The sequence below is a fragment of the Oncorhynchus masou genome, chromosome 16 (assembly GCF_036934945.1).
Source record: "Oncorhynchus masou masou isolate Uvic2021 chromosome 16, UVic_Omas_1.1, whole genome shotgun sequence".
Lineage (NCBI taxonomy): Eukaryota > Metazoa > Chordata > Actinopteri > Salmoniformes > Salmonidae > Oncorhynchus > Oncorhynchus masou.
This window is the reverse complement of record NC_088227.1, coordinates 46,533,635-46,605,723: the sequence shown is the minus strand read 5'-3', so window position 1 is coordinate 46,605,723 and position 72,089 is coordinate 46,533,635. Positions and strand designations below refer to the sequence as shown.

The 72,089-nt window shown below is 39.9% G+C and overlaps 1 protein-coding gene across 2 annotated transcripts; it reads left to right on the top strand.

Moving 5' to 3' along the window:
• The first annotated feature begins 50,672 nt into the window (after positions 1 to 50,672).
• On the top strand, positions 50,673 to 67,758 carry lratd1 (LRAT domain containing 1). 2 transcript variants are annotated; one of them, XM_064991782.1, is made up of 4 exons: positions 50,673 to 50,814; positions 51,347 to 51,518; positions 65,067 to 65,718; positions 67,110 to 67,758. In XM_064991782.1, exons 2-4 carry the CDS (start codon positions 51,390 to 51,392, stop codon positions 67,232 to 67,234), a joined length of 906 nt encoding a protein of 301 aa, XP_064847854.1. In that variant the 5' UTR covers positions 50,673 to 50,814; positions 51,347 to 51,389; the 3' UTR covers positions 67,235 to 67,758. The 2 variants fall into 2 exon arrangements, with proteins under 2 accessions (XP_064847854.1, XP_064847855.1); XM_064991783.1 differs by having other exon boundaries at positions 65,067 to 67,200.
• The last annotated feature ends 4,331 nt before the right edge of the window (positions 67,759 to 72,089 follow it).

The window sequence follows — 72,089 nt, the reverse complement described above, 5'->3', positions numbered from 1 at the left end:
GTAACGGGCAGGCGTAGGGCCCAATTCAGTCGTAACGGGCAGGCGTAGGGCCCAATTCAGTCATAACGGGCAGGCGTAGGGCCCAATTCAGTCATAACGGGCAGGCGTAGGGCCCAATTCAGTCATAACGGGCAGGTGTGGCCCAATTCAGTCATAACGGGCAGGCGTAGGGCCCAATTCAGTCATAACGGGCAGGCGTAGGGCCCAATTCAGTCATAACGGGCAGGCGTAGGGCCCAATTCAGTCATAACGGGCAGGCGTAGGGCCCAATTCAGTCATAACGGGCAGGTGTGGCCCAATTCAGTCATAACGGGCAGGTGTGGCCCAATTCAGTCATAACGGGCAGGCGTAGGGCCCAATTCAGTCGTAACGGGCAGGTGTGGCCCAATTCAGTCATAACGGGCAGGTGTGGCCCAATTCAGTCATAACGGGCAGGCGTAGGGCCCAATTCAGTCATAACGGGCAGGTGTGGCCCAATTCAGTCATAACGGGCAGGCGTAGGGCCCAATTCAGTCAGAACGAGCAGGCGTAGGGCCCAATTAAGTCATAACGGGCAGGCGTAGGGCCCAATTCAGTCATAACGGGCAGGCGTTGGGCCCAATTCAGTCATAACGGGCAGGCGTAGGGCCCAATTCAGTCATAACGGGCAGGCGTAGGGCCCAATTCAGTCATAACGGGCAGGCGTAGGGCCCAATTCAGTCATAACGGGCAGGCGTTGGGCCCAATTCAGTCATAACGGGCAGGCGTAGGGCCCAATTCAGTCATAACGGGCAGGTGTGGCCCAAATCAGTCATAACAGGCAGGTGTGGCCCAATTCAGTCATAACGGGCAGGTGTGGCCCAATTCAGTCATAACGGGCAGGTGTGGCCCAATTCAGTCATAAAGGACAGGTGTGGCCCAATTCAGTCATAACGGGCAGGCGTTGGGCCCAACTCAGTCATAACGGGCAGGCTTAGGGCCCAACTCAGTCATAACGGGCAGGCGTAGGGCCCAATTCAGTCATAACGGGCAGGCGTAGGGCCCAATTCAGTCATAACGGGCAGGCGTAGGGCCCAATTCAGTCATAACGGGCAGGTGTGGCCCAATTCAGTCATAACGGGCAGGCGTAGGGCCCAATTCAGTCATAACGGGCAGGCGTAGGGCCCAATTCAGTCATAACGGGCAGGCGTTGGGCCCAATTCAGTCATAACGGGCAGGCGTAGGGCCCAATTCAGTCATAACGGGCAGGCGTAGGGCCCAATTCAGTCATAACGGGCAGGCGTTGGGCCCAATTCAGTCATAACGGGCAGGCGTAGGGCCCAATTCAGTCATAACGGGCAGGCGTAGGGCCCAATTCAGTCATAACGGGCAGGCGTAGGGCCCAATTCAGTCATAACGGGCAGGCGTAGGGCCCAATTCAGTCATAACGGGCAGGCGTAGGGCCCAATTCAGTCATAACGGGCAGGCGTAGGGCCCAATTCAGTCATAACGGGCAGGCTTAGGGCCCAATTCAGTCATAACGGGCAGGTGTGGCCCAAATCAGTCATAACAGGCAGGTGTGGCCCAATTCAGTCATAACGGGCAGGTGTGGCCCAATTCAGTCATAACGGGCAGGTGTGGCCCAATTCAGTCATAACGGGCAGGTGTGGCCCAATTCAGTCATAACGGGCAGGCGTTGGGCCCAACTCAGTCATAACGGGCAGGCTTAGGGCCCAACTCAGTCATAACGGGCAGGCGTAGGGCCCAATTCAGTCATAACGGGCAGGCGTAGGGCCCAATTCAGTCATAACGGGCAGGCGTAGGGCCCAATTCAGTCATAACGGGCAGGTGTGGCCCAATTCAGTCATAACGGGCAGGCGTAGGGCCCAATTCAGTCATAACGGGCAGGCGTAGGGCCCAATTCAGTCATAACGGGCAGGCGTTGGGCCCAATTCAGTCATAACGGGCAGGCGTAGGGCCCAATTCAGTCATAACGGGCAGGCGTAGGGCCCAATTCAGTCATAACGGGCAGGCGTTGGGCCCAATTCAGTCATAACGGGCAGGCGTAGGGCCCAATTCAGTCATAACGGGCAGGCGTAGGGCCCAATTCAGTCATAACGGGCAGGCGTAGGGCCCAATTCAGTCATAACGGGCAGGCGTAGGGCCCAATTCAGTCATAACGGGCAGGCGTAGGGCCCAATTCAGTCATAACGGGCAGGCGTTGGGCCCAATTCAGTCATAACGGGCAGGCGTAGGGCCCAATTCAGTCATAACGGGCAGGTGTGGCCCAATTCAGTCATAACGGGCAGGCGTAGGGCCCAATTCAGTCATAACGGGCAGGCGTAGGGCCCAATTCAGTCATAACGGGCAGGCGTAGGGCCCAATTCAGTCATAACTAATAATAATTATAATGTTACCTCATCAACATAACAGGTGTTTATATAGTAGTGGTTATAATGTTACCTCATCAACATAACAGGTGTTTATATAGTAGTGGTTATAATGTTACCTCCTCAACATAACAGGTGTTTATATAGTAGTGGTTATAATGTTACCTCATAACAGGTGTTTATATAGTAGTGGTTATAATGTTACCTCATAACAGGTGTTTATATAGTAGTGGTTATAATGTTACCTCATCAACATAACAGGTGTTTATATAGTAGTGGTTATGTTACCTCATAACAGGTGTTTATATAGTAGTGACTATAATGTTACCTCCTCAACATAACAGGTATTTATATAGTAGTGGTTATAATGTTACCTCCTCAACATAACAGGTGTTTATATAGTAGTGGTTATAATGTTACCTCATAACAGGTATTTATATAGTAGTGGTTATAATGTTACCTCATCAACATAACAGGTGTTTATATAGTAGTGGTTATAATGTTACCTCATAACAGGTATTTATATAGTAGTGTTTATAATGTTACCTCATCAACATAACAGGTATTTATATAGTAGTGGTTATAATGTTACCTCATAACAGGTATTTATATAGTAGTGGTTATAATGTTACCTCATCAACATAACAGGTATTTATATAGTAGTGGTCATAATGTTACCTCATAACAGGTGTTTATATAGTAGTGGTTATAATGTTACCTCATAACAGGTATTTATATAGTAGTGGTTATAATGTTACCTCATCAACATAACAGGTATTTATATAGTAGTGGTTATAATGTTACCTCATCAGCATAACAGGTGTTTATATAGTAGTGGTTATAATGTTACCTCATCAACATAACAGGTGTTTATATAGTAGTGGTTATAATGTTACCTCATAACAGGTGTTTATATAGTAGTGGTTATAATGTTACCTCATCAACATAACAGGTGTTTATATAGTAGTGGTTATAATGTTACCTCATAACAGGTGTTTATATAGTAGTGGTTATAATGTTACCTCATAACAGGTGTTTATATAGTAGTGGTTATAGTGTTACCTCATCAACATAACAGGTGTTTATATAGTAGTGGTTATAATGTTACCTCCTCAACATAACAGGTGTTTATATAGTAGTGGTTATAATGTTACCTCCTCAACATAACAGGTGTTTATATAGTAGTGGTTATAATGTTACCTCATAACAGGTATTTATATAGTGGTGGTTATAATGTTACTTCATCAACATAACAGGTGTTTATATAGTAGTGGTTATAATGTTACCTCATAACAGGTGTTTATATAGTAGTGGTTATAATGTTACCTCATCAACATAACAGGTGTTTATATAGTAGTGGTTATAATGTTACCTCATAACAGGTGTTTATATAGTAGTGGTTATAATGTTACCTCATAACAGGTGTTTATATAGTAGTGGTTATAGTGTTACCTCATCAACATAACAGGTGTTTATATAGTAGTGGTTATAATGTTACCTCATCAACATAACAGGTGTTTATATAGTAGTGGCTATAATGTTACCTCATAACAGGTGTTTATATAGTAGTGGTTATAATGTTACCTCATAACAGGTGTTTATATAGTAGTGGTTATAATGTTACCTCATAACAGGTGTTTATATAGTAGTGGTTATAATGTTACCTCCTCAACATAACAGGTGTTTATATAGTAGTGGTTATAATGTTACCTCATCAACATAACAGGTGTTTATATAGTAGTGGTTATAATGTTACCTCATAACAGGTATTTATATAGTAGTGGTTATAATGTTACCTCATCAACATAACAGGTGTTTATATAGTAGTGGTTATAATGTTACCTCATCAACATAACAGGTGTTTATATAGTAGTGGTTATAATGTTACCTCATAACAGGTGTTTATATAGTAGTGGTTATAATGTTACCTCATAACAGGTATTTATATAGTAGTGGTTATAATGTTACCTCCTCAACATAACAGGTGTTTATATAGTAGTGGTTATAATGTTACCTCATCAACATAACAGGTGTTTATATAGTAGTGGTTATAATGTTACCTCATAACAGGTATTTATATAGTAGTGGTTATAATGTTACTTCATCAACATAACAGGTGTTTATATAGTAGTGGTTATAATGTTACCTCATCAACATAACAGGTGTTTATATAGTAGTGGCTATAATGTTACCTCATAACAGGTGTTTATATAGTAGTGGTTATAATGTTACCTCATAACAGGTGTTTATATAGTAGTGGTTATAATGTTACCTCATAACAGGTATTTATATAGTAGTGGTTATAATGTTACCTCATCAACATAACAGGTGTTTATATAGTAGTGGTTATAATGTTACCTCATCAACATAACAGGTGTTTATATAGTAGTGGTTATAATGTTACCTCATCAACATAACAGGTGTTTATATAGTAGTGGTTATAATGTTACCTCATCAACATAACAGGTGTTTATATAGTAGTGGTTATAATGTTACCTCATAACAGGTGTTTATATAGTAGTGGTTATAATGTTACCTCATAACAGGTGTTTATATAGTAGTGGTTATAATTTTACCTCATAACAGGTGTTTATATAGTAGTGGTAATAATGTTACCTCATCAACATAACAGGTGTTTATATAGTAGTGGTTATAATGTTACCTCATAACAGGTGTTTATATAGTAGTGGTTATAATGTTACCTCATCAACATAACAGGTGTTTATATAGTAGTGGTTATAATGTTACCTCCTCAACATAACAGGTGTTTATATAGTAGTGGTTATAATGTTACCTCCTCAACATAACAGGTGTTTATATAGTAGTGGTTATAATGTTACCTCATCAACATAACAGGTGTTTATATAGTAGTGGTTATAATTTTACCTCATCAACATAACAGGTGTTTATATAGTAGTGGCTATAATGTTACCTCATAACAGGTATTTATATAGTAGTGGTTATAATGTTACCTCATCAACATAACAGGTGTTTATATAGTAGTGGTTATAATGTTACCTCATAACAGGTGTTTATATAGTAGTGGTTATAATGTTACCTCATCAACATAACAGGTGTTTATATAGTAGTGGTTATAATGTTACCTCATCAACATAACAGGTGTTTATATAGTAGTGGTTATAATGTTACCTCATCAACATAACAGGTGTTTATATAGTAGTGGTTATAATGTTACCTCATCAACATAACAGGTGTTTATATAGTAGTGGTTATAATGTTACCTCATAACAGGTGTTTATATAGTAGTGGTTATAGTGTTACCTCATCAACATAACAGGTGTTTATATAGTAGTGGTTATAATGTTACCTCCTCAACATAACAGGTATTTATATAGTAGTGGTTATAATGTTACCTCCTCAACATAACAGGTGTTTATATAGTAGTGGTTATAATGTTACCTCATAACAGGTATTTATATAGTAGTGGTTATAATGTTACCTCATCAACATAACAGGTGTTTATATAGTAGTGGTTATAATGTTACCTCATAACAGGTGTTTATATAGTAGTGGTTATAATGTTACCTCATAACAGGTGTTTATATAGTAGTGGTTATAATGTTACCTCATCAACATAACAGGTGTTTATATAGTAGTGGTTATAATGTTACCTCATCAACATAACAGGTGTTTATATAGTAGTGGTTATAATGTTACCTCATCAACATCACAGGTGTTTATATAGTAGTGGTTATAATGTTACCTCATAACAGGTGTTTATATAGTAGTGGTTATAATGTTACCTCATCAACATAACAGGTGTTTATATAGTAGTGGTTATAGTGTTACCTCATCAACATAACAGGTGTTTATATAGTAGTGGTTATAATGTTACCTCATAACAGGTGTTTATATAGTAGTGGTTATAATGTTACCTCATAACAGGTGTTTATATAGTAGTGACTATAATGTTACTTCATCAATATAACAGGTGTTTATATAGTAGTGGTTATAATGTTACCTCATAACAGGTGTTTATATAGTAGTGGTTATAATGTTACCTCATAACAGGTATTTATATAGTAGTGGTTATAATGTTACCTCATAACAGGTGTTTATATAGTAGTGGTTATAATGTTACCTCATCAGCATAACAGGTGTTTATATAGTAGTGGCTATAATGTTACCTCATCAACATAACATGTGTTTATATAGTAGTGGTTATAATGTTACCTCATAACAGGTATTTATATAGTAGTGGTTATAATGGTACCTCATCAACATAACAGGTGTTTATATAGTAGTGGTTATAATGTTACCTCCTCAACATAACAGGTGTTTATATAGTAGTGGTTATAATGTTACCTCATCAACATAACAGGTGTTTATATAGTAGTGGTTATAATGTTACCTCATCAACATAACAGGTGTTTATATAGTAGTGGTTATAATGTTACCTCAACAACATAACAGGTGTTTATATAGTAGTGGTTATAATGTTACCTCATAACAGGTGTTTATATAGTAGTGGTTATAATGTTACCTCATCAACATAACAGGTGTTTATATAGTAGTGGTTATAATGTTACCTCCTCAACATAACAGGTGTTTATATAGTAGTGGTTATAATGTTACCTCATCAACATAACAGGTGTTTATATAGTAGTGGTTATAATGTTACCTCATAACAGGTGTTTATATAGTAGTGGTTATAATGTTACCTCATAACAGGTATTTATATAGTAGTGGTTATAATGTTACCTCATCAACATAACAGGTGTTTATATAGTAGTGGTTATAATGTTACCTCCTCAACATAACAGGTGTTTATATAGTAGTGGTTATAATGTTACCTCATCAACATAACAGGTGTTTATATAGTAGTGGTTATAATGTTACCTCATCAACATAACAGGTGTTTATATAGTAGTGGTTATAATGTTACCTCATAACAGGTGTTTATATAGTAGTGGTTATAATGTTACCTCATAACAGGTGTTTATATAGTAGTGGTTATAATGTTACCTCATCAGCATTACAGGTGTTTATATAGTAGTGGTTATAATGTTACCTCATAACAGGTATTTATATAGTAGTGGTTATAATGTTACCTCATCAACATAACAGGTGTTTATATAGTAGTGATTATAATGTTACCTCATCAACATAACAGGTGTTTATATAGTAGTGGTTATAATGTTACCTCATCAACATAACAGGTGTTTATATAGTAGTGATTATAATGTTACCTCATCAACATAACAGGTGTTTATATAGTAGTGGTTATAATGTTACCTCATAACAGGTGTTTATATAGTAGTGGTTATAATGTTACCTCATAACAGGTGTTTATATAGTAGTGGTTATAATGTTACCTCATCAACATAACAGGTGTTTATATAGTAGTGGTTATAATGTTACCTCATCAACATAACAGGTGTTTATATAGTAGTGGTTATAATGTTACCTCATCAACATAACATGTGTTTATATAGTAGTGGTTATAATGTTACCTCATAACAGGTATTTATATAGTAGTGGTTATAATGTTACCTCATCAACATAACAGGTGTTTATATGGTAGTGGTTATAATGTTACCTCCTCAACATAACAGGTGTTTATATAGTAGTGGTTATAATGGTACCTCATCAACATAACAGGTGTTTATATAGTAGTGGTTATAATGTTACCTCATAACAGGTATTTATATAGTAGTGGTTATAATGTTACCTCATAACAGGTGTTTATATAGTAGTGGTTATAATGTTACCTCATAACAGGTATTTATATAGTAGTGGTTATAATGTTACCTCATCAACATAACAGGTGTTTATATAGTAGTGGTTATAATGTTACCTCATAACAGGTGTTTATATAGTAGTGGTTATAATGTTACCTCATCAACATAACAGGTGTTTATATAGTAGTGGTTATAATGTTACCTCATAACAGGTGTTTATATAGTAGTGGTTATAATGTTACCTCATCAACATAACAGGTGTTTATATAGTAGTGGTTATAATGTTACCTCCTCAACATAACAGGTGTTTATATAGTAGTGGTTATAATGTTACCTCATCAACATAACAGGTGTTTATATAGTAGTGGTTATAATGTTACCTCACAACAGGTATTTATATAGTAGTGGTTATAATGTTGCCTCATCAACATAACAGGTGTTTATATAGTAGTGGTTATAATGTTACCTCATCAGCATAACAGGTATTTATATAGTAGTGGTTATAATGTTACCTCATAACAGGTGTTTATATAGTAGTGGTTATAATGTTACCTCATAACAGGTATTTATATAGTAGTGGTTATAATGTTACCTCCTCAACATAACAGGTGTTTATATAGTAGTGGTTATAATGTTACCTCCTCAACATAACAGGTGTTTATATAGTAGTGGTTATAATGTTACCTCATCAACATAACAGGTGTTTATATAGTAGTGGTTATAATGTTACCTCATCAACATAACAGGTGTTTATATAGTAGTGGTTATAATGTTACCTCATCAACATAACAGGTGTTTATATAGTAGTGGTTATAATGTTACCTCATCAACATAACAGGTGTTTATATAGTAGTGGATATAATGTTACCTCATAACAGGTGTTTATATAGTAGTGGTTATAATGTTACCTCATCAACATAACAGGTGTTTATATAGTAGTGGTTATAATGTTACCTCATCAACATAACAGGTGTTTATATAGTAGTGGTTATAATGTTACCTCCTCAACATAACAGGTGTTTATATAGTAGTGGTTATAATGTTACCTCCTCAACATAACAGGTGTTTATATAGTAGTGGTTATAATGTTACCTCATAACAGGTGTTTATATAGTAGTGGTTATAATGTTACCTCATCAACATAACAGGTGTTTATATAGAATTGGTTATAATGTTACCTCATCAACATAACAGGTGTTTATATAGTAGTGGTTATAATGTTACCTCATAACAGGTGTTTATATAGTAGTGGTTATAATGTTACCTCATCAACATAACAGGTGTTTATATAGTAGTGGTTATAATGTTACCTCCTCAACATAACAGGTGTTTATATAGTAGTGGTTATAATGTTACCTCATCAACATAACAGGTGTTTATATAGTAGTGGTTATAATGTTACCTCATAACAGGTATTTATATAGTAGTGGTTATAATGTTACCTCATCAACATAACAGGTGTTTATATAGTAGTGGTTATAATGTTACCTCCTCAACATAACAGGTGTTTATATAGTAGTGGTTATAATGTTACCTCATAACAGGTGTTTATATAGTAGTGGTTATAATGTTACCTCATCAACATAACAGGTGTTTATATAGAATTGGTTATAATGTTACCTCATCAACATAACAGGTGTTTATATAGTAGTGGTGATAATGTTACCTCCTCAACATAACAGGTGTTTATATAGTAGTGGTTATAATGTTACCTCCTCAACATAACAGGTGTTTATATAGTAGTGGTTATAATGTTACCTCATAACAGGTGTTTATATAGTAGTGGTTATAATGTTACCTCATCAACATAACAGGTGTTTATATAGTAGTGGTTATAATGTTACCTCATAACAGGTGTTTATATAGTAGTGGTTATAATGTTACCTCATAACACGTGTTTATATGTTTATATAGTAGTGGTTATAATGTTACCTCATCAACATAACAGGTGTTTATATAGTAGTGATTATAATGTTACCTCATCAACATCACAGGTGTTTATATAGTAGTGGTTATAATGTTACCTCATAACAGGTGTTTATATAGTAGTGGTTATAATGTTACCTCATCAACATAACAGGTGTTTATATAGTAGTGGTTATAATGTTACCTCATAACAGGTGTTTATATAGTAGTGGTTATAATGTTACCTCATCAACATAACAGGTGTTTATATAGTAGTGGTTATAATGTTACCTCATCAACATAACAGGTGTTTATATAGTAGTGGTTATAATGTTACCTCATCAACATAACATGTGTTTATATAGTAGTGGTTATAATGTTACCTCATAACAGGTATTTATATAGTAGTGGTTATAATGTTACCTCATCAACATAACAGGTGTTTATATGGTAGTGGTTATAATGTTACCTCCTCAACATAACAGGTGTTTATATAGTAGTGGTTATAATGTTACCTCATCAACATAACAGGTGTTTATATAGTAGTGGTTATAATGTTACCTCATCAACATAACAGGTGTTTATATAGTAGTGGTTATAATGTTACCTCATCAACATAACAGGTGTTTATATAGTAGTGGTTATAATGTTACCTCCTAACAGGTGTTTATATAGTAGTGGTTATAATGTTACCTCATCAACATAACAGGTGTTTATATAGTAGTGGTTATAATGTTACCTCATCAACATAACAGGTGTTTATATAGTAGTGGTTATAATGTTACCTCACAACAGGTATTTATATAGTAGTGGTTATAATGTTACCTCATAACAGGTATTTATATAGTAGTGGTTATAATGTTACCTCATAACAGGTATTTATATAGTAGTGGTTATAATGTTACCTCATAACAGGTGTTTATATAGTAGTGGTTATAATGTTACCTCATAACAGGTATTTATATAGTAGTGGTTATAATGTTACCTCATCAACATAACAGGTGTTTATATAGTAGTGGTTATAATGTTACCTCATAACAGGTATTTATATAGTAGTGGTTATAATGTTACCTCATCAACATAACAGGTGTTTATATAGTAGTGGTTATAATGTTACCTCATAACAGGTGTTTATATAGTAGTGGTTATAATGTTACCTCATCAACATAACAGGTGTTTATATAGTAGTGGTTATAATGTTACCTCATAACAGGTGTTTATATAGTAGTGGTTATAATGTTACCTCATCAACATAACAGGTGTTTATATAGTAGTGGTTATAATGTTACCTCATCAACATAACAGGTGTTTATATAGTAGTGGTTATAATGTTACCTCATCAACATAACAGGTGTTTATATAGTAGTGGTTATAATGTTACCTCACAACAGGTATTTATATAGTAGTGGTTATAATGTTGCCTCATCAACATAACAGGTGTTTATATAGTAGTGGTTATAATGTTACCTCATAACAGGTGTTTATATAGTAGTGGTTATAATGTTACCTCATCAACATAACAGGCGTTTATATAGTAGTGGTTATAATGTTACCTCCTCAACATAACAGGTGTTTATATAGTAGTGGTTATAATGTTACCTCCTCAACATAACAGGTGTTTATATAGTAGTGGTTATAATGTTACCTCATCAACATAACAGGTGTTTATATAGTAGTGGTTATAATGTTACCTCATCAACATAACAGGTGTTTATATAGTAGTGGTTATAATGTTACCTCATCAACATAACAGGTGTTTATATAGTAGTGGTTATAATGTTACCTCATAACAGGTATTTATATAGTAGTGGTTATAATGTTACCTCATCAACATAACAGGTGTTTATATAGTAGTGGTTATAATGTTACCTCCTCAACATAACAGGTGTTTATATAGTAGTGGTTATAATGTTACCTCCTCAACATAACAGGTATTTATATAGTAGTGGTTATAATGTTACCTCATAACAGGTATTTATATAGTAGTGGTTATAATGTTACCTCATAACAGGTATTTATATAGTAGTGGTTATAATGTTACCTCATAACAGGTGTTTATATAGTAGTGGTTATAATGTTACCTCATAACAGGTATTTATATAGTAGTGGTTATAATGTTACCTCATCAACATAACAGGTGTTTATATAGTAGTGGTTATAATGTTACCTCATAACAGGTATTTATATAGTAGTGGTTATAATGTTACCTCATCAACATAACAGGTGTTTATATAGTAGTGGTTATAATGTTACCTCATAACAGGTATTTATATAGTAGTGGTTATAATGTTACCTCATCAACATAACAGGTGTTTATATAGTAGTGGTTATAATGTTACCTCATAACAGGTGTTTATATAGTAGTGGTTATAATGTTACCTCATCAACATAACAGGTGTTTATATAGTAGTGGTTATAATGTTACCTCATAACAGGTGTTTATATAGTAGTGGTTATAATGTTACCTCATCAACATAACAGGTGTTTATATAGTAGTGGTTATAATGTTACCTCCTCAACATAACAGGTGTTTATATAGTAGTGGTTATAATGTTACCTCATAACACGTGTTTATATGTTTATATAGTAGTGGTTATAATGTTACCTCATCAACATAACAGGTGTTTATATAGTAGTGATTATAATGTTACCTCATCAACATCACAGGTGTTTATATAGTAGTGGTTATAATGTTACCTCATAACAGGTGTTTATATAGTAGTGGTTATAATGTTACCTCATCAACATAACAGGTGTTTATATAGTAGTGGTTATAATGTTACCTCATAACAGGTGTTTATATAGTAGTGGTTATAATGTTACCTCATCAACATAACAGGTGTTTATATAGTAGTGGTTATAATGTTACCTCATCAACATAACAGGTGTTTATATAGTAGTGGTTATAATGTTACCTCATCAACATAACATGTGTTTATATAGTAGTGGTTATAATGTTACCTCATAACAGGTATTTATATAGTAGTGGTTATAATGTTACCTCATCAACATAACAGGTGTTTATATGGTAGTGGTTATAATGTTACCTCATCAACATAACAGGTGTTTATATGGTAGTGGTTATAATGTTACCTCATCAACATAACAGGTGTTTATATGGTAGTGGTTATAATGTTGCCTCCTCAACATAACAGGTGTTTATATAGTAGTGGTTATAATGTTACCTCATCAACATAACAGGTGTTTATATAGTAGTGGTTATAATGTTACCTCATCAACATAACAGGTGTTTATATAGTAGTGGTTATAATGTTACCTCATCAACATAACAGGTGTTTATATAGTAGTGGTTATAATGTTACCTCCTAACAGGTGTTTATATAGTAGTGGTTATAATGTTACCTCATCAACATAACAGGTGTTTATATAGTAGTGGTTATAATGTTACCTCATCAACATAACAGGTGTTTATATAGTAGTGGTTATAATGTTACCTCACAACAGGTATTTATATAGTAGTGGTTATAATGTTACCTCATAACAGGTATTTATATAGTAGTGGTTATAATGTTACCTCATAACAGGTATTTATATAGTAGTGGTTATAATGTTACCTCATAACAGGTGTTTATATAGTAGTGGTTATAATGTTACCTCATAACAGGTATTTATATAGTAGTGGTTATAATGTTACCTCATCAACATAACAGGTGTTTATATAGTAGTGGTTATAATGTTACCTCATAACAGGTATTTATATAGTAGTGGTTATAATGTTACCTCATCAACATAACAGGTGTTTATATAGTAGTGGTTATAATGTTACCTCATAACAGGTGTTTATATAGTAGTGGTTATAATGTTACCTCATCAACATAACAGGTGTTTATATAGTAGTGGTTATAATGTTACCTCATAACAGGTGTTTATATAGTAGTGGTTATAATGTTACCTCATCAACATAACAGGTGTTTATATAGTAGTGGTTATAATGTTACCTCATCAACATAACAGGTGTTTATATAGTAGTGGTTATAATGTTACCTCACAACAGGTATTTATATAGTAGTGGTTATAATGTTGCCTCATCAACATAACAGGTGTTTATATAGTAGTGGTTATAATGTTACCTCATAACAGGTGTTTATATAGTAGTGGTTATAATGTTACCTCATCAACATAACAGGCGTTTATATAGTAGTGGTTATAATGTTACCTCCTCAACATAACAGGTGTTTATATAGTAGTGGTTATAATGTTACCTCCTCAACATAACAGGTGTTTATATAGTAGTGGTTATAATGTTACCTCATCAACATAACAGGTGTTTATATAGTAGTGGTTATAATGTTACCTCATCAACATAACAGGTGTTTATATAGTAGTGGTTATAATGTTACCTCATCAACATAACAGGTGTTTATATAGTAGTGGTTATAATGTTACCTCATAACAGGTATTTATATAGTAGTGGTTATAATGTTACCTCATCAACATAACAGGTGTTTATATAGTAGTGGTTATAATGTTACCTCCTCAACATAACAGGTGTTTATATAGTAGTGGTTATAATGTTACCTCCTCAACATAACAGGTATTTATATAGTAGTGGTTATAATGTTACCTCATAACAGGTATTTATATAGTAGTGGTTATAATGTTACCTCATAACAGGTATTTATATAGTAGTGGTTATAATGTTACCTCATAACAGGTGTTTATATAGTAGTGGTTATAATGTTACCTCATAACAGGTATTTATATAGTAGTGGTTATAATGTTACCTCATCAACATAACAGGTGTTTATATAGTAGTGGTTATAATGTTACCTCATAACAGGTATTTATATAGTAGTGGTTATAATGTTACCTCATCAACATAACAGGTGTTTATATAGTAGTGGTTATAATGTTACCTCATAACAGGTATTTATATAGTAGTGGTTATAATGTTACCTCATCAACATAACAGGTGTTTATATAGTAGTGGTTATAATGTTACCTCATAACAGGTGTTTATATAGTAGTGGTTATAATGTTACCTCATCAACATAACAGGTGTTTATATAGTAGTGGTTATAATGTTACCTCATAACAGGTGTTTATATAGTAGTGGTTATAATGTTACCTCATCAACATAACAGGTGTTTATATAGTAGTGGTTATAATGTTACCTCATCAACATAACAGGTGTTTATATAGTAGTGGTTATAATGTTACCTCACAACAGGTATTTATATAGTAGTGGTTATAATGTTGCCTCATCAACATAACAGGTGTTTATATAGTAGTGGTTATAATGTTACCTCCTCAACATAACAGGTGTTTATATAGTAGTGGTTATAATGTTACCTCCTCAACATAACAGGTGTTTATATAGTAGTGGTTATAATGTTACCTCATCAACATAACAGGTGTTTATATAGTAGTGGTTATAATGTTACCTCATCAACATAACAGGTGTTTATATAGTAGTGGTTATAATGTTACCTCATCAACATAACAGGTGTTTATATAGTAGTGGTTATAATGTTACCTCCTCAACATAACAGGTGTTTATATAGTAGTGGTTATAATGTTACCTCCTCAACATAACAGGTGTTTATATAGTAGTGGTTATAATGTTACCTCATAACAGGTATTTATATAGTAGTGGTTATAATGTTACCTCATCAACATAACAGGTGTTTATATAGTAGTGGTTATAATGTTACCTCATCAACATAACAGGTGTTTATATAGTAGTGGTTATAATGTTACCTCATCAACATAACAGGTGTTTATATAGTAGTGGTTATAATGTTACCTCATAACAGGTGTTTATATAGTAGTGGTTATAATGTTACCTCACAACAGGTGTTTATATAGTAGTGGTTATAATGTTACCTCATAACAGGTGTTTATATAGTAGTGGTTATAATGTTACCTCATAACAGGTGTTTATATAGTAGTGGTTATAATGTTACCTCATAACAGGTGTTTATATAGTAGTGGTTATAATGTTACCTCCTCAACATAACAGGTGTTTATATAGTAGTGGTTATAATGTTACCTCATAACAGGTGTTTATATAGTAGTGGTTATAATGTTACCTCATCAGCATAACAGGTGTTTATATAGTAGTGGTTATAATGTTACCTCATCAGCATAACAGGTGTTTATATAGTAGTGGTTATAATGTTACCTCCTCAGCATAACAGGTGTTTATATAGTAGTGGTTATAATGTTACCTCCTCAGCATAACAGGTGTTTATATAGTAGTGGTTATAATGTTACCTCATAACAGGTATTTATATAGTAGTGGTTATAATGTTACCTCATCAACATAACAGGTGTTTATATAGTAGTGGTTATAATGTTACCTCATAACAGGTGTTTATATAGTAGTGGTTATAATGTTACCTCATAACAGGTATTTATATAGTAGTGGTTATAATGTTACCTCATAACAGGTGTTTATATAGTAGTGGTCATAATGTTACCTCATAACAGGTGTTTATATAGTAGTGGTTATAATGTTACCTCATAACAGGTGTTTATATAGTAGTGGTTATAATGTTACCTCATAACAGGTGTTTATATAGTAGTGGTTATAATGTTACCTCATAACAGGTGTTTATATAGTAGTGGTTCTAATGTTACCTCATAACAGGTGTTTATATAGTAGTGGTTATAATGTTACCTCATCAACATAACAGGTGTTTATATAGTAGTGGTTATAATGTTACCTCATCAACATAACAGGTGTTTATATAGTAGTGGTTATAATGTTACCTCCTCAACATAACAGGTGTTTATATAGTAGTGGTTATAATGTTACCTCATCAACATAACAGGTATTTATATAGTAGTGGTTATAATGTTACCTCATCAACATAACAGGTGTTTATATAGTAGTGGTTATAATGTTACCTCATAACAGGTATTTATATAGTAGTGGTTATAATGTTACCTCACAACAGGTGTTTATATAGTAGTGGTTATAATGTTACCTCATAACAGGTGTTTATATAGTAGTGGTTATAATGTTACCTCATAACAGGTGTTTATATAGTAGTGGTTATAATGTTACCTCCTCAGCATAACAGGTGTTTATATAGTAGTGGTTATAATGTTACCTCATAACAGGTATTTATATAGTAGTGGTTATAATGTTACCTCATCAACATAACAGGTGTTTATATAGTAGTGGTTATAATGTTACCTCATAACAGGTGTTTATATAGTAGTGGTTATAATGTTACCTCATAACAGGTATTTATATAGTAGTGGTTATAATGTTACCTCATAACAGGTGTTTATATAGTAGTGGTTATAATGTTACCTCATAACAGGTGTTTATATAGTAGTGGTTATAATGTTACCTCATCAACATAACATTTGTTTATATAGTAGTGGTCATAATGTTACCTCATAACAGGTATTTATATAGTAGTGGTTATAATGTTACCTCATAACAGGTGTTTATATAGTAGTGGTTATAATGTTACCTCATCAACATAACAGGTATTTATATAGTAGTGGTTATAATGTTACCTCATCAACATAACAGGTGTTTATATAGTAGTGGTTATAATGTTACCTCATAACAGGTGTTTATATAGTAGTGGTTATAATGTTACCTCATCAACATAACAGGTGTTTATATAGTAGTGGTTATAATGTTACCTCATAACAGGTATTTATATAGTAGTGGTTATAATGTTACCTCATCAACATAACAGGTGTTTATATAGTAGTGGTTATAATGTTACCTCATCAACATAACAGGTGTTTATATAGTAGTGGTTATAACGTTACCTCATAACAGGTGTTTATATAGTAGTGGTTATAATGTTACCTCATAACAGGTGTTTATATAGTAGTGGTTATAATGTTACCTCATAACAGGTGTTTATATAGTAGTGGTTATAATGTTGCCTCATCAACATAACAGGTGTTTATATAGTAGTGGTCATAATGTTACCTCATAACAGGTATTTATATAGTAGTGGTTATAATGTTACCTCATAACAGGTGTTTATATAGTAGTGGTTATAATGTTACCTCATCAACATAACAGGTATTTATATAGTAGTGGTTATAATGTTACCTCATCAACATAACAGGTGTTTATATAGTAGTGGTTATAATGTTACCTCATAACAGGTATTTATATAGTAGTGGTTATAATGTTACCTCATCAACATAACAGGTATTTATATAGTAGTGGTTATAATGTTACCTCATCAACATAACAGGTGTTTATATAGTAGTGGTTATAACGTTACCTCATAACAGGTGTTTATATAGTAGTGGTTATAATGTTACCTCATAACAGGTGTTTATATAGTAGTGGTTATAATGTTACCTCATAACAGGTGTTTATATAGTAGTGGTTATAATGTTACCTCATAACAGGTGTTTATATAGTAGTGGTTATAATGTTACCTCATAACAGGTGTTTATATAGTAGTGGTTATAATGTTACCTCATAACAGGTGTTTATATAGTAGTGACTATAATGTTACCTCATCAACATAACAGGTGTTTATATAGTAGTGGTTATAATGTTACCTCATAACAGGTGTTTATATAGTAGTGGTTATAATGTTACCTCATAACAGGTGTTTATATAGTAGTGGTTATAATGTTACCTCATAACAGGTGTTTATATAGTAGTGACTATAATGTTACCTCCTCAACATAACAGGTGTTTATATAGTAGTGGTTATAATGTTACCTCATAACAGGTGTTTATATAGTAGTGGTTATAATGTTACCTCATCAACATAACAGGTGTTTATATAGAATTGGTTATAATGTTACCTCATCAACATAACAGGTGTTTATATAGTAGTGGTGATAATGTTACCTCCTCAACATAACAGGTGTTTATATAGTAGTGGTTATAATGTTACCTCCTCAACATAACAGGTGTTTATATAGTAGTGGTTATAATGTTACCTCATAACACGTGTTTATATGTTTATATAGTAGTGGTTATAATGTTACCTCATCAACATAACAGGTGTTTATATAGTAGTGATTATAATGTTACCTCATCAACATCACAGGTGTTTATATAGTAGTGGTTATAATGTTACCTCATCAACATAACAGGTGTTTATATAGTAGTGGTTATAATGTTACCTCATAACAGGTGTTTATATAGTAGTGGTTATAATGTTACCTCATCAACATAACAGGTGTTTATATAGTAGTGGTTATAATGTTACCTCATCAACATAACAGGTGTTTATATAGTAGTGGTTATAATGTTACCTCATCAACATAACATGTGTTTATATAGTAGTGGTTATAATGTTACCTCATAACAGGTATTTATATAGTAGTGGTTATAATGTTACCTCATCAACATAACAGGTGTTTATATGGTAGTGGTTATAATGTTACCTCATAACAGGTGTTTATATAGTAGTGGTTATAATGTTACCTCATCAACATAACAGGTGTTTATATAGTAGTGGTTATAATGTTACCTCATAACAGGTGTTTATATAGTAGTGGTTATAATGTTACCTCCTCAACATAACAGGTGTTTATATAGTAGTGGTTATAATGTTACCTCATCAACATAACAGGTGTTTATATAGTAGTGGTTATAATGTTACCTCATCAACATAACAGGTGTTTATATAGTAGTGGTTATAATGTTACCTCATCAACATAACAGGTGTTTATATAGTAGTGGTTATAATGTTACCTCCTAACAGGTGTTTATATAGTAGTGGTTATAATGTTACCTCATCAACATAACAGGTGTTTATATAGTAGTGGTTATAATGTTACCTCATCAACATAACAGGTGTTTATATAGTAGTGGTTATAATGTTACCTCACAACAGGTATTTATATAGTAGTGGTTATAATGTTACCTCATAACAGGTATTTATATAGTAGTGGTTATAATGTTACCTCATAACAGGTATTTATATAGTAGTGGTTATAATGTTACCTCATAACAGGTGTTTATATAGTAGTGGTTATAATGTTACCTCATAACAGGTATTTATATAGTAGTGGTTATAATGTTACCTCATCAACATAACAGGTGTTTATATAGTAGTGGTTATAATGTTACCTCATAACAGGTATTTATATAGTAGTGGTTATAATGTTACCTCATCAACATAACAGGTGTTTATATAGTAGTGGTTATAATGTTACCTCATAACAGGTGTTTATATAGTAGTGGTTATAATGTTACCTCATCAACATAACAGGTGTTTATATAGTAGTGGTTATAATGTTACCTCATAACAGGTGTTTATATAGTAGTGGTTATAATGTTACCTCATCAACATAACAGGTGTTTATATAGTAGTGGTTATAATGTTACCTCATCAACATAACAGGTGTTTATATAGTAGTGGTTATAATGTTACCTCATCAACATAACAGGTGTTTATATAGTAGTGGTTATAATGTTACCTCACAACAGGTATTTATATAGTAGTGGTTATAATGTTGCCTCATCAACATAACAGGTGTTTATATAGTAGTGGTTATAATGTTACCTCCTCAACATAACAGGTGTTTATATAGTAGTGGTTATAATGTTACCTCCTCAACATAACAGGTGTTTATATAGTAGTGGTTATAATGTTACCTCATCAACATAACAGGTGTTTATATAGTAGTGGTTATAATGTTACCTCATCAACATAACAGGTGTTTATATAGTAGTGGTTATAATGTTACCTCATCAACATAACAGGTGTTTATATAGTAGTGGTTGTAATGTTACCTCATAACAGGTATTTATATAGTAGTGGTTATAATGTTACCTCATCAACATAACAGGTGTTTATATAGTAGTGGTTATAATGTTACCTCCTCAACATAACAGGTGTTTATATAGTAGTGGTTATAATGTTACCTCCTCAACATAACAGGTATTTATATAGTAGTGGTTATAATGTTACCTCATAACAGGTATTTATATAGTAGTGGTTATAATGTTACCTCATAACAGGTATTTATATAGTAGTGGTTATAATGTTACCTCATAACAGGTGTTTATATAGTAGTGGTTATAATGTTACCTCATAACAGGTATTTATATAGTAGTGGTTATAATGTTACCTCATCAACATAACAGGTGTTTATATAGTAGTGGTTATAATGTTACCTCATAACAGGTATTTATATAGTAGTGGTTATAATGTTACCTCATCAACATAACAGGTATTTATATAGTAGTGGTTATAATGTTACCTCATCAACATAACAGGTGTTTATATAGTAGTGGTTATAACGTTACCTCATAACAGGTGTTTATATAGTAGTGGTTATAATGTTACCTCATAACAGGTGTTTATATAGTAGTGGTTATAATGTTACCTCATAACAGGTGTTTATATAGTAGTGGTTATAATGTTACCTCATAACAGGTGTTTATATAGTAGTGGTTATAATGTTACCTCATAACAGGTGTTTATATAGTAGTGGTTATAATGTTACCTCATAACAGGTGTTTATATAGTAGTGACTATAATGTTACCTCATCAACATAACAGGTGTTTATATAGTAGTGGTTATAATGTTACCTCATAACAGGTGTTTATATAGTAGTGGTTATAATGTTACCTCATAACAGGTGTTTATATAGTAGTGGTTATAATGTTACCTCATAACAGGTGTTTATATAGTAGTGACTATAATGTTACCTCCTCAACATAACAGGTGTTTATATAGTAGTGGTTATAATGTTACCTCATAACAGGTGTTTATATAGTAGTGGTTATAATGTTACCTCATCAACATAACAGGTGTTTATATAGAATTGGTTATAATGTTACCTCATCAACATAACAGGTGTTTATATAGTAGTGGTGATAATGTTACCTCCTCAACATAACAGGTGTTTATATAGTAGTGGTTATAATGTTACCTCCTCAACATAACAGGTGTTTATATAGTAGTGGTTATAATGTTACCTCATAACACGTGTTTATATGTTTATATAGTAGTGGTTATAATGTTACCTCATCAACATAACAGGTGTTTATATAGTAGTGATTATAATGTTACCTCATCAACATCACAGGTGTTTATATAGTAGTGGTTATAATGTTACCTCATCAACATAACAGGTGTTTATATAGTAGTGGTTATAATGTTACCTCATAACAGGTGTTTATATAGTAGTGGTTATAATGTTACCTCATCAACATAACAGGTGTTTATATAGTAGTGGTTATAATGTTACCTCATCAACATAACAGGTGTTTATATAGTAGTGGTTATAATGTTACCTCATCAACATAACATGTGTTTATATAGTAGTGGTTATAATGTTACCTCATAACAGGTATTTATATAGTAGTGGTTATAATGTTACCTCATCAACATAACAGGTGTTTATATGGTAGTGGTTATAATGTTACCTCATAACAGGTGTTTATATAGTAGTGGTTATAATGTTACCTCATCAACATAACAGGTGTTTATATAGTAGTGGTTATAATGTTACCTCATAACAGGTGTTTATATAGTAGTGGTTATAATGTTACCTCCTCAACATAACAGGTGTTTATATAGTAGTGGTTATAATGTTACCTCATCAACATAACAGGTGTTTATATAGTAGTGGTTATAATGTTACCTCATCAACATAACAGGTGTTTATATAGTAGTGGTTATAATGTTACCTCATCAACATAACAGGTGTTTATATAGTAGTGGTTATAATGTTACCTCCTAACAGGTGTTTATATAGTAGTGGTTATAATGTTACCTCATCAACATAACAGGTGTTTATATAGTAGTGGTTATAATGTTACCTCATCAACATAACAGGTGTTTATATAGTAGTGGTTATAATGTTACCTCACAACAGGTATTTATATAGTAGTGGTTATAATGTTACCTCATAACAGGTATTTATATAGTAGTGGTTATAATGTTACCTCATAACAGGTATTTATATAGTAGTGGTTATAATGTTACCTCATAACAGGTGTTTATATAGTAGTGGTTATAATGTTACCTCATAACAGGTATTTATATAGTAGTGGTTATAATGTTACCTCATCAACATAACAGGTGTTTATATAGTAGTGGTTATAATGTTACCTCATAACAGGTATTTATATAGTAGTGGTTATAATGTTACCTCATCAACATAACAGGTGTTTATATAGTAGTGGTTATAATGTTACCTCATAACAGGTGTTTATATAGTAGTGGTTATAATGTTACCTCATCAACATAACAGGTGTTTATATAGTAGTGGTTATAATGTTACCTCATAACAGGTGTTTATATAGTAGTGGTTATAATGTTACCTCATCAACATAACAGGTGTTTATATAGTAGTGGTTATAATGTTACCTCATCAACATAACAGGTGTTTATATAGTAGTGGTTATAATGTTACCTCATCAACATAACAGGTGTTTATATAGTAGTGGTTATAATGTTACCTCACAACAGGTATTTATATAGTAGTGGTTATAATGTTGCCTCATCAACATAACAGGTGTTTATATAGTAGTGGTTATAATGTTACCTCCTCAACATAACAGGTGTTTATATAGTAGTGGTTATAATGTTACCTCCTCAACATAACAGGTGTTTATATAGTAGTGGTTATAATGTTACCTCATCAACATAACAGGTGTTTATATAGTAGTGGTTATAATGTTACCTCATCAACATAACAGGTGTTTATATAGTAGTGGTTATAATGTTACCTCATCAACATAACAGGTGTTTATATAGTAGTGGTTATAATGTTACCTCATAACAGGTATTTATATAGTAGTGGTTATAATGTTACCTCATCAACATAACAGGTGTTTATATAGTAGTGGTTATAATGTTACCTCCTCAACATAACAGGTGTTTATATAGTAGTGGTTATAATGTTACCTCCTCAACATAACAGGTATTTATATAGTAGTGGTTATAATGTTACCTCATAACAGGTATTTATATAGTAGTGGTTATAATGTTACCTCATAACAGGTATTTATATAGTAGTGGTTATAATGTTACCTCATAACAGGTGTTTATATAGTAGTGGTTATAATGTTACCTCATAACAGGTATTTATATAGTAGTGGTTATAATGTTACCTCATCAACATAACAGGTGTTTATATAGTAGTGGTTATAATGTTACCTCATAACAGGTATTTATATAGTAGTGGTTATAATGTTACCTCATCAACATAACAGGTGTTTATATAGTAGTGGTTATAATGTTACCTCATCAACATAACAGGTGTTTATATAGTAGTGGTTATAATGTTACCTCATCAACATAACAGGTGTTTATATAGTAGTGGTTATAATGTTACCTCATAACAGGTGTTTATATAGTAGTGGTTATAATGTTACCTCATCAACATAACAGGTATTTATATAGTAGTGGTTATAATGTTACCTCATAACAGGTGTTTATATAGTAGTGGTTATAATGTTACCTCATCAACATAACAGGTGTTTATATAGTAGTGGTTATAATGTTACCTCATAACAGGTGTTTATATAGTAGTGGTTATAATGTTACCTCATCAACATAACAGGTGTTTATATAGTAGTGGTTATAATGTTACCTCATCAACATAACAGGTGTTTATATAGTAGTGGTTATAATGTTACCTCATCAACATAACAGGTGTTTATATAGTAGTGGTTATAATGTTACCTCACAACAGGTATTTATATAGTAGTGGTTATAATGTTGCCTCATCAACATAACAGGTGTTTATATAGTAGTGGTTATAATGTTACCTCCTCAACATAACAGGTGTTTATATAGTAGTGGTTATAATGTTACCTCCTCAACATAACAGGTGTTTATATAGTAGTGGTTATAATGTTACCTCATCAACATAACAGGTGTTTATATAGTAGTGGTTATAATGTTACCTCATCAACATAACAGGTGTTTATATAGTAGTGGTTATAATGTTACCTCCTCAACATAACAGGTGTTTATATAGTAGTGGTTATAATGTTACCTCATAACAGGTATTTATATAGTAGTGGTTATAATGTTACCTCATCAACATAACAGGTGTTTATATAGTAGTGGTTATAATGTTACCTCATCAACATAACAGGTGTTTATATAGTAGTGGTTATAATGTTACCTCATCAACATAACAGGTGTTTATATAGTAGTGGTTATAATGTTACCTCATAACAGGTGTTTATATAGTAGTGGTTATAATGTTACCTCACAACAGGTGTTTATATAGTAGTGGTTATAATGTTACCTCATAACAGGTGTTTATATAGTAGTGGTTATAATGTTACCTCATAACAGGTGTTTATATAGTAGTGGTTATAATGTTACCTCATAACAGGTGTTTATATAGTAGTGGTTATAATGTTACCTCCTCAACATAACAGGTGTTTATATAGTAGTGGTTATAATGTTACCTCATAACAGGTGTTTATATAGTAGTGGTTATAATGTTACCTCATCAGCATAACAGGTGTTTATATAGTAGTGGTTATAATGTTACCTCATCAGCATAACAGGTGTTTATATAGTAGTGGTTATAATGTTACCTCCTCAGCATAACAGGTGTTTATATAGTAGTGGTTATAATGTTACCTCCTCAGCATAACAGGTGTTTATATAGTAGTGGTTATAATGTTACCTCATAACAGGTATTTATATAGTAGTGGTTATAATGTTACCTCATCAACATAACAGGTGTTTATATAGTAGTGGTTATAATGTTACCTCATAACAGGTGTTTATATAGTAGTGGTTATAATGTTACCTCATAACAGGTATTTATATAGTAGTGGTTATAATGTTACCTCATAACAGGTGTTTATATAGTAGTGGTCATAATGTTACCTCATAACAGGTGTTTATATAGTAGTGGTTATAATGTTACCTCATAACAGGTGTTTATATAGTAGTGGTTATAATGTTACCTCATAACAGGTGTTTATATAGTAGTGGTTATAATGTTACCTCATAACAGGTGTTTATATAGTAGTGGTTCTAATGTTACCTCATAACAGGTGTTTATATAGTAGTGGTTATAATGTTACCTCATCAACATAACAGGTGTTTATATAGTAGTGGTTATAATGTTACCTCATCAACATAACAGGTGTTTATATAGTAGTGGTTATAATGTTACCTCATAACAGGTATTTATATAGTAGTGGTTATAATGTTACCTCATCAACATAACAGGTGTTTATATAGTAGTGGTTATAATGTTACCTCATCAACATAACAGGTGTTTATATAGTAGTGGTTATAATGTTACCTCATAACAGGTATTTATATAGTAGTGGTTATAATGTTACCTCACAACAGGTGTTTATATAGTAGTGGTTATAATGTTACCTCATAACAGGTGTTTATATAGTAGTGGTTATAATGTTACCTCATAACAGGTGTTTATATAGTAGTGGTTATAATGTTACCTCCTCAGCATAACAGGTGTTTATATAGTAGTGGTTATAATGTTACCTCATAACAGGTATTTATATAGTAGTGGTTATAATGTTACCTCATCAACATAACAGGTGTTTATATAGTAGTGGTTATAATGTTACCTCATAACAGGTGTTTATATAGTAGTGGTTATAATGTTACCTCATAACAGGTATTTATATAGTAGTGGTTATAATGTTACCTCATAACAGGTGTTTATATAGTAGTGGTTATAATGTTACCTCATAACAGGTGTTTATATAGTAGTGGTTATAATGTTACCTCATCAACATAACATTTGTTTATATAGTAGTGGTCATAATGTTACCTCATAACAGGTATTTATATAGTAGTGGTTATAATGTTACCTCATAACAGGTGTTTATATAGTAGTGGTTATAATGTTACCTCATCAACATAACAGGTATTTATATAGTAGTGGTTATAATGTTACCTCATCAACATAACAGGTGTTTATATAGTAGTGGTTATAATGTTACCTCATAACAGGTGTTTATATAGTAGTGGTTATAATGTTACCTCATCAACATAACAGGTGTTTATATAGTAGTGGTTATAATGTTACCTCATAACAGGTATTTATATAGTAGTGGTTATAATGTTACCTCATCAACATAACAGGTGTTTATATAGTAGTGGTTATAATGTTACCTCATCAACATAACAGGTGTTTATATAGTAGTGGTTATAACGTTACCTCATAACAGGTGTTTATATAGTAGTGGTTATAATGTTACCTCATAACAGGTGTTTATATAGTAGTGGTTATAATGTTACCTCATAACAGGTGTTTATATAGTAGTGGTTATAATGTTACCTCCTAACAGGTGTTTATATAGTAGTGGTTATAATGTTGCCTCATCAACATAACAGGTGTTTATATAGTAGTGGTCATAATGTTACCTCATAACAGGTATTTATATAGTAGTGGTTATAATGTTACCTCATAACAGGTGTTTATATAGTAGTGGTTATAATGTTACCTCATCAACATAACAGGTATTTATATAGTAGTGGTTATAATGTTACCTCATCAACATAACAGGTATTTATATAGTAGTGGTTATAATGTTACCTCATCAACATAACAGGTGTTTATATAGTAGTGGTTATAACGTTACCTCATAACAGGTGTTTATATAGTAGTGGTTATAATGTTACCTCATAACAGGTGTTTATATAGTAGTGGTTATAATGTTACCTCATAACAGGTGTTTATATAGTAGTGGTTATAATGTTACCTCATAACAGGTGTTTATATAGTAGTGGTTATAATGTTACCTCATCAACATAACAGGTATTTATATAGTAGTGGTTATAATGTTACCTCATCAACATAACAGGTGTTTATATAGTAGTGGTTATAATGTTACCTCATAACAGGTGTTTATATAGTAGTGGTTATAATGTTACCTCATAACAGGTGTTTATATAGTAGTGACTATAATGTTACCTCATCAACATAACAGGTGTTTATATAGTAGTGGTTATAATGTTACCTCATAACAGGTGTTTATATAGTAGTGGTTATAATGTTACCTCATAACAGGTGTTTATATAGTAGTGGTTATAATGTTACCTCATAACAGGTGTTTATATAGTAGTGACTATAATGTTACCTCATCAACATAACAGGTGTTTATATAGTAGTGGTTATAATGTTACCTCATAACAGGTGTTTATATAGTAGTGGTTATAATGTTACCTCATAACAGGTGTTTATATAGTAGTGGTTATAATGTTACCTCCTCAGCATAACAGGTGTTTATATAGTAGTGGTTATAATGTTACCTCATAACAGGTATTTATATAGTAGTGGTTATAATGTTACCTCATCAACATAACAGGTGTTTATATAGTAGTGGTTATAATGTTACCTCATAACAGGTGTTTATATAGTATTGGTTATAATGTTACCTCATAACAGGTATTTATATAGTAGTGGTTATAATGTTACCTCATAACAGGTGTTTATATAGTAGTGGTTATAATGTTACCTCATAACAGGTGTTTATATAGTAGTGGTTATAATGTTACCTCATCAACATAACAGGTGTTTATATAGTAGTGGTTATAATGTTACCTCATCAACATAACAGGTGTTTATATAGTAGTGGTTATAATGTTACCTCATAACAGGTATTTATATAGTAGTGGTTATAATGTTACCTCATCAACATAACAGGTATTTATATAGTAGTGGTTATAATGTTGCCTCCTCAACATAACAGGTGTTTATATAGTAGTGGTTATAATGTTACCACATCAACATAACAGGTGTTTATATAGTAGTGGTTATAATGTTACCTCATAACAGGTGTTTATATAGTAGTGGTTATAATGTTACCTCATCAACATAACAGGTGTTTATATAGTAGTGGTTATAACGTTACCTCATAACAGGTGTTTATATAGTAGTGGTTATAATGTTACCTCATAACAGGTGTTTATATAGTAGTGGTTATAATGTTACCTCATAACAGGTGTTTATATAGTAGTGGTTATAATGTTACCTCATCAACATAACAGGTGTTTATATAGTAGTGGTCATAATGTTACCTCATAACAGGTATTTATATAGTAGTGGTTATAATGTTACCTCATAACAGGTGTTTATATAGTAGCGGTTATAATGTTACCTCATCAACATAACAGGTATTTATATAGTAGTGGTTATAATGTTACCTCATCAACATAACAGGTGTTTATATAGTAGTGGTTATAACGTTACCTCATAACAGGTGTTTATATAGTAGTGGTTATAATGTTACCTCATAACAGGTGTTTATATAGTAGTGGTTATAATGTTACCTCATAACAGGTGTTTATATAGTAGTGACTATAATGTTACCTCATAACAGGTGTTTATATAGTAGTGGTTATAACGTTACCTCATAACAGGTGTTTATATAGTAGTGGTTCTAATGTTACCTCCTCAATACAGTCCTCTGGAATGTCATAGGACAACCTGTCATTCACATCTGGCTCCGAGGAGCATTTCTCAGTGCCCTGACAATCCTTGAATAATTCTAAACAAACCTCCTGGAGTATCCAGAAAAAATATCAGGGAATGTCCTCACTTCCTTTGTGGTCCTTGGAATAAGTCCGGTCTTGAGTGCAGACACTTTGTCTTCATCAGGCTCGATTTCCCTCTCAGAAATGACATAAGTACTTCACGGACGACTGGAAGAAATTACATTTGGAAAGAGAGAGCTTGAGTCCCTGAGACACCGAAACAACACCTTCATTAACCTCTCTTCCAACATCTCAGAAAAGATGATTGGGTCATCAAGGAAAGCAATGACTTCCTTCAGGTTTTCTCCCTGCCGTGAAATTCTTTCTCGTCCTCTGGAATGTAGCAGGTGTATTTTAGTAAATTGAACTGCCAGTTTCCAAAAGGAGTGGTATAAAGGCCATCTTACGCTTGTTGACTTCTTCCATCTTGACCTGATAGTAGCCGCTTTTCAAGCCCAGTCCAGTGAACCATCTGTAACCAGAAAGAAGGGTAAAGGTCTCCTCTGTTACTGGCAGAGGATAAGCATCCCGCTCGGTCAAACAAATTCAACTTCAGCTTGTCTTCTACCATCATTCTCCTCCTTACAAGCACAAAGGGAGAAGCATAGGGAACTAGATTCCTCAATGGCGTCCGCTTCATTTATCTCATGCTGCTTCAGACGGTTGAAATCGGCCCCGGGGGACCCACCACGAGTACGCTCCTTGAAACGCACATCAGTTGACACTTTGATCCTGTGTTTCACTCCAGACACACACTGATTAGACAAAACATTAGGACCACCTGCTCTTTCCGTGACACAGACTGACCAGGGGAAAGATATAATACTTGATTAATTCCTTGTTAAATCCATTTCAATAAGTGTAGATCTTAGTGTCAAGGGATTTTAAGTGAGTCAGGACACCCGATTAACGTCCCATCCGAAAGACGACCCCCTACAAAGGGCCATGTCCCTAATCACTGCCCTGGGGCATTGGGAGTGCCTCCGACTGGCCCTCCAACTCCATTTCCAACAGCATCTGGTCTCCCATCCAGGCACTGACCAGGACCAAGCTTGTTTAGCTTCAGAGGTAAGCCAACAGTGGTATGCAGGGGTGGTATGCTGCTGGGTCAGTACCAGGGTATGGTAGGTAAGCATTCAGAGGGTGAATGGGGCAAGACAAAATATTGATGTGCCTTTGAACGGGGTATGGTAGTAGGTGCCAGACGCACAGGTTTGTGTCAAGAACTGCAACGCTGCTGGGTTTTTCATGCTCAACAGTTTCCCGTGTGTATCAAGAACGGTCCACCACCCAAAGGACATCCAGCCAACTTGACACAACTGTGGGAAGCATTGGAGTCAACATGGGACCAGCATCCCTGTGGAAATGCTTTCTACACCTTGTAGAGTCCATGACCCTGACAGATTGAGGCTGTTCTGAGGGTGGGAGGGGGGCACTTGAATATTAGGAAGGTGTTCTTAATGTTTTGTACACTCGGTGTGTCCTCACTCTGACAGGTGGAGCTGAAGTTAGATACCTTGTAGAGTCCATGACCCTGACAGATTGAGGCTGTTCTGGGGGACAAATAGGGGGAGGGGTCATGTGAGAGATCCTATTTAGTTGTATAAGAGACATTTCTGAATAATGCTATAAACTACATATAAACAACAACAAAAATGGAGCAACATTTTTTTTCTAAAAATGTACTAATAAAAAGCACTATATTGTCCGTTTGGCTGTGTCTCAAACTTCAGAAATCCAATCGCTCAGATGGACTTCAATGCAAAACTGCATTACTAAACTACCTGTTGAAAATGAGGAAGGTGCAGTTGTCTTACTAGACAAGATACAAATGGAAATCAGTACAATCATTGACATAGGAAACTCTACAGATCAATTGGGAAGAAAGGAGCAGGGATGGGCGGGGAGCAGGGGGGAGGATAGCAGGGAGGAGGGGAGTGGGAGAAGGATAGCAGGCAGGAAGGGAACATGGAAGAGGATAGCAGGGAGGAGGAGAGCAGAGGGAGGATAGTGGGAAGGAGTGGAGCAGGGAGGAGGGGAGGAGGGACAAGAGGAGGAGGTTGGCAGGGAGTGGAGGAGCAGGGATGACTGGAGCATGGAGGATTCTAGCGGGTGCAGGGAGAAGTATAGAATGGAGGAGGTGAGTATGGAGGAGGGGAGCAGGGATGAGGATAGCAGGGAGGAGAGTAGAAGGAAGGAGGAGTGCAGGGATGAGGGGGCAGGGAGGAATGGAACAGGGAGGAGAATAGCGAAGAGTAGAAGGAAGAAGAAGAAGGAAGGAGGGGAGCAGGGAGGAGGGGTACAGGTATGAGGGGAGCAGTCAGGAGGGCAACAGGCAGGAGGGGAACGGGCAGGAGGGGAGCGGGCAGGAGGGGAGCAGGTAGGAGGGGAGCAGGCAGGAGGGGAGCAGGCAGGAGGGGAGCAGGTAGGAGGGGAGCAGGCAGGAGGGGAGCGGGCAGGAGGGGAGCAGGTAGGAGGGGAGCAGGCAGGAGGGGAGCAGGCAGGAGGGGAGCATGGACGAGGGGAGCAGGGAGGAGGGGAACGGGGAGGAGGGGAGCAGGCAGGAGGGGAGCATGGAGGGGAGCGGGCAGGAGGGGAGCATGGACGACGGGAGCATGGACGAGGGGAGCAGGGAGGAGGGGAGCAGGGAGGAGGGGAGAATGGAGGGGAACAGGGAGGAGAGGAACAGGGAGGAGGGGAGCATGGACGAGGGGATCAGGGAGGAGGGGAGCAGGGAGGAGGATAGCGGGGAGCAGAGGGGCACAGAGGAAGGAGGAGGAAAGAGGGGAGCAAGGAAGGATGATAGAAGGGAGGAGTCACGTTTGGGAGAAGGGTAGCGGGGACATGGGGAATAGGGAGTAGGAAGGAGGGGAGGAAGGGAGGATGATGGATGGGAGGAGGGTGGCAGAGGGGACCAGGGAGGAGGGGAGCAGGGAGGAGGGGAGCATGGACGAGGGGATCAGGGAGGAGGGGAGGAAGGGAGGATGATAGCGGGGAGGAGGGAGGTTGTCTGTCTGTGTCATTATTCTATCATGAAAACCTTTAAAATCCTTAGTAGAAGCAATAACAAAGCCCAACCTCATGTTTTGTTAAAAAGCTAAGGGACCTTGGTGGATGTCACCACTCTCAAACGCAGCAGCGTAAAAGAGGGGTTGGGAGGGGCACACAATGCAAACAGCTGTGGGATGGGGGCTCTAGAAAATGTCACCACTCTCAAACACAATGCAAACAGCTGTGGGATGTGGGCTCTAGAAAATGTCACCACTCTCAAACAATGCAAACAGCTGTGGGATGGGGGCTCTAGAAAATGTCACCACTCTCAAACACAATGCAAACAGCTGTGGGATGGGGGCTCTAGAAATTGTCACCACTCTCAAACACAATGCAAACAGCTGTGGGATGGGGGCTCTAGAAAATGTCACCACTCTCAAACACATGGACAGAGCTATGGATGCATGTCTGTCCATGATATCAACATTATAGTTTCACCATGTTTTGATGCTATACAGTGTTCGTTTACAATTCAAATGTTTACAAACAATGGAGCAAAACATACTTATATTTGGGGTTCTGATTGGGTACGACAGTTGAACTAAATTCCTGAGGCAATTATAATTTATATTCTTCAAGTGTCAATGGGTATAGATCATTTCTTTGTAAGTCCAAAAAGGGATGTAGCAACAAAGGGAACTGGGAAAATAAACTCAGACGGGGGAAAATCGCTCTGACCGGTCTTCCCAACGTGGAATTCCAACTCGGGAACTCGGGCCTCATTCTAGAGCTCCGACTGTCCGACCTGAAGTTCAATCACGTCCTGATTTGACCTCATATTCCCAGTCCCAGTTCCCAGTCCCAGTCCCAGTTCCCAGTTCCCAGTCCCAGTCCCAGTTCCCAGTTCCCAGTCCCAGTTCCAGTTCCCAGTCCCAGTCCCAGTTCCCAGTCCCAGTCCCAGTCCCAGTTCCCAGTTCCCAGTCCCAGTCCCAGTTCCCAGTCCCAGTCCCAGTTCCCAGTTCCCAGTCCCAGTCCCAGTCCCAGTTCCCAGTCCCAGTTCCCAGTCCCAGTCCCAGTTCCCAGTCCCAGTTCCCAGTTCCCAGTCCCAGTTCCCAGTCCCAGTCCCAGTTCCCAGTTCCCAGTCCCCCAGTCCCAGTTCCCAGTCCCAGTTCCCAGTTCCCAGTCCCAGTTCCCAGTCCCAGTCCCAGTCCCAGTTCCCAGTTCCCAGTCCCCCAGTCCCAGTCCCCAGTCCCAGTTCCCAGTTCCCAGTCCCAGTTCCCAGTTCCCAGTCCCCGTTCCCCGTTCCCAGTCCCCAGTCCCAGTTCCCAGTTCCCAGTCCCCAGTCCCAGTTCCCAGTCCCCAGTCCCCAGTCCCAGTTCCCCGTTCCCCGTTCCCAGTCCCAGTCCCCCAGTCCCAGTTCCCCGTTCCCAGTCCCCAGTCCCAGTTCCCAGTTCCCAGTCCCAGTTCCCAGTCCCAGTCCCCAGTCCCAGTTCCCAGTTCCCAGTCCCAGTCCCCCAGTCCCCCAGTTCCCAGTTCCCAGTCCCCCAGTCCCAGTTCCCCATTTCCCAGTTCCCAGAGCAGAGCTCTGGCTCTCCAAATGTATTTCCATCGACTACATCGATGAGGAGGCTATAAAACATTATTTTAGGATTTTTTTCTTCTTCTCCCGGATAATTGTATTCATTGGATTTTCCATTGTTTTTTAATGGACAAAAGCCAGACACACACACACACACACACACACACACACACACACACACACACCTGTAAGCTCAGCTAAAATTGTGAAAAAGTTGCTGTAAGGTTGTGAAAACGTTCTGAAATCTTTTTTTTTGGGGGGGGGGTGAACAAAAATGTACAGTCATTGTTGCAGAACGATTAAAATATGTTTTTTAAAAGGTTTTATAAACATTTTAGATATGTTTTCACAAACATTGCAATACGTTCCTAGAACATTTAATAATATTTGAGGGATTTTATTTTTTATTCAACTTTTATTTATTCAGGGGAGCCCAGTTGAGACCAGGGTCCCATTCTCAATGGTGCCCTGAGAACAAAAATTTGCCAAAACATGACCATTTAAAAAATAAATAAACAATTAATTAGCAAAGATTCAACAGATTCATTATTAGCACCAGGGATAAATGATTGAAAACATGAGGGGCGTTAAAACTAAGGCTGATTTACCTCGGTTGGTAGAGACACGAGGGACCTCAAGAACCAACCCTGTAAACAGGCTTAAATACTTAACAGAGAAGTGAGATGCATTGGAAACAGCAGAGCTTTGTAGAAGCAGCAGAGCTTTGTAGAAGGAGCAGAGCTTTGTAGAAGCAGCAGAGCTTTGTAGAAGCAGCAGAGCTTTGTAGAAGCAGCAAAGCTTTGTAGAAGCAGCAGAGCTTTGTAGAAGCAGCAGAGCTTTGTAGAAGCAGCAGAGCTTTGTAGAAGCAGCAGAGCTTTGTAGAAGCAGCAGAGCTTTGTAAACAATAAGGGAGAAATGAAGTGATCTACAGGAACTTAGAGGTCCAGTCGACCTTCTGATATAGGACGCGGTGATGAGTAATAAACCTGTCACCTGTGATGAAGTGAAGCTGTGGTGTACTGCATCCAAGGGATTTAGAGTAGTGGCTGCTGCCTTCTGATAAATGGTGTCACCATCATCAAGAGCTGGCAGGAAGGTTGCCTGGACAACCTGTTTCCTGCTGTTTAGGGATATGATCTATTTCTACAAAAGAAGCCCACATTAAATCTCAGATTCTTAACTGGCTGGATTTTTTTTGTCAAACCAAAAGCCCAGATATTTATAGATGGGAACCTGCTCGTTGAGAAAACAATCCCATTTAGAAACGTCATTCTGAAATATTTCTACAAGAAAACAACATACATTTAGTTTATCACGCATTAAGGACCAGTTTTAAACCAACCAAGACATTCTGTTTTTCATGCTGTCACGTCATCTCCCTTGCGGCGTTCGACATCGTCGGGTTTACTAACCACATGGTCCTGGCTTTCATCATTACACGCACCTGGACTCCATTACCTCACTCATTACCTCCCCTTTATCTGGCTCTCCGTTAGGTTCCTTCCCCAGGCGGTATTGTTTCTGTTTGTTCATGTCTCGACGTTACCTCTACGTTGCATCGTTCCATGTTAATTCTTATATTAAACTTACCACCTGCTTCTCGACTCCCAGCGTTCTGTTTTTCACGCATTAAGGACCAGTTTTAAACCAACACGTTTTAACAGACAGACAAATGTATTTATACAAATGGTAAACGGAACAGGTCCCAAAATCAACCCCTGTGGGACACCATCTGTAATATGGAGGGAACATGATTTGACACCATCAGAAAGCTACCACTTGCAAGACAACTGGTGTGTGTGTGTGTGTGTGTGTGGGGGGGGGGGGGGGTGATTGACAGTATCACAGGCCTTGGATTGATCTATAAATATGGCAGCACATTGATCCAAAACATTTCTGGAAGGTTTCAAAACTGTGTGTGTGTGTGTGTGCGTGTGTGTGTGTGTGTGTGTGTGTGTTTTACCATTTAACACCCAGAACAGTGTTCTATCACCCTGCCCCAGAATTGAACCTCTTACATCATGTCAAACACACACACTGCATCACACACACACACAAGCTGCACTATACACACACTCTGCACCACACAAACACGTTAATCACTAGCTGACCAGAGCTGTACAGTCAGGTGGTAAAGGATTTAATTAGTCTGATGGCAGATTAGGCTGTAGACCACACGGGGTGCACAAAGTATCCCATCACATGCTCTCTCTCTCACACACACACACACACACTTCTGCAGGGTCAAAATTGTGATGTTCTCCGTAGCTTAAACACTGTGAATGCAGTTTTTTTTTGTAGTGATAATTATGGGGCCTTTGGCTGTAACAAAAGATGTGAACCCCTTGACGAGATGGCTAGGTTTACTCCCTTCCTCTGCGCCCTACTCCTTTCCTCTATACCCTACCCCCTTCCTCTGCGCCCTACCCCTTTCCTCTGTACCCTACCCCCTTCACAACTAAACGGGAAGATTCTCAATTAGCGTTAGCTAGCTTGTTAGCCTAGCAGGGTAATTTAGTCAGCTGTCTAGCTAATGTTTCAGTCTTGTATTGAACTGTGAAAGCCACCAGCTAAATCATATAGCTACCTTTTGTTATTCACACTGCCAGTCAATGTAGCCTATGCCATGGTAGTCACTGCTAGACTGGTAGCTGCCTTCAGCAAAGTAAACATGTTTATGTGTTCATTCTCTCTTTGACTGATGTTAGCTAACGTAAGCTAGCTAATGTTACCAAATAAAGACATTCTACATCTACATTCAAATTCAAATCTACATTTGGTAGCCATCTATTGAACCCTTATCTGGAAAACACTCTGTTATTAAAAATTACAATTGTCGATATAGCTAACTCACTCTCTGTTTGTGTGTTGGTAGCAATGATGAATGTGGATAAATCATCTACGATTGGTTAGTTGGTTCTCATCCAGTCTCAGCTGGCTAGCAATTTTGCTGCCAATTTAGTAACGCTAGCTAGCTAACAGAAAGCATGTCAGGTATGCTTAGCTAGCTAGCTAACAGAAAGCATGTTAGGTATGCTTCGCTAGCAAGCTAACAGAAAGCATGTCAGGTATGCTTAGCTAGCTAGCTAACAGCTACAGCTAGCTAGCTCTGCAGTTCATACAATGTGGTGAGTAGTTGACTCAAAGACAGAGAAAGACAATAGTTGAACAGTTTTGAACACATTCATTTTTTTTGAGAGAGAGAGAGATTTTTTTTGTATTTGTTTCACTTTCACTTATTAAGCAAATGCAGCTAGCCGGTTCAATCAGATGCTATGTTAGCTAGCTGGCTAAGGCTATCCAACAGAGAGTTATGCTATGTTAGCTAGCTGGCTAAGGCTATCCAACAGAGAGGGATGCTATGTTAGCTAAGGCTATCCAACAGAGAGGGATGCTATGTTAGCTAGCTGGCTAAGGCTATCCAACACTGGAAGTATTCCAAGTCAAGGTAAAGCTTTTGGTTTAATTAATGTATTGCCATCGGGGCCCGACAGTGTATCTGCTAAACTAAATTTTTATTTCACCTTTATTTAACCAGGTAGGCTAGTTGAGATCAAGTTCTCATTTACAACTGCGATCTGGCCAAGATAAAGCATAGCAGTGTGAACAGACAACACAGAGTAACACATGGAGTAAACAATTAACAAGTCAATAACACTATGACGTTAGCTAATAGGTGGCAATTTAGGTTGTGTGTAGTGGTTAGCGTTTATGGTATGAAGGTTTGGCTTGGAAAGGTTTCTTTGCCTGTTCATAGACAGCTGTTGTGTTGTGCACAAGGGAAAGGTGAGAGGAGGAGAGCACGTAGATGTGAGAAGGAATTCTATATAACGAGCAAAGTGATCATGCAGTTTACATGTGGCTGCTAGTTCTGTGTTTGTGTGATCAGGGGTGTACACCAGATCAGCTAGATGCAGGCAAGAGCGTACAAGGCTCCCAATCACGGCCAGATGTGATGCAACCTGGATTCAAACCAGGGTCTGTAGTGACGCCCCTTGCACTGAGATGCAGTGCCTCAGACTACTGCGCCACTCTGCAGACCAAATATCATTACCAACAAAGACGTGTTGCCCAAATGTGTAAAATGCTAACACCATGTCTTTCCAGGAGACATGCAGCCAATCTTCTGCAAGAGGACCAAACGGTTGGTGGATAGGAAACCCTACACCACTTTAGGAAGGGGGGGAGGTTTACAAATCTTCTGCAAGAGGACCAAACGGTTGGTGGATAGGAAACCCTACACCACTTTAGGAAGGGGGGGAGGTTTACAAATCTTCTGCAAGAGGACCAAACGGTTGGTGGATAGGAAACCCTACACCACTTTAGGAAGGGGGGGAGGTTTACAAATCTTCTGCAAGAGGACCAAACGGTTGGTGGATAGGAAACCCTACACCACTTTAGGAAGGGGGGGAGGTTTACAAATCTTCTGCAAGAGGACCAAACGGTTGGTGGATAGGAAACCCTACACCACTTCAGGGAGAATCTTATCCAGCTGGCCGTTCACCGTAGACAGAACAAGCCCATCGCCATGAACACAAAGAGTCTCAGTTTCCCCAGCTCACCATCGCCAGTGTACCGAAGTCAGATGAAGGACTATGGCTGTGTTTACGCAGACAGCCTAATTCTGATATTTTTAGATTAGGGTTGGAGTTAAAACCTACAGGAGGGTCTCTCTCCTGGAACAGGGTTGGATCGGGGTTGGAGTTAAAACCTACAGGAGGGTCTCTCTCCAGGAACAGGGTTGGAGTTAAAACCTACAGGAGGGTAGCTCTCTGGGAACAGGATTGGAGTTAAAACCTACAGGAGGGTCTCTCTCAAGGAACAGGGTTGGAACAGGGTTGGAGTTAAAACCAACAGCATGGTCGCTCTCCGGGTACAGGGTTGGAGTTAAAACCTACAGGAGGGTATCTCTCCAGGAACAGGGTTGGAGTTAAAACCTACAGGAGGTTCAACCCTGTTCCTGGAGAGATACCCTCCTGTAGGTTTTATCTCTCCAGGAACAGGGTTGGAGTTAAAAACCCACAGGAGGGTAGCTCTCCAGGACCAGGGTTGGAGTTAAAACCAACAGGAGGGTAGCTCTCCAGGAACAGGGTTGGAGTTAAAACCTACAGTAGGGTAGCTCTCTGGGAACAGGATTGGAGTTAAAACCTACAGGAGCGTTGCTCTCTAGGAACAGGATTGGAGTTAAAACCTACAGGAGGGTTTCTCTCCAGGAACAGGGTTGGAGTTAAAACCTACAGGAGGGTCTCTCTCCGGGAACAGGGTTGGAACAGGGTTGGAGTTAAAACCAACAGCATGGTCTCTCTCCGGGAACAGGGTTGGAGTTAAAACCTACAGGAGGGTATCTCTCCAGGAACAGGGTTGGAGTTAAAACCTACAGGAGGTTCAACCCTGTTCCTGGAGAGATACCCTCCTGTAGGTTTTATCTCTCCAGGAACAGGGTTGGAGTTAAAACCTACAGGAGGGTAGCTCTCCAGGAACAGGGTTGGAGTTAAAACCAACAGGAGGGTAGCTCTCCAGGAACAGGGTTGGAGTTAAAACCTACAGGAGGGTAGCTCTCTAGGAACAGGGTAGGAGTTAATACCTACAGGAGGGTCTCTCTCAAGGAACAGGGTTGGAGTTAAAACCTACAGGAGGGTAGCTCTCTAGGAACAGGGTTGGACTTAAAACCTACAGGAGGGTAGCTCTCTGGGAACAGGATTGGAGTTAAAACCTACAGGAGCGTTGCTCTCTAGGAACAGGGTTGGAGTTAAAACCTACAGGAGGGTTTCTCTCCAGGAACAGGGTTGGAGTTAAAACCTGCAGGAGGGTCTCTCTCCGGGAACAGGGTTGGAACAGGGTTGGAGTTAAAACCAACAGCAGGGTCTCTCTCCGGGAACAGGGTTGGAGTTAAAACCTACAGGAGGGTTTTTCTCCAGGAACAGGGTTGGAGTTAAAACCTACAGGAGGTTCAACCCTGTACCTGGTGAGACACCCTCCTGTAGGTTTTATCTCTCTGGGAACAGGGTAGGAGTTAAAACCTGCAGGAGGGTAGCTCTCTAGGAACAGGGTTGGAGTTAAAACCTACAGGAGGGTCTCTCTCCAGGAACAGGGTTGGAACAGGGTTGGAGTTAAAACATACAGGAGGGTAGCTCTCTGGGAACAGGGTTGGAGTTAAAACCTACAGGAGGGTCTCTCTCCAGGAACAGGGTTGGAGTTAAAACCTACAGGAGGGTTTCTCTCAAGGAACAGGGTTGGAGTTAAAACATACAGCAGGGTAGCTCTCTAGGAAAAGGGTTGGAGTTAAAACCTACAGGAAGGTCTCTCTCCAGGAACAGGGTTGGAGTTAAAACTTACAGGACGGTCTCTCTCTAGGAACAGGGTTGGAGTTAAAACCTACAGGAGGGTATCTCTGCATGAACAGGGTTGGAGTTAAAACCTACAGGAGTTCTCTCTCCAGGAACAGGGTTGGAGTTAAACCTCCAGGAGGGTCTCTCTCCAGGAACAGGGTTGTAACAGGGTTGGAGTTAAAACCTACAGGACTGTCTCTCTCCAGGAACAGGGTTGGAGTTAAAACCTACAGGAGGGTCTCTCTCCAGGAACAGGGTTGGAACAGGGTTGGGGTTAAAACCTCCAGGATGGTCTCTCCCAGGAACAGGGTTGGAGTTAAAACCTACAGGAGGGTCTCTCTCCAGGTACAGGGTTGGAGTTAAAACCTACAGGAGGGTCTCTCTCCAGGAACAGGGTTGGAGTTAAAACCTACAGGAGGGTCTCTCTCCAGGAACAGGGTTGGAGTTAAAACCTACAGGAGGGTCTCTCTCCAGGTACAGGGTTGGAGTTAAAACCTACAGGAGGGTCTCTCTCCAGGAACAGGGTTGGAGTTAAAACCTACAGGAGGGTCTCTCTCCAGGAACAGGGTTGGAACAGGGTTGGAACAGGGTTGGAGAGCCCTGATGGAGAAGAACCACCATAAAGTAAATATGGATGTTTTTCTATCGATCTTCAAAATTTGTCGGCCGTTATGGATTCACAAAATAAATGTATATACTCTGTACAGGGCTCTGTGGCATCAAACAAAGGCTAGACATTCAGATGTCCACAGAATGTTTATTTCTCAAAATCTAAATACATGGAAGTGTTTGCTAACTCAGGAGAACTAGAATTCAATAACAGTGTTATACGGTAAAACTAACATACAAAAATAATAGTATCAAGTGTAGGTCAGTTCGGTGTGTCGGAGAGTGTCTCAGGTGTAAAGACACACAAGTGTAGGTCAGTTCGGTGTGTCGGAGAGTGTCTCAGGTGTAGAGACAAAAAGTGTAGGTCAGTTCGGTGTGTCGGAGAGTGTCTCAGGTGTAGAGACACACAAGTGTAGGTCAGTTCGGTGTGTCGGAGAGTGTCTCAGGTGTAGAGACACAAAAGTGTAGGTCAGTTCGGTGCGTCGGAGAGTGTCTCAGGTGTAGAGACACACAAGTGTAGGTCAGTTCGGTGTGTCGGAGAGTGTCTCAGGTGTAGAGACACAAAAGTGTAGGTCAGTTCGGTGCGTCGGAGAGTGTCTCAGGTGTAGAGACACACAAGTGCAGAAAAATGTAATTACAAACTGTTACACCAGATAATGTGATTTACCCAAAGAGTTTTTGCTGACATCTTGTCTATTTCAAGTCTTCTCTCATTGATGGAGACGGTTGGGTGTCCACACCAAAGTACTGCTCGTCATGGTAACAGAGACAGGTAGGTGTCGACACCAAAGTACTGCTTGTCATGGTAACAGAGACAGGTAGGTGTCCACACCAAAGTACTGGTCGTCATGGTAACAGAGACAGGTTGGTGTCCACACCAAAGTACTGGTCGTCATGAGAAGACCTGAAATGGACACGATGGCTGAAGTACTGCATGGTGGCTGAAGTACTGCATGGTGGCTGAAGTACTGCATGGTGGCTGAAGTACTGCATGGTGGCTGAAGTACTGCATGGTGGCTGAAGTACTGCATGGTGGCTGAAGTACTGCATGGTGGCTGACATCATGGTGGCCGAAGTACTGCATGGTGGCTGAAGTACTGCATGTTGGCTGAAGTACTGCATGGTGGCTGAAGTACTGCATGGTGGCTGAAGTACTGCATGCTGGCTGAAGTACTGCATGGTGGCTGAAGTACTGCATGGTGGCTGAAGTACCGCATGGTGGCTGAAGTACTGCATGGTGGCTGAAGTACTGCATGGTGGCTGAAGTACTGCATGGTGGCTGAAGTACTGCATGGTGGCTGACATCATGGTGGCTGAAGTACTGCATGGTGGCTGAAGTACTGCATGGTGGCTGAAGTACTACATGGTGGCTGAAGTACTGCATGGTGGCTGAAGTACTGCATGGTGGCTGAAGTACTGCATGGTGGCTGAAGTACTGCATGGTGGCTGAAGTACTGCATGGTGGCTGAAGTACTGAATGGTGGCTGAAGTACTGCATGGTGGCTGAAGTACTACATGGTGGCTGAAGTACTGCATGGTGGCTGAAGTACTGCATGGTGGCTGAAGTACTGCATGGTGGCTGAAGTACTGCATGGTGGCTGTAATCATGGTGGCTGAAGTACTGCATGGTGGTTGAAATACTGCATGGTGGCTGAAGTACTGCATGGTGGCTGAAGTACTGCATGGTGGCTGAAGTACTGCATGCTGGCTTACATCATGGTGGCTGAAGTACTGCATGGTGGCTTAAGTACTGCATGGTGGCTGAAGTACTGCATGGTGGCTGAAGTACTGCATGGTGGCTGAAGTACTGCATGGTGGCTGTAATCATGGTGGCTGAAGTACTGCATGGTGGTTGAAATACTGCATGGTGGCTGAAGTACTGCATGGTGGCTGAAGTACTGCATGGTGGCTGAAGTACTGCATGCTGGCTTACATCATGGTGGCTTAAGTACTGCATGGTGGCTGAAGTACTGCATGGTGGCTGAAGTACTGCATGGTGGCTGAAGTACTGCATGGTGGCTGAAGTACTGCATGGTGGCTGAAGTACTGCATGGTGGCTGAAGTATTGCATGGTGGCTGAAGTACTGCATGGTGGCTGAAGTACTGCATGGTGGCTTACTGCATGGTGGCTGAAGTACTGCATGGTGGCTGAAGTACTGCATGGTGGCTGAAGTACTGCATGGTGGCTGAAGTACTGCATGCTGGCTGAAGTACTGCATGGTGGCTGTAATCATGGTGGCTGTAATCATGGTGGCTGAAGTACTGCATGGTGGTTGAAGTACTGCATGGTGGCTGAAGTACTGCATGGTGGCTGAAGTACTGCATGGTGGCTGAAGTACTGCATGGTGGCTGAAGTACTGCATGGTGGCTGAAGTACTGCATGGTGGCTGAAGTACTGCATGGTGGCTGAAGTACTGCATGGTGGCTGAAGTACTGAATGGTGGCTGAAGTACTGCATGGTGGCTGAAGTACTACATGGTGGCTGAAGTACTGCATGGTGGCTGAAGTACTGCATGGTGGCTGAAGTACTGCATGGTGGCTGAAGTACTGCATGGTGGCTGTAATCATGGTGGCTGAAGTACTGCATGGTGGTTGAAATACTGCATGGTGGCTGAAGTACTGCATGGTGGCTGAAGTACTGCATGGTGGCTGAAGTACTGCATGCTGGCTTACATCATGGTGGCTGAAGTACTGCATGGTGGCTTAAGTACTGCATGGTGGCTGAAGTACTGCATGGTGGCTGAAGTACTGCATGGTGGCTGAAGTACTGCATGGTGGCTGTAATCATGGTGGCTGAAGTACTGCATGGTGGTTGAAATACTGCATGGTGGCTGAAGTACTGCATGGTGGCTGAAGTACTGCATGGTGGCTGAAGTACTGCATGCTGGCTTACATCATGGTGGCTGAAGTACTGCATGGTGGCTTAAGTACTGCATGGTGGCTGAAGTACTGCATGGTGGCTGAAGTACTGGTGGCTGAAGTACTGCATGGTGTTGAAATATTGCATGGTGGCTGAAGTACTGCATGGTGGCTGAAGTACTGCATGGTGGCTGAAGTACTGCATGGTGGCTGAAGTATTGCATGGTGGCTGAAGTACTGCATGGTGGCTGAAGTACTGCATGGTGGCTTACTGCATGGTGGCTGAAGTACTGCATGGTGGCTGAAGTGCTGCATGGTGGCTGAAGTACTGCATGGTGGCTGAAGTACTGCATGCTGGCTGAAGTACTGCATGGTGGCTGTAATCATGGTGGCTGTAATCATGGTGGCTGAAGTACTGCATGGTGGTTGAAATACTGCATGGTGGCTGAAGTACTGCATGGTGGCTGAAGTACTGCATGGTGGCTGAAGTACTGCATGGTGGCTGAAGTACTGCATGGTGGCTGAAGTACTGCATGGTGGCTGAAGTACCGCATGGTGGCTGAAGTACCGCATGGTGGTTGAAATACCGCATGGTGGCTGAAGTACCGCATGGTGGCTGAAGTACTGCATGGTGGCTGAAGTACTGCATGGTGGCTGAAGTACTGCATGGTGGCTGAAGTACTGCATGGTGGCTGAAGTACTGCATGGTGGCTGAAGTACTGCATGGTGGCTGAAGTACTGCATGTTGGCTGAAGTACTGCATGGTGACTGAAGTACTGCATGGTGGCTGACATCATGGTGGCTGAAGTACTGCATGGTGGCTGAAGTACTGCATGGTGGCTTAGGTACTGCATGGTGGTTGAAATACTGCATGGTGGCTGAAGTACTGCATGGTGGCTGAAGTACTGCATGTTGGCTGAAGTACTGCATGGTGGCTGAAGTACTGCATGGTGGCTGAAGTACTGCATGGTGGCTGAAGTACTGCATGGTGGCTGAAGTACTGCATGGTGGCTTACTGCATGGTGGCTGAAGTACTGCATGGTGGCTGAAGTACTGCATGGTGGCTGAAGTACTGCATGGTGGCTGACATCATGGTGGCTGAAGTACTGCATGGTGTCTGAAGTACTGCATGGTGGCTGAAGTACTGCATGGTGGCTGAAGTACTGCATGGTGGCTGAAGTACTGCATGGTGGCTGAAGTACTGCTTGGTGGCTGAAGTACTGCATGGTGGCTGAAGTACTGCATGGTGGCTGCAGTACTGCATGGTGGTTGAAATACTGCATGGTGGCTGAAGTACCGCATGGTGGCTGAAGTACTGCATGGTGGCTTACTTTATGGAGCAAAAAAAGTCAACATATTCAGACCACCTGGCAACTGGACACCGATATTTTATGAGATTCCTGTTTCCCCGAACTCGAGGACAAAGATGACATCGTTAAGTTCCCTCACTTGGTTCTGTTTGCTTGTCCAGTCTCTTCTTTATATCTCTCCATGTTCGTTATTATGAAACTCACCAACTGCTTCCTGCTTCCTGCTTCCTGCTTCCTGCTTCCTGCTTCCTGACTCCCTGCGTCTCCGTTACAGAATAGCCTCAACAAACGGAAGCAGCATGTAATTAAGACATCTCCCAAATGGTCGGCGAACAGTGACACCTACCTCGACCAACACCACGACTAGCTGGCGCAACTGGGGACGGTTCCTCAACGCCTCGACATTACCCAAGGTGCATCACCTCCAATTAGCTGAGGATTCTCTACCACCAGTCGACCCAGCGAGCCAGCACCCCAGCCCATCCAGCAGTCCGCCCTGGTCAGCGATTCCCGATTGTCCGTCCCGGACACATATGAAGAGAATCCATTTAAATGCCTTTGCTTCCTCCTCCACTATTTCACCCAACAGATGGGAGCCCCCACCACGAGAGGTCCAAGGATCACCGCTTTATTTTAAGAATGTGAAATGTCAGAATTATAGTAAAGAGAATGATTTATTTAATATTTTATTTCTTTCATCACATTCTCAGTGGGTCAGAAGTTTACATACACTCAATTAGTATTTGGTATAATTGCCATTAAATTGTTTAACTTGGATCAAATGTTTCGGGTAGCCTTCCACAAGCTTCCCACAATAAGTTGGGTGAATTTTGGCCCATTCCTCCTGACAGATCTGGTGTAACTGAGTCAGAAGTGTAGGCCTCCTTGCTCGCACATGCTTTTTCAGTTCTGCCCACAAATTTTCTACAGGATTGAGGTCAGGGCTTTGTGATGGCCACTCCAATAGCTTGACTTTGTTGTCCTTAAGCCATTTTTCCACAACTTTGGAAGTATGCTTGGGGTCATTGTCCATTTGGAAGACCCATTTGGAAGACCCATTTGTGACCCAACTGCCTGACTGATGTCTTGAGATGTTTCTACACACTACCGCTCAAAAGTTTGGGGTCACTTAGAAATGTCCTTGTTTTTGAAAGAAAAGCACATTTTTTTTGTCCATTGAAATGTTAGTGTCCATTAAAGTAACATGAAATACAGTGAAGACATTGTTAATGTTGTAAATGACTATTGTAGCTGGAAACGGCTGTTTTTTTAATGGAATATATACATATTCATATACATATACATATATACATTGAGTAGGGCGGTCACCTGTGTTTGTGAGGCAGAGATCCCAAATTCACGCCTGGTATGGGCAACCCTTAAAAATCTGCGTCACCCCAATAGATTTATATAACAGATTTAACACCATGGACAGTTCCATATATATTTCTAATTTATATATATATATATATATATATATATATATATATATATATATATATACATACATATATTTCTAATTTATATATATATTTCTAATTTATATATATATATATATAGAGAGAGAGAGAGAGAGAGAGAGAGAGAGAGAGAGAGAGGGAGAGAGAGAGAGAGGAGAGAGAGAGAGAGAGAGAGAGAGAGAGAGAGAGAGAGAGAGAGAGAGAGAGAGAGAGAGAGAGAGAGACACAGAGAGACACAGAGAGACACAGAGAGACACAGAGAGAGAGCGAGAGAGAGAGCGAGAGAGAGATGACCACCCCTCCTGGAACCAGAAAATGTTTCTGTTCTCTCTCTTTACCTCTCTCTCTCCATCCAGCACTCCATTTTTCTACAGCCCTGGATAAGGGTAATATCTGAAGCCTTTTCAATGTCACGCACCATCAAATATCAACCGTGTGTTTTTTCGTTTCCTTGGGAAACGCACACACACACAGCTAGAATATATAATATTATTTCAATGTGTTGTTTCACAGATGGACAGGCAGCCTAGGGCAATATTACATTATAATAATATACATTGTATAACAGCAACTATTCCTACTTAATCTATTTAGTAACTACAATCCCTTGGTGTATGTAATATTTTATTGTTTTCTATTTTATTATTTTGTATTGTATTTTGATGTATTCCAATGAATTGTATTGTAATGTATTGTATTCCATTGTATTGTAGTGTATTGTAATGTATTGTATTCCATTGTATTGTAGTGTATTGTAATGTATTGTATTGCATTGTATTGTAGTGTATTGTAATGTATTGTATTGCATTGTATTGTATTCCATTGTATTGTAGTTTATTGTAATGTATTGTATTGTATTCTATTGCAATGTATTGTAATGTATTGTATTGTATTGTATTGCAATGTATTGTATTGTATTCTATTGCAATGTATTGCAATGTATTGCATTGTATTGTATTGTAATGTATAGTTTTATATTGTTTTATTTTGTATTGTATTGTTTTATATTGCAATGTATTGTATTGTAATGTATAGTTTTATATTGTTTTATTTTGTATTGTTTTATATTGCAATGTATTGTATTGTAATGTATAGTGTTATATTGTTTTACTTTGTATTGTATTGTTTTATATTGCAATGTATTGTATTGTAATGTATAGTGTTATATTGTTTTACTTTGTATTGTATTGTTTTATATTGTAATGTATTGCAATGTATTATTTTATATTGTACAGTGATGTTTGGTATTGTATTGTAATGTGTTGTTTTAAATTGTAATATAGCAGGTCATATTTAGTACAGTAAGTCCCTTGGTGTATGATTGTAGCCTATTGTAGCAGCATGTTAGCAAGGTAATATAATATTGTAGAGGTTTGTAAATGGGTCAGAGTCAGGCAGGTACAGAACGGAAGGCAGGCTCAGAGTCAGGGCAGGCAGAATGGTCAGAACCGGGGAAACAAGGGAACAGAAGTTGAGAAGGCAGGGAGATGGGAAAACATGCTGGTAAGACCTGACAAGACAAGAAGAACTACCAACAGACAAACAGAGAACACAGGTATAAATACACTGGGGATAATGAGGAAGATGGGAGACACCTGGAGGAGGGTGGAGACCAGCACAAAGACAGGTGAACCAGATCAGGGTGACAATAGCAGCAGGTAATATACTATAGTAGCAGCATGTTAGTGAGGTAATATACTATAGTAGCAGCATGTTAGTGAGGTAATATACTATAGTAGCAGCATGTTAGTGAGGTAATATAATATAGCAGCAGCATGTTAGTGAGGTAATATACTATAGTAGCAGCATGTTAGTGAGGTGATATACTATAGTAGCAGCATGTTAGTGAGGTAATATACTATAGTAGTAGGATGTTAGTGAGGTAATATACTATAGTAGCAGCATGTTAGTGAGGTAATATACTATAGTAGCAGCATGTTAGTGAGGTGATATACTATAGTAGCAGCATGTTAGTGAGGTAATATACTATAGTAGTAGGATGTTAGTGAGGTAATATACTATAGTAGCAGCATGTTAGTGAGGTAATATACTATAGTAGCAGCATGTTAGTGAGGTAATATACTATAGTAGCAGCATGTTAGTGAGGTAATATTATATAGTAGTAGGATGTTAGTGAGGTAATATACTATAGTAGTAGCATGTTAGTGAGGTAATATACTATAGTAGCAGCATGTTAGTGAGGTAAAATACTATAGTAGCAGCATGTTAGTGAGGTAATATAATATAGCAGCAGCATGTTAGTGAGGTAATATACTATAGTAGTAGCATGTTAGTGAGGTAATATACTATAGTAACAGCATGTTAGTGAGGTAATATACTATAGTAGCAGCATGTTAGTGAGGTAATATACTATAGTAGTAGCATGTTAGTGAGGTAATATACTATAGTAGCAGCATGTTAGTGAGGTAATATAATATAGTAGCAGCATGTTAGTGAGGTAATATACTATAGTAGTAGGATGTTAGTGAGGTAATATACTATAGTAGCAGCATGTTAGTGAGGTAATATACTATAGTAGCAGCATGTTAGTGAGGTAATATACTATAGTAGCAGCATGTTAGTGAGGTAATATACTATAGTAGCAGCATGTTAGTGAGGTAATATACTATAGTAACAGCATGTTAGTGAGGTAATATACTATAGTAGCAGCATGTTAGTGAGGTAATATAATATAGCAGCAGCATGTTAGTGAGATAATATACTATAGTAGCAGCATGTTAGTGAGGTAATATACTATAGTAGCAGCATGTTAGTGAGGTAATATACTATAGCAGCAGCATGTTAGTGAGATAATATACTATAGTAGCAGCATGTTAGTGAGGTAATATACAATAGTAGTAGCATGTTAGTGAGGTAATATACTATAGTAGCAGCATGTTAGTGAGGTAATATACTATAGTAGCAGCATGTTAGTGAGGTAATATACTATAGTAGCAGCATGTTAGTGAGGTAATATACTATAGTAGCAGCATGTCAGTGAGGTAATATTATATAGTAGTAGGATGTTAGTGAGGTAATATACTATAGTAGCAGCATGTTAGTGAGGTAATATACTATAGTAGCACATGTTAGTGAGGTAATATACTATAGTAGCAGCATGTTAGTGAGGTAATATACTATAGTAGCAGCATGTTAGTGAGGTGATATACTATAGTAGCAGCATGTTAGTGAGGTAATATACTATAGTAGCAGCATGTTAGTGAGGTAATATTATATAGTAGTAGGATGTTAGTGAGGTAATATACTATAGTAGCAGCATGTTAGTGAGGTAATATACTATAGTAGCACATGTTAGTGAGGTAATATACTATAGTAGCAGCATGTTAGTGAGGTAATATACTATAGTAGCAGCATGTTAGTGAGGTGATATACTATAGTAGCAGCATGTTAGTGAGGTAATATACTATAGTAGCACATGTTAGTGAGGTAATATACTATAGTAGCAGCATGTTAGTGAGGTAATATAATATAGTAGCAACATGTTTCTTAGCCTCTCTGTCAGGCTTCCACCTCCCTATAACAACGACAGCAACAATCACACCTCTGTCTAGTATTCTTCATTTCCTCTGACAACAGCAACAATCACACCTCTGTCTGTCTAGTATTCTTCATTTCCTCTGACAACAGCAACAATCACACCTCTGTCTGTCTAGTATTCTTCATTTCCTCTGACAACAGCAACAATCACACCTCTGTCTGTCTAGTATTCTTCATTTCCTCCGACAACAGCAACAATCACACCTCTGTCTGTCTAGTATTCTTCATTTCCTCTGACAACAGCAACAATCACACCTCTGTCTGTCTAGTATTCTTCATTCCTCCGACAACAAAACCACGCCACAGTAAAGACCGCAAAAAAAGTATACACAGCCAGGGTGAAAGCAACGCTCCGTTGCTGTGTATGGGTAGTTTACCTGAAGTGTGTAGGGCCCTTAACGAATCCCAATCACCACGCGTTGCTCTACGCCCACACTATTGGAGGCTGGCTTGAATGACGTGAGGATTGGCCTTTCTGATTGGCCGAGCAGGGACAGGAAAGTGCCCCTAGACCAATGGGCTGCGTCAAAGGGCAGATGTTGCGGCTGAAGGCGGAGCTCTCCGAGTTACTTAAAGACGCGAGGTTGAGAAAACACTAGTAAAGCACACAGGGCTGCGTGAGTACAGAGGGGAAGAAGAGAGAGAGAACGAACGGAGAAATAGAAGAGAGGGACAGGGAGGGAGTAGAGAAGACCGTGGAGCCCGCGGCACTGATGGAACAACAGGATATATAACCGTTCCCTGGGTAACTGCTTCTATTACTCCGGTGTTTTTCCCTGGTGCATTATGGCCTCTAAATTAGCCTTTATTTTTTCCCCCGCGGTGCATCCAAACTGATCAAGGATGATACATCTGAAGCATTCAGTCGGCGCGCACTTCTCTTCTCCGTGGAAGACTGGAGATTTCACCTGCCCCTCTCTCTTTCTCTCTCTCTATCTTTCTCTCTCTCTCTTTCTCTCTCTATCCAGCGCTGCTATTTTATCATTCAGTCCACCAGAGGGTATGATTAGCTAAAGGCATGTGATGAGAGCCACGGACTAAATCATTGATTGTTTTCTCGTCTTTCAAGCGAACTGGGCTCAATAACTCGAGTGTTGATCATCTATGTGGCTGTTGACTGTTACATGAATGTACTGGATACCGCTGTGATTCTGTGTAGCTGAAAGCCGACCGGAGTTGTGTACTGGAGCCTATTGTCTGTTGGGTTTTGTCTGTTCTTTCCCCACAGTAACATATCTGTCCCCTTCTCTCCCTCTTTCCTTCCCTCCCGACCCCAGACACCGTATTCCATGCCTCTCCTCTGTCGGGGCCTCGTCATTGATGGGCAACCACTTGGACCGTATCACCCATCTCAGCTACAGCGAGCTGCCAACCGGCGATCCGTCCGGAGTGGAGAAAGAGGAGCTCAGGGTCGGCGTAGCTTACTTCTTCTCCGACGAAGAGGAAGAGGTGGATATTACTTATTTGTATATCATTTAGTGTTGTCTGTCTTGTGTGTATTCCACTGGGGACCACGTTGGAAACAAATTGGCATCGCTTTAACCCTCAACCTACCAACATATTGTAACACACTATTTACCAACCGGGGTCAATTTGACCACAATAATAAACTATTACGGGGAAGAAAGAAAAAAATGATAGTAAAATATCTATGTATATCTTATTAATTAGCATATTCTGTCAAAATAATTTTAGGGTAAATAATAATTGTAAAATAATCATGGGGTAAAAACTACTGCATTTTAAAGGGGCATGTACACCAACATCTGCAATGTACTTCATTTTACTGACGAGAAACGGCATTCAATTCACTTCAAAAACTGATCCTTAGAGACATCGACTAAACATATGGCATCGTTCTCTGATTTACCCAACAGCCAGCGTTTACATCACTGTTAGTGGAACAATCAGTGGTAGGGGTTGTGGCAGCATATTCCACGAAGCAGGTCCACATCTTGTAACTCCCTTCAATCCTAAGGTCCACATCTTGTAACTCACTTCAATCCAAAGGTCCACATCTTGTAACTCACTTCAATCCAAAGGTCCACATCTTGTAACTCACTTCAATCCAAAGGTCCACATCTTGTAACTCACTTCAATCCAAAGGTCCACATCTTGTAACTCACTTCAATCCAAAGGTCCACATCTTGTAACTCACTTCAATCCAAAGGTCCACATCTTGTAACTCACTTCAATCCAAAGGTCCACATCTTGTAACTCACTTCAATCCAAAGGTCCACATCTTGTAACTCACTTCAATCCAAAGGTCCACATCTTGTAACTCACTTGAAACCAAATGTCCACATCATGTAAGTCACTTCTGAACCAAATGATATGTCACCCTATTATCATAACAAGTTGCACATATATAATATTGGCGGATAGTTTTGCACATCTGGTATTTCTAACACATTGTCCTATTTTTCTGAGAATACACACCAATACAGCACTATGTCAATTCAGAGGGAAGCTGGTTTCTGGTCTCCAGTTCTACCAAGTTTTCCTACTGCTGACAGACTTGTATGAGCTGCATATATCTAAGGTGATGTGTACACAGTCATCCCTAGCTTAGGTACGCGCCCATGGTTATGACTATCTATGTATGACAAATGGGGCTCCTGGGTGGCGCAGCGGTCTAAGACACTGCATCTCAGTGCTAGAGGCGTCACTACAGACCCTGGTTCAGCGGTCTAAGACACTGCATCTCAGTGCTAGAGGCGTCACTACAGACCCTGGTTCAGCGGTCTAAGACACTGCATCTCAGTGCTAGAGGCGTCACTACAGACCCTGGTACAGAGGTCTAAGACACTGCATCTCAGTGTTAGAGGAGTCACTACAGACCCTGGTACAGAGGTCTAAGACACTGCATCTCAGTGTTAGAGGCGTCACTACAGACCCTGGTTCAGAGGTCTAAGACACTGCATCTCAGTGTTAGAGGCGTCACTACAGACCCTGGTTCAGAGGTCTAAGACACTGCATCTCAGTGCTAGAGGCGTCACTACAGACCCTGGTTCAGAGGTCTAAGACACTGCATCTCAGTGCTAGAGGCGTCACTACAGACCCTGGTTCAGAGGTCTAAGACACTGCATCTCAGTGCTAGAGGCGTCACTACAGACCCTGGTTCAGAGGTCTAAGACACTGCATCTCAGTGTTAGAGGAGTCACTACAGACCCTGGTACAGAGGTCTAAGACACTGCATCTCAGTGCTAGAGGAGTCACTACAGACCCTGGTACAGAGGTCTAAGACACTGCATCTCAGTGTTAGAGGCGTCACTACAGACCCTGGTTCAGAGGTCTAAGGCACTGCATCTCAGTGCTAGAGGCGTCACTATAGACCCTGGTTCAGCGGTCTAAGACACTGCATCTCAGTGCTAGAGGCGTCACTACAGACCCTGGTTCAGCGGTCTAAGGCACTGCATCTCAGTGCTAGAGGTGTCACTACAGACACCCTGGTTCAGCGGTCTAAGGCACTGCATCTCAGTGCTAGAGGCGTCACTACAGACCCTGGTTCAGCGGTCTAAGACACTGCATCTCAGTGCTAGAGGCGTCACTACAGACCCTGGTGCAGAGGTCTAAGGCACTGCATCTCAGTGCTAGAGGCGTCACTACAGACACCCTGGTTCAGCGGTCTAAGGCACTGCATCTCAGTGTTAGAGGAGTCACTATAGACCCTGGTTCAGCGGTCTAAGGCACTGCATCTCAGTGCTAGAGGCGTCACTACAGACACCCTGGTTCAGAGGTCTAAGGCACTGCATCTCAGTGCTAGAGGTGTCACTACAGACCCTGGTTCAGAGGTCTAAGACACTGCATCTCAGTGTTAGAGGCGTCACTACAGACCCTGGTTCAGAGGTCTAAGACACTGCATCTCAGTGTTAGAGGCGTCACTACAGACCCTGGTTCAGAGGTCTAAGACACTGCATCTCAGTGTTAGAGGCGTCACTACAGACCCTGGTTCAGAGGTCTAAGACACTGCATCTCAGTGTTAGAGGCGTCACTACAGACCCTGGTTCAGAGGTCTAAGACACTGCATCTCAGGGCTAGAGGAGTCACTACAGACACCCTGGTTCATAGGTCTAAGGCACTGCATCTCAGTGCTAGAGGCGTCACTACAGACCCTGGTTCAGCGGTCTAAGGCACTGCATCTCAGTGCTAGAGGAGTCACTACAGACCCTGGTGCAGTGGTCTAAGGCACTGCATCACAGTGCTAGAGGCGTCACTACAGACCCTGGTTCAGCGGTCTAAGGCACTGCATCTCAGTGTTAGAGGCGTCACTATAGACCCTGGTTCAGCGGTCTAAGGCACTGCATCTCAGTGCTAGAGGAGTCACTACAGACACCCTGGTTCAGCGGTCTAAGACACTGCATCTCAGTGCAGGAGGCGTCACTACAGACACCCTGGTACAGAGGTCTAAGACACTGCATCTCAGTGCTAGAGGAGTCACTACAGACCCTGGTTCAGCGGTCTAAGGCACTGCATCTCAGTGCTAGTGGCGTCACTACAGACCCTGGTTCAGCAGTCTAAGGCACTGCATCTCAGTGCTAGAGGAGTCACTACAGACCCTGGTTCAGTGGTCTAAGACACTGCATCTCAGTGCTAGTGGCGTCACTACAGACCCTGGTTCAGCGGTCTAAGGCACTGCATCTCAGTGCTAGTGGCGTCACTACAGACACCCTGGTTCGATCCCGGGCTGTATCACAACCGGCCGTGATTGGGAATCCCATAGGGCGGCGGCACAGTTGGCCCAGCGTCGTCCGGGTTACGGAGGGGGGGGTGGGGTTTAAGCCGGGGTAAGCCGTCATTGTAAATAAGATTTGGTTCTTAACTGACTTGCCTGGTTCAATAAAGGTTAAATAAAACCATTTATAAATAAAGGTATAAATAAAATATATAAAGGTGTTCCATCTCTCCAGATGTGTCACGCCCAGACCTTATTATTCTTTGTTTTCTTTATTATTTTGGTCAGGGTGTTGTTTGTCGTGTTTTGTCCTGTCTTGGGTTTTTGTATGTTTATAGGGTTGTTTTTTACTAGTCTGTGTTTTGTATGTCTATGGTTGCCTAGATTGGTTCTCAATTAGAGGCAGCTGTTTATCGTTGTCTCTGATTGGGAACCATATTTAGGCAGCCATTTTCCTTGGATAATTTGTGGGTGATTGTCTGTGTTAGTTGCCTGTGTCTGCACTTATAATATATAGCGTCACGGTTGTTTTGTAAGTTTGTTTGAGTGTTCTTCGTTTCGTTAAATAAGGAGATGTATTCATCTCGCACTGCGCCTTGGTCTCATCCACAACAACGAACGTGACAAGATGATCTGTCTATCTGGTCAAATTCCCTGATACTTGGCCCCCCTTCCACCCTCTGAGGATATCTACAGCTTCATATTAGACAAACCTGCTTTCAAATACTTTATTATGTTTGGCTGAAAAGAACTACTTTTCAGAGAATACACACCGATTAATCAAATCAAATTTTACTGTACCAAACCCTCCCCTAAACCGGACGACGCTGGGCCAAACCCTCCCCGAACCCGGACGACGCTGTGCCAAACCCTCCCCGAACCCGGACGACGCTGGGCCAAACCCTCCCCTAACCCGGACGACGCTGGGCCAAACCCTCCCCTAACCCGGACGACGCTGGGCCAAACCCTCCCCTAACCCGGACGACGCTGGGCCAAACCCTCCCCTAACCCGGACGACGCTGGGCCAAACCCTCCCCTAACCCGGACGACGCTGGGCCAAGCCCTCCCCTAACCCGGACGACGCTGGGCCAAACCCTCCCCTAACCCGGACGACGCTGGGCCAAACCCTCCCCTAACCCGGACGACGCTGGGCCAAACCCTCCCCTAACCCGGACGACGCTGGGCCAAACCCTCCACTAACCCGGACGACGCTGGGCCAAACCCTCCCCTAACCCGGACGACGTTGGGCCAAACCCTCCCCTAACCCGGACGACGTTGGGCCAAACCCTCCCCTAACCCGGGTGACGCTGGGCCAAACCCTCCCCTAACCCGGGTGACGCTGGGCCAAACCCTCCCCTAACCCGGACGACGCTGGGCCAAACCCTCCCCTAACCCGGACGAGAGCTGGGCCAAACCCTCCCCTAACCCGGATGACGCTGGTCCAAACCCTCCCCTAACCCGGACGACGCTGGGCCAATTGTGCGCCGCCTCTTGGGTCTCCCGGTCACGGCCGGCTGTGAAACGGCCTGAGATCGAACCTGGGTCTGTAATGACGCCTTAGACCGCAGAGCGGGAGGAGGATTATTAAGCCTGGAGACAGACGTGGATTGTGTCATTCAGAGGATGTAGAGTCCAATGACTTGAGGCTGAGGGCAAAAGAGGGCCCAACTCAATATTAGGAAGGTGATGGTGTGTGTGTATAGACAGCAGTTATATAGGATGGTGTGTGTATAGACAGTAGTTATAAAGGATGGTGTGTGTGTGTATAGACAGTAGTTATATAGGATGGTGTGTGTGTATAGACAGTAGTTATAAATAGGATGGTGTGTGTGTATAGACAGTAGTTATATATAGGATGGTGTGTGTGTATAGACAGTAGTTATATATAGGATGGTGGGTGTGTATAGACAGTAGTTATATATAGGATGGTGGGTGTGTATAGACAGTAGTTATATATAGGATGGTGGGTGTGTATAGACAGTAGTTATATATAGGATGGTGGGTGTGTATAGACAGTAGTTATATATAGGATGGTGGGTGTGTATAGACAGTGTAGACAGTAGTTAAACAGGATGGTGTGTATAGACAGTAGTTATATAGGATGGTGTGTATAGACAGTATAGACAGTAGTTATATAGGATGGTGTGTATAGACAGTAATTATATAGGATGGTGTGTATAGACAGTAGTTATATAGGATGGTGTGTATAGACAGTAGTTATACAGGATGGTGTGTATAGACAGTAGTTATATAGGATGGTGTGTATAGACAGTAGTTATACAGGATGGTGTGTATAGACAGTAGTTATATAGGAAGTGTGCATAGACAGTAGTTATACAGGATGGTGTTTATAGACAGTAGTTATATAGGATGGTGTGTATAGACAGTAGTTATACAGGATGGTGTGTATAGACAGTAGCTATATAGGATGTTGTTTATAGACATTAGTTATATAGGATGGTGTGTATAGACAGTAGTTATATAGGATGCTGGGTGTGTATAGACAGTAGTTATATAGGATGCTGTGTGTGTATAGACAGTAGTTCTATAGGATGGTGTGTATAGACAGTAGTTATATAGGAAGTGTGTATAGACAGTAATTATATAGGATGGTGTGTATAGACAGTAGTTATATAGGATGGTGTGTATAGACAGTAGTTATATAGGATGGTGTGTATAGACAGTAGTTATATAGGATGGTGTGTATAGACAGTAGCTATATAGGATGGTGTTTATAGACAGTAGTTATATAGGATGGTGTGTATAGACAGTAGTTATATAGGATGGTGTTTATAGACAGTAGTTATATTGGATGGTGTGTATAGACAGTAGTTATACAGGATGGTGTGTATAGACAGTAGCTATATAGGATGGTGTTTATAGACAGTAGTTATATAGGATGGTGTGTATAGACAGTATAGACAGTAGTTATATAGGAAGTGTGTATAGACAGTTGTTATATAGGATGGTGTGTATAGACAGTTGTTATATAGGATGGTGTGTATAGACAGTAGTTATATAGGATGGTGTGTATAGACAGTATAGACAGTAGTTATATAGGAAGTGTGTATAGACAGTTGTTATATAGGATGGTGTGTATAGACAGTTGTTATATAGGAAGTGTGTATAGACAGTAGTTATATAGGAAGTGTGTATAGACAGTAGTTATATAGGATGGTGTGTATAGACAGTATAGACAGTAGTTATATAGGATGGTGTGTATAGACAGTAGTTATATAGGATGGTGTGTATAGACAGTAGTTATACAGGATGGTGTTTATAGACAGTAGTTATACAGGATGGTGTGTATAGACAGTAGTTATATAGGAAGTGTGTATAGACAGTAGTTATATAGGAAGTGTGTATAGACAGTAGTTATATAGGAAGTGTGTATAGACAGTAGTTATATAGGAAGTGTGTATAGACAGTAGTTATATAGGATGGTGTGTATAGACAGTAGTTATATAGGAAGTGTGTATAGACAGTTATATAGGATGGTGTGTATAGACAGTGGTTATATAGGATGGTGTGTGTATAGACAGTAGTTATATAGGATGGTGTGTGTATAGACAGTAGTTATATAGGAAGTGTGTATAGACAGTAGTTATATAGGATGGTGTGTATAGACAGTATAGACAGTAGTTATATAGGATGGTGTGTATAGACAGTAGTTATACAGGATGGTGTGTATAGACAGTAGTTATACAGGATGGTGTTTATAGACAGTAGTTATATAGGATGGTGTTTATAGACAGTAGTTATATAGGAAGTGTGTATAGACAGTAGTTATATAGGAAGTGTGTATAGACAGTAGTTATATAGGAAGTGTGTATAGACAGTAGTTATATAGGAAGTGTGTATAGACAGTAGTTATATAGGAAGTGTGTATAGACAGTAGTTATATAGGAAGTGTGTATAGACAGTAGTTATATAGGAAGTGTGTATAGACAGTAGTTATATAGGAAGTGTGTATAGACAGTATAGACAGTAGTTATATAGGAAGTGTGTATAGACAGTATGGACAGGAAATGAGTAGAAAGGTGTGTACAGCAGTATTTATATATGATTAATTATGACTAGAATACAGTATATACAGTTAAAGTTGGACGTTTACATACATGGGTTGGAGTCAGTAAAACTTGTTTTTCAACCAATAAACAAATTTCTTGTTAATTGGGGATAGCCCCCCTTTTTTTTTGATTTTCCTAAAATGACATACCCAAATCCAGCTTCCTGTAGCTCAGGCCCTGAAGCAAGGATATGCATATTCTTAGTACCATTTGAAAGGAAACACTTTGACGTTTGTGGAAATGTGAATTGAATGTCGGAGAATATAACACAATAGATCTGGGAGAAGAAAATACAAAGAAAAAAACACCAGTTTTTTTATTTTATTTCTACCACCATCTTTGAAATGCAACAGAAAGGTCCCAGTTCTAGCCATCACTCTGTGTGTAATTCCGATGGTGTCCACAAGAGGGAGGCAGTGTGGGTGCAAAGTTTCAGACTGATAACTTGAAGTATGAGTGAGCTCCGTGACATTTAATGTGAAATCACCCAGGTACATTTGGGCAAAGACTTTGACATTTTCATTACATTTTTTTGCAAGAATATCGTCAAATCTGTACACTTGGACTTTGATTTAACTTTTCCAGTATTAGTAGCCCTATTGTCAGTTCAACATTTGCAAAACACCCAGTTTTCATAACTTCATAACTCTCCATATTCTTGTACATTTTGCCCAAAAGGAAAAGGCTTGTCGCACAAGGTTAACATCTACATTTTGCAACAGATACGGGTTTTCCTGTACTCCCGCATACTCCCGTAAAGCCCAGCTCATTGGCTATCTAGCTAGCTTTGTTTGATCCCGATTGGTGCTTATTTGACAAAGTTACAGTCAATCAAGTGAAGACCGTCCGTGCTCCATGGAGACGCCACTCTCTGACCAAATTTGGAGGATATACTACACCCCTAATGATATAGTGAAGTCTGGTTACCTTCTAGGATCTCTGAGGAATAAATACGAACGTGATTTGACTGGTTGAAACAAAAAAAATGAGTGGAAATACAAAATGGACCTTTTTACGATATGAAAAATAATTTTATCTAACAAAACGACACTTCATGTCATCTCTGGGACCCTTTGGATGATTAATCAGAGCAAGATTTCTGAATGTAAGTAACCTTCAGAGGTGAATATATCAAATCTTTCGCGGTGAAAAAAAGTGTTTTGTTGTTAGGAGCAAGCAATAGCATGGCATTTCTTCACAGTGATAGCTACTGCAAATTGGACAGTGCAGTTATATTAACAAGAATTTAAGCTTTCAGCTGATATAAGACGCTTACATGTACCGACATTTGTTGTTTCTCTAAAATCTGCGATCGTGACACACCGCGCTGCATGATTTACAACTGTCCCGTTGACAGGACGCCTATCCCCACTGGAATTGTGCATGACAAGTAATTTTTCCAACAATTGTTTACAGACAGATTATTTAACCTGTTGAAACTCCCCATCCCGGATCCGGGATCGTGACTAAAGCCTCAGGCTCATTAGCATAACGCAACGTTAACGATTTCTGAAAATCGCAAATAAAATTAAAATAATGCGTTTGCTCTCAAGCTTAGCCTTTTCTTAACAACACTGTCATCTCAGATTTTCAAAATATGCTTTTGAACCATAGAAATTGACTAATTTGTGTAAGAGTATGCAAAGCTAGCATAGCATTTTGTGTAGCATGTAGCACGCAACATTTTCACAAAAGCCAGATAACCAAATAAATAAAATCATTTACCTTTGAAGAGCTTCTGATGTTTTCAATGAGGAGGCTCTCAGTCACATACCAAATGCGCAGTGTTTCCTGAAAGCGTCTGTGTGTAGGAGAAATCGTTCCGTTTTCTACATTGCGCCTGGCTACTGAAACGAACCGAAAATGCAGTCACCTACAACGTAAAACTTTTTCCGGATTAACTACACAATATCGACCGAAACATGGCAAACGTTGTTTGGAATCAGTCCTCAAGGTGTTTTTTCACATATCTCTTCATTGACATGCAGTTCGTGGAAGCTTGCTTTCCTCTCTGTATTCCTTGGAAAAATACTGGCAGGTGACTTTTGCGCACCAATTTCGGCGCAGGACACCGGGCGGACACGTGGTAAATGTGGTCTGTTATGGTCAATCTTCCAATGATCTGCCTACAAATACGTCACAATGCTGCAGACACCTTGGGGAAACGACAGAGAGGGTTGATTCATTCCTCTTGCGTTCACAGCCATATAAGGAGATCATGACAGAGCCTCAAAAATCCTTGTCATTTCCTGGATGCCATCTCATCTTGGTTTTGCCTGAAGCTCACGTTAAAGGGCACGCACAGAGAAGATCTTTGTATTTCTGGACACGTCAGAGTGTTTTCTTTCGAACAGTAGCAATTATATGCATAGTCGAGCATCTTTTTGTGACAAAATATCTTGTTTAAAACGGGAACGTTTTTCATCCAAAAATGAAATTGCGCCCCTAGAGTTCCAAGAAGTTAACGTAGAATTATCTGGATCACAATTCCAGTGGGTCAGAAGTTTACATACACTAAATTGACTGTGCATTTAAACAGCTTGGATAATTCCAGAAAATGATGTCATGGCTTTAGAAGCTTCTAATAGGCTAATTTACATAATTTGAGTTAATTGGAGGTGTACCAGTGGGTGTATTTCAAGGCCTACCTTCAAACTCAGTACCTCTTAGCTTGACATCATGGGAAAATCAAAAGAAATTAGCCTAGACCTCATTTTTTTCGTAGACCTCCACAAGTCTGGTTCGTCCTTGGGAGCAATTTACAAATGCCTTTAGTTACCACTTTAATCTGTACAAACAATAGTACGCAAGTATAAACACCATGGGACCACGCAGCCGTCATACCGCTCAGGAAGTAGACGCGTTCTGTCTCCTAGAGATGAACGTACTTTGGTGCGGAAAGTGCAAATGAATCCCAGAACAACAGCAGAGGACCTATATCCACAGTAAAATTAGTCCTATATCGACATAACCTGAAAGGCCGCTCAGCAAGGAAGAAACCACTGTTCCAAACCGCCATAAAAAGCCAGACTAAGGTTTACAACTGCACATGGGGACAAAGATCGTACTTTTTGGATAAATGTCCTCTGGTCTGATGAACCAAAAATAGAACTGTTTGGCCATAATGACCATTGTTATGTTTGGAGGAAAAAGGGGGAGGCTTGCAAGCCCAAGAACACCATCCCAACCGTGAAGCACGGGGATGGCAGCATCATGTTGTGGGGGTGCTTTGCTGCAGGAGGGTCTGGTGCACTTCACAAAATAGATGGCATCATGAGGCAGGAAAATGATGTGGATATATTGAAGCAACATCTCAAGACATTAGTCAGGAAGTTAAAGCTCGGTCGTAAATGAGTCTTCCAAATGAACAATGACCCCAAGCATACTTCCAAAGTTGTGGCAAAATGGCTTAAGGACAACCAAGACAAGGTATTGGAGTGGTCATCACAAAGCCCTGACCTCAATCCCATAGAACATTTTTGGGCAGAACTGAAAAAGTGTATGCGCGCAAGGAGGCTTACAAACCTGACTCAGTTACATCAGCTCTGTCAGGAGGAATGGGCCAAAATTCTGGGAATGTGATGAAAGAAATGAAAGCTGAAATAAATAATTCTCTCCTATCATTCTGACATTTGACATTCTTAAAATAAAGTGGTGATCCTAACTGACCCAAGACAGGGAATTTTTACTAGGATTAGCCTAGTGGTTAGAGCGTTGGACTAGTAACCGGGAGGTTGCAAGTTCAAACCCTCGAGCTGACAAGGTACAAAATCTGTCGTTCTGCCCAGGCAGTTAACCCACTGTTCCTAGGCCGTCATTGAAAATAATAATTTGTTCTTAACTGACTTGCCTGGTGAAATAAAAATAAGTCCCTGATATTCATACATGAATATGATAGTTTATAGTGTGATTTCCTTTACTGTCCATTGAGGTACTTAACCATAATAATTTAGTTATGTATGTATATGCTATAATGTATTGCCTATAAACTCGATAAATTCAGTAAACTCAGTATTATTGTGTGTTATTTCTTACATTAATTGTTGCATTATTACTTACAGCCAAAAATAAGTTTGCTCACCAGCATTTTGACCAGAAATGCAACTTTCCTGAAATGGATCCTTTGTTTGTACACCCCCCCAAGGCATTTCGTACACCCCCCCAAGGCATTTCGTACACCCCCCAAGGCATTTCGTACACCCCCCAAGGCATTTCGTACACCCCCAAGGCATTTCGTACACCCCCCAAGGCATTTCGTACACCCCCCAAGGCATGTTCGTACACCCCCCCAAGGCATGTTCGTACACCCCCCCCCCCAAGGCATGTTCGTACACCCCCCCCCCCAAGGCATGTTCGTACACCCCCCCCCAAGGCATTTCGTACACCCCCCCCAAGGCATTTCGTACACCCACCCCCAAGGCATTTCGTACACCCCCCCCCCAAGGCATTTCGTACACCCCCCCCCCAAGGCATTTCATACACCCCCCCCCCCCAAGGCATTTCGTACACCCCCTCCCCCCAAGGCATTTCGTACACCCCACCCCCCAAGGCATTTCGTACACCCCCCCCCAAGGCATTTCGTACACCCCCCCCCCCCCCCAAGGCATTTCGTACACCCCCCCCCCCCCCCCAAGGCATTTCGTACACCCCCCCCCCCCCAAGGCATTTCCACTCATCCTGGGGGAGACGCCGCCAACTGAGAATACAGGGCTTTTAGTCCAACTCAGCACCATCCACCACTTCTGAGTTACTCGCTAATGTTCAGTCCCTGGACAATTAAAGTAGACCAGCTCAGGGCGAGGATCTCCTTCCAGAGAGACATCAGGGACTGTAACATACTCTGTTTCACGTAATCGTGGCTCTCTCTGGATGTCCCCGTCCATACAGCCAGCGGGGTTCTCTGTATTAACATCATAATACGTAACTCTCCGGGATGAAAGCTGTGTTTCATTATGATGTCATGGTGTGATTACATACAGGAACCTTTTGTTCACCCGATCTGAAATACCATCAAATGTTGACCGCATTCTCTTCGGTCGTCGTCACGGCTGTGTCTATTTCTCCTCTACACCAATACAGCTCTCTGTGTATCTTGAGTACTGTATTGCAGTTCTATCAAGTATTTATACCAGTGGAGGACCATCTTTACCAGATTTTTTAAATGCACATAAAGTTAATTTAGTTTTTTTTTTTACACAGTCATACGATACGTTGTATTGAAAAGTCCAATCTCATGAGATGACATGGGGAGCTGTATCTCTACAGATAATCTGTCTATCTGGTCTAAATCACTGATACAGTTCCCCTCCATCTCCTCCGATGGATAACTTGTTATTATGTCTCCAGAGAAACAAATAGAGGTCAAATATCGATCAAATTACTAAAGGCAAAATTAGGTGTCAAAATGACCCCAAATAACTTGCATTTGTAAATAGTGCATATTGATATAGAAAGTCTCAACAATTATTTATTTGAATAATTGAAAACACTACTTTTAGCCTATGATAAAACATATGCCTCTCAACTGGGGTCAAATTGTTTGTTTTTTTACCTTTATTTAACCAGGCAGGTCAGTTAAGAACAAATTATTATTTTCAATGACGGCCTAGGAACAGTGGGTTAACTGCATGTTCAGGGGCAGAACAACAGATTTGTACCTTGTCAGCTCGGGGGTCTGAACTCACAACCTTCCGATTACTAGTACAACGCTCTAACCACTAGGCTACCCTGCCGCCCCTAGTTGGTAGCTTGAGGGGTCTTGTAACCCTGGGCTTGTAGGCCTACTCAGGCTACCATTATGTCAGATCATGAAATGCATGTTTAAATACATTTCTACCAAATTATTAGATTAAAAAGTACTCTTTTTTTCACGCACTGAGAAAAATCAGCACAAACCAGATTGACGAGATCTTCCCATTATGTTTCTGCAGAGAGGACTTACCCTCTTAGGAGAATCATGTGTAATTTATCTGCAGAAACGCATTGTTTTGAGCTACAAAGAAACAGTATAGCAGTCTGCCAATCAGGGAGCCAAATGAAGGGCTCTATCACCGATGGGATTCGGTACCCGACGTTTACCAAAAAGATTAAAAAAGAGCTGTTCATTCGCGAATGACCCGACACTAATGACAAACTTAGACTCTATTTGCCTGTTCTTTGGGTTTTAGGTTGGATATCTAACACATTTGATTGATTTGATTGAAAATACATTTGATTGATTGATGATTTGATTGATTGATGATTTGATTCCAGGTGGACGACGGAGGAGGAGGAGGAGGAGGTTACCCTTGCGCCAGCCAGGAGAGCCCCGGGGCGGTCAGTGAGCTGGAGTACTCCGCATTCTGCTCCCAGGAATGCATCTTCTCCAAGCTCCGCGAAAACCAGGACTTGAACGTGTACTCCGCCAAAACATTGCTCTCCATGTGCAAGCCAGGGGACCTTGTGGAACTAGTATCCACATCACAGGCACCTCACTGGGCTGTGTACGAGCTCAACGACCAGGTGATACACCTGCATGAGGGGGAGATACGGAAGGACAGCCTGACTGAGATTGGACGGGGCCGGCGTGGACGGATAGTGAACAGCCGCTACCGCTTCCGGCCGCTGCCTGCCAACCTGGTCGTGCAGAACGCCACTGGGCACCTCGGCCTGAACAGCGGGGAGATCTGCTGGACCAACTCGGAGAGCTTCGCCGCTTGGTGCCGCTTCGGGAAGCGGGAGTTTAAGAAGGGAGGCGAGGCACACTCGGCGGCGCAGCAGTACTTTCTCAAGGTGCACTTTGACGTCGGGACTCGGAGTGGACACGCCCACACGCTGGTCTTCCGTAGCCTGGAAGACATGATCTGGGAGCGCAGGCGTGTGGATGCCAGCGGGATTCTGAAAGAGTTGTCTTTAGGGGTCAACGGTGGGAAGGAGTGATTGATTTTGGAATTCTAATTAAAATGATGGCCTATACCTCTTCTCTTTCTTCTCCACACACACACACACACACACACACACTCACACTCACACTCACACACAGCGAAAGAGAGGAAGGACTTGTTGTGTATGTAGGCTGTCGGAATACTGTGGGCAGACCGAGGACGATGCTCTGTGACTCTGTAGGAGACAGATGTGATCATCATGCTGCAGGCAGACCGAGGACGATGCTCTGTGACTCTGTAGGAGACAGATGTGATCATCATGCTGCAGGCAGACCGAGGACGATGCTCTGTGACTCTGTAGGAGACAGATGTGATCATCATGCTGCAGGCAGACCGAGGACGATGCTCTGTGACTCTGTAGGAGACAGATGTGATCATCATGCTGCAGGCAGACCGAGGACGATGCTCTGTAGGAGACAGATGTGATCATCATGCTGCAGGCAGACCGAGGACGGTGCTCTGTAGGAGACAGATGTGGTCAACCTGCTGCAGGCAGACCGAGGACGATGCTCTGTGACTCTGTAGGAGACAGATGTGATCATCATGCTGCAGGCAGACCGAGGACGGTGCTCTGTAGGAGACAGATGTGATCATCATGCTGCAGGCAGACCGAGGACGATGCTCTGTAGGAGACAGATGTGATCATCATGCTGCAGGCAGACCGAGGACGATGCTCTGTAGGAGACAGATGTGGTCAACCTGCTGCAGGCAGACCGAGGACGGTGCTCTGTAGGAGACAGATGTGATCATCATGCTGCAGGCAGACCGAGGACGATGCTCTGTAGGAGACAGATGTGATCATCATGCTGCAGGCAGACCGAGGACGATGCTCTGTGACTCTGTAGGAGACAGATGTGATCATCATGCTGCAGGCAGACCGAGGACGATGCTCTGTGACTCTGTAGGAGACAGATGTGATCATCATGCTGCAGGCAGACCAAGGACGATGCTCTGTAGGAGACAGATGTGATCATCATGCTGCAGGCAGACCGAGGACGATGCTCTGTGACTCTGTAGGAGACAGATGTGGTCAACCTGCCAAGAGAAGAACAGGAAATAACACTCAACCATTTTCATGTAGACATTGACAACTGCTCTTGCTTGTTAGAGTGGTTTCTCTCCACCTCTGATAAGTCACCATGTACCTTTAAAAGCCACATAGCACACGACTCCACTCACTCATTTCTTTAAGGGTAACAGAATTCTGTCTCTCTCTCTCTCTCGCTGTCTCTCTCTCTCTGTCTCGCTCTGTCTCTCTCTCGCTCTGTCTCTCTGTCTCTGTCTGTCTGTCTGTCTGTCTGTCTGTCTGTCTGTCTGTCTGTCTGTCTGTCTGTCTGTCTGTCTCTGTCTATTTTTCTCTCTTTCTGCATAGGGCACATGCTGCTGCGGCAGACTACGGTAAGAGAGAAAGAGAGAAAGAAAGCGGGACTGAGAAGGAGAGATGTTTCTTGGATTGCTCCGGGGAGTCTCGGTTTTATTTTTTTACTCCTAGCTTAACATTACCTAAGAAAACCTGGGACTGAATGAACACACAGATACATCCATTCATGTTGTAGCCTACCAGACAGACAACCAGATAAACGGACAGAGAGAAGGACGGACGGACAGACAACCAGATGGATAGACAGCCAGCCAGACAGACAGACAGACGGATAGACAGCCAGATGGATGGACAGACAGAGAGGACTGACAGACAACCAGATGGATGGACAGACAGACAGACAGACGGATGGACAGACAGACAGACAGACAACCAGACAGACGGATGGAGAGAAGGACTGACAGACAACCAGATGGATAGACACGGACAGCCAGCCAGACAGACAGACGGACGGATGGACAGACACCCGTTGGCATCTGCCGGCCTGGTTGAAGCCACCTCCTATCTCACGGTGTTTGGTTGGAAAGCTATATTCATACATTGATTGGTTTGGATTTGAGTCCCATAATATTTTTGTATTTGAGTGTGTGACTACTTTCTCCCTGATTGATTTTCTGTTCTAATAAACAGGAGGTTGCAATATGAATAACGGTTCTGGTCTGAAAGATCATTGTGTGAATTCTTTGCTCTCTCTCTCTCTCTCTCACACACACACACACACGGACACATTCAAATGGATCATTGCTCATGTAGCCTATAGCATGTGTGGCTCTGTCTCACCCAGGAAGCCCACTCCCATCTCTGCTATGCATTATTCATCAGGCTAATGGTTATCCCCGGTAGTAACGTATAGTGACCAGTAGGGACTATGGAGATGATTAAAAACAGATGGAGCCTGTATGGAGAAGTCAGAGGCTGAGCTATCCAGCCCAGACACTTCAGAGGATGCGGGCTACTTGGCCTGGATAGTGGTGAGAAGCAATGGGCCTGATGGGGGAGGTGTACAGCGGACACTGATGGGGGAGGAGCCGACACTGATGGGGGGAGGAGCCGACACTGATGGGGGGAGGAGCCAACACTGATGGGGGAGGGGGCGACACTGATGGGGGGAGGAGCCGACACTGTAGCTTAATGGCAGCTTCCTTGTATGTCAGGCAGAGAAGTGGGACAACTTGTTTTTCACAGGGGTGTAGAGAAAAAAATACACTTAATATTTATTTGTTTTGGGGTTTTAGCATCAACACTTTGACATAGGCTGATGTAAAAATGGCTTTATAAATACATTTGATTATAATTTTCTATATTCGATAGGCTATTTTAGTCAACTTCTCTAGTCAAATAGACCTTAGGCTTCTCTTCACTCACAACTTGGTGATCATACATAATAAATCAATCACAAAAACATTTCTTAAAATGAACGCGTCAAACAAAGTGCCGATTTTAGAATGTAAATCTCGGTGGGGAAAACTATTTTTTTTTAATGATGTGTTTTGATGCAGACAGCAGAGCTTTGTTTTCAGCACCATGGAGTGACTCCTTACCACCACTACACCTGGTTATCAGCGGAGCCTTGTCTGGCAGCACCATGGAGTGAATCCTTACCACCACTACACCTGGTTATCAGCGGAGCCTTGTCTGGCAGCACCATGCAGTGAATCCTTACCACCACTACACCTGGTTATCAGTGGAGCCTTGTCTGGCAGCACCATGCAGTGAATCCTTACCACCACTACACCTGGCTATCAGCGGAGCCTTGTCTGGCAGCACCATGGAGTGAATCCTTACCACCACTACACCTGGTTATCAGCGGAGCCTTGTCTGGCAGCACCATGGAGTGAATCCTTACCACCACTACACCTGGTTATCAGCGGAGCCTTGTCTGGCAGCACCATGCAGTGAATCCTTACCACCACTACACCTGGTTATCAGCGGAGCCTTGTCTGGCAGCACCATGGAGTGAATCCTTACCACCACTACACCTGGTTATCAGCGGAGCCTTGTCTGGCAGCACCATGCAGTGAATCCTTACCACCACTACACCTGGTTATCAGCGGAGCCTTGTCTGGCAGCACCATGGAGTGACTCCTTACCACCACTACACCTGGCTATCAGCGGAGCCTTGTCTGGCAGCACCATGGAGTGACTCCTTACCACCACTACACCTGGCTATCAGCGGAGCCTTGTCTGGCAGCAAAACAGTTCATTCAGACGCATTTACTGCCTTTTCAAAAAAACATGGCTGATATGATGACTTGCTTAAACAAATTTGGTTTCTACTGACAATTGAGATGTACAAACTATGCCAAAAGGGGACGACGAGCGGATTAGAGTCAATCCGTAATTTCAATTAATTAATTTCAATTAAGACATTGATGAGCAAGCGATGACGGACATAGTCAATATAACTACTTTTTCAGCACTTTTGAAATGTACAGCAACAGAATTCAGAACCTGGGTCATTACAGTATTCTCCCTGTACACTAAGTCAGAACCGTATGATAAATAACAGGGGCATATAAGCAGACAATGAAAGCTTTTACAATATTCAATGATTACATTTCTCTAAAACAGGTAATAGGTTACATGTGCACCACCAAGTCAGAACAGTAGAGTAAGTTATGAGGGGGGTAGGGACCAAATGATTAGGGTGAGGAACATGGGCTACTAACATCTTACTACACAACATACACTTAGTATTACTTTCTTAGCTACAGTATACATATCTCCCTGGCACATAACATCATTTATGCAGCAATACAATACATTTATGGACCTTGTTGAGCTCACTGGAACAGGAATGTGGAGCACCAGTCTTTCTGTGTTTGTATGCGGCTTTATTACTGCAACTCAAATATTTATTTGTTTAACTGACACGTATTAATAACAAAATAACATGTTTGGACATTCAAGGGGTTTTGGTTCTTTAAAAAATGTTTTTATAATTATATTGAAGACCTCAAAACTATGAAATAACACATATGGGATCATGTAGTAACCAAAAAAGTGTGTAACAAATCAAAATATATTTTATTTTTGAGATTCTTCAAAGTAGCAAACCCTTGCCTTGATGAAAGCTTTGCACACGCTTGGCATTCTCTCAACCAGCTTCATGAAGTAGTCACCTGGAATGCATTTACTTAACAGGTGTGGAATTTATTTCCTTCTTAATGCGTTTGAGCCAATCAGTTGTATTGTAACAAGGTAGGGGTGGTTTACTGAAGACAGCCTTATTTGGTGAAAAACCAAGACCATATTATGGCAAGAACAGCTCAAATAAGCAAAGAGAAATTACAGTCCATCCTTACATTAAGACATGAAGGTCAGTCAATATGGATAATTTCACTTTTAAAGTTTCTTCAGGTGCAGTCACAAAATAAGAGTTCAGAGTTCAAGTCACAGACTCAACATCAACTGTTCAGAGGAGACTGTGTGAATCAGGCCTTCATGGTCGAACTGCTGCAAAGAAACCACGACTAATGGACACCAATAAGAAGAAAAGACTTGACTTACTAACGGACACCAATAAGAAGAAAAGACTTGACTTACTAACGGACACCAATAAGAAGAAAAGACTTGACTTACTAACGGACACCAATAAGAAGTTATTTCATAGTTCTGATGTCTTCACTATTATTCAAAAATGTAGAAAATAGTAACAATAAAGAAAAACCTTTGAATGAGTAGATGTGTTTTACTGGTACTGTATATATATATATATATATATATATATATATATATATATATATATATATAGCTAAACAGTTGGGGCTCTGCAAGTCGTCAGTGATCAATCATCTGAAAAGCTTTTCTCTTTCCATGTTGCGCCTCTCGACCAGGAGAAAACATTCTAAACTGCCTAAATATTCAAACATTTTCAGATTGAAAGCAGTGAAACAGAAAGCATTGAAACAGAAAGCAGTGAAACAGAAAGCATTGAAACAGAAAGCAGTGAAACAGAAAGCAGTGAAACAGAAAGCAGTGAAACAGAAATTCCATTGTTTTCTGATGAGACGTAAATGCGTCATATTTTACACGGTTGAAATACTGACAGCTGTTATGTTAAAAAGATCAATCACTGAACAAGATTGTCTCGAGATACTGAAAAATATCAATCTTACCACATCGCTCCACTCCTTTTCCAGAGACAAAATGAACATTTGGTGTATCATTGTACTGCATGAAAAATAGTTGTTTTCACGTTAGTCTACACGTGAGATGTAATAGGCCTGCCAGTGTCCAGATTTCAGTCAATATTCCATTTAACCCATCTCAAACTCAAATGTCTCATTTCGGCTCTCATTTGTTGGCAACGTAAAGCATGTTATAACGCGCTAAACCCTAACCCAGACGACACTGGGTCAATCCAGCCTATCGGACTCCCGATCACGGCCGGTTGTGATAAAGCCTGGAATCGAACCAGGGTCTGTAGTGACGCCTCTAGCACTGAGATGCAGTGCCTTAGACCGCTGCCCCACTCGGGAGCTCAACAATTTAAGTTGGCAAGGTAATAAACTGAAAGTTGATTTGTTCTTTAAAATACAGGATAGTTTACATAGCACAATACAATAGTAGCCATACAAACAGTGTAGTACAATAAATGGAAGACTTACAGTGTAGTACAATAAATGGAAGACTTACAGTGTAATACAACAAATGGAAGACTTAACAGTGTAGTACAACAAATGGAAGACTTACAGTGTAGTACAATACATGGAAGACTTAACAGTGTAGTACAACAAATGGAAGACTTGTACATTGGCGTGAGTGTAGAGATGTGCAAAGACTCATCTCATCAAAGACTCATCTCATCAAAGACTCATCTCATCAAAGACTCATCTCATCAAATACTCATCTCATCAAAGACTAATCTCATCAAATACTCATCTCATCAAATACCCATCTCATCAAAGACTCATCTCATCAAATACTCATCTCATCAAATACTCATCTCATCAAAGACTAACCTTGTGA

What these genes read in the sequence shown, in the direction of transcription:
- lratd1 (XM_064991782.1), top strand. Translation starts at nt 51,390, where the DNA reads ATGGGCAACCACTTGGACCGTATCACCCATCTCAGCTACAGCGAGCTG. An exon ending in TCTCCGACGAAGAGGAAGAG is followed by an intron (nt 51,519 to 65,066) that starts GTGGATATTACT and finishes ATTTGATTCCAG; the next exon opens with GTGGACGACGGAGGAGGAGG. An exon ending in GTTGTCTTTAGGGGTCAACG is followed by an intron (nt 65,719 to 67,109) that starts GTGGGAAGGAGT and finishes CTTTCTGCATAG; the next exon opens with GGCACATGCTGCTGCGGCAG.